The 72089-nt window shown below is 36.3% G+C and overlaps 1 protein-coding gene across 1 annotated transcript; it reads left to right on the forward strand.

Annotated features, from left to right (window-relative positions):
* Positions 1-23809: 23809 nt before the first annotated feature.
* Positions 23810-48886, forward strand: TFEC (transcription factor EC). Its single transcript, XM_070947119.1, has 6 exons — positions 23810-23905; positions 40114-40228; positions 41216-41266; positions 43778-43853; positions 44797-44944; positions 48515-48886. Exons 1-6 carry the CDS (start codon positions 23810-23812, stop codon positions 48884-48886), a joined length of 858 nt encoding a protein of 285 aa, XP_070803220.1.
* The last annotated feature ends 23203 nt before the right edge of the window (positions 48887-72089 follow it).

Below are 72089 nucleotides of genomic sequence, written 5' to 3' on the forward strand. Positions count from 1 at the left end.
ATATGATAAGCACTTGCAGTCTTCTCTGATTGGGGTATTGTTTACTTGATTGCTGGTCTGATGTTAACCTTGGAGTTAATCTATGCTAATCTGGGTGTTGATTGCTGGTGAGAGCTACTTGGGTCTTTTTGTTCCTTTTTGGGCTGGGTGATAGTCTGTTTTGCATAGTCTACAGAGGTTGTTAATATCTATGTGTCTATTGACGGCTGATTTGTCAGAGTGCCAGGCTTCTAGAAATTCCCGAGTGTTTTTGGACTTAACTTGGTCTAGGATGGTCACATTTTCCCAATTGAAACTATGGTTAAATCTGTCTATATTTTGTGAAATTAGGGAATGTTTATTATGTCTTCTGACTGGTCGTTGTGTTTGTGGATGCGTTCTGCCAGTCTTCTGTCTGTTTGTCCTATATAGTGGTTGTTGCAGCTCTTACATTGTATGTTGTAGATGACTCTTGTTTTTTATTCTGGGATTGTTGGGTCTTTTGGCCTGCTTAGGATGTTTTGAAGGACTTTAGTTGGCTTGTGTGCTATGCTGATTCCATGTGGTTGCAGTACTCTGTTGGTGCTTTCTGAGATATTCTTGATGTATGGCAATGTAATTCTTTTTAGGGTTTAGGTTGGGTTGGGTTGGGTTGGGTTGGGTTGGGTTGGGTTGGGTTGAGTTGTCAGGGACCTTTTGATAAAGTTGGATAAGTCTTTATTCAACTCATGGTTAAGAAACAATCTAAAAGATAAGATCTCTGACCTCCGTGTATTTTGCTGTGCCCTCAAGACCCTGCTGTTCCACCAAGCCGGGCTATCAATGTAATGATTTTTAAATTGGGTGTTTTAAATTTTGGGGGTTTTAAATCTGAGCCAAAATTATTTAATAATTTTAATTATTTTTAACTGATGTCTGTCTTTGTGCTTTTAATAGGCTGTACACCGCCCTGAGTCCTTCGGGAGAAGGGCGGTATAGAAATAAAATTATTTATTTATTTATTTATTTAAAACAATAGGTAGATTTTGCCAAAATACTTCAATAAATAGTAAAAACTCTTCAGGTTTTACTTTTTTAGACCTCATAATGAATGCAAACTACAAGATGTTAGCAAATTCCCATTCTATAAATTAATCAACAAATGGAAAAGGGAAAAATTTATTCACTTTCAGAATTACAGCAACTATTATATTCCATAATATCCTCGTTCCCTTCCTTCCTTCCTTCCTTCCTTCCTTCCTTCCTTCCTTCCTTCCTTCCTTCCAGAAGCTGAGTATATAAATGGTCAAGCCTCTATTTCATTGGTCAGAAAAATGAAAACAATATATTTGTTGTACTAGGGTGCCAAAATGATTTCTCTACCATTTCTATATCCTAATGTAAGTTTAATAAATAAAGTGCAATCCAGTTATTTTGCATCATAATCTGAATTCTAATAATCTCTATCTACTGAATATGCTTTTCAGGGTTTATTATAGTTGTGAACTAAAATATGTAATATTTACAAATATATAACCTAATTCCTTTAATGTATTGATAAAGGCTTTATAGCTAGGGTGAGAAATTAATTTTCCCAAAGGGCCACATGAGAAACAAGAATTGGTGTTGTTCTGTCCTCACAACTACACACACATTACTCTGTGTGCAGTTGACATGCAGCTAAACCCACATAACCTCCAATAAAATAGGCTATGTGCATAGATCCGGATGCTTTATTAAAGAAACAGGATGGTTGCTAAGTTCTCGGACTTACGACGTGAGTTCCTGATTGTCTAAGATGTGCTGCCGTTCCGGCGGGAGAATCCAGACCCTGCCATTGATTGAACACTTTGACAGCAATCATATAAATAGCTGTCAAAAATGCGAGTTACTGTTCTGTTCCTGTTGCTCTGTTCTTGCTGTGAGTTAAGCCAATAAAAGGTTTGTTAGCTTCTGAACCTGCCTTGCCTCAGTTATTAACCACCCGTTGCCCAACAGAGCAATGGTGAAACTGAGAAAAATAGAAACACATGCAATGAGAACCCAATACAAAATAAGCAATGTTGAGTGAGCATAACAATTAAGAAATACAGATAACTCTAAATCTCACCAATGATGCTTTGTGTATGGGATGCAGATTTTTGTCCTCAGATGAACATGTGCCATGGATTAGGCTGTGTTCTGCCCCAACTATGGATCCCAAAGAATGTAGCACACACAAACTCCGAACAAAACTCAGTTTACTTCAAAACACAGTCTTTTGCAAGCTGTTAATAAAACATTCTTAACAACCTGCCAGAAATTCCACAGATAAGATAGAGTCTTACTAGAGTTGGCAGAAAGCCTAGAAGCTAGGTTTGCAGAGAAAATTCAAACTCAGTGATCAGCGAACAAACGAACAAACGTACTTTGTTTCCTGCAGCTTTTTACAAGATGTGTGTAAAGTTAAATAGATTAAGGGAGTGGCTAATTAGCCCTAAGCCTTACTCTCGAGAGACCTCCTCCTGAGTAACCACTCCTGTCTTCTGGCAGCTCTGCGTGCTCATGCATTGAGAAGAGGCTCCTCCACTTCATCCTCTTCACTTAAAGGAGCCTCTGGAGGTTCTGAAGGCCCTGGCTGAATCCCTGCCTCTGGCACCACATCTTCTTCAATCTCCTCGCTGTCCGATTCGAGCGCCGGCTGCACAGGCTGCTGGTGCGACACCACACCAGCCTCCTCGTTGTTGGGATCAGCAACAATCCACGCAGGCCGCTGGCAGGCCATAACAGGCTGTATTCTTCCTGGTGCTTCTGTTTCCTCCAAATTCTAAAGGAAATAGAGTCTGGCTTCCCAGGATGCACTTATTTTTTGGAATGAAGGATGCTGGGAAGATGATCCTTCAAGGGCCAGGTCATCTTCCAAACAATAAAGATTAGTATTTGGCCCCAGCCACTAGATAGGGCCAGAGAACAACAGTATATATATGTACACAAATTATATATGGGGGCATGACAGTTGTGGAGGGCTGCTGTACCCTGCCACCATCCCCCACTGTACCCTTCCAACCCCCATCTCCCCATTGCTGTCCGACTATACTCAATCCCTACACTGCCATCGCCACCTCCTGCTGCTGCTGTTTCCCCCAACAAAGGGTCAGATGTGGCCCATGGACAGTAAAATGCCCAGGTCTGCATTATAGTGTGCCACTGAAGATCTTAGTAATCAGTTGAATGTGATGGAGCATGTGTTGCTCCATTCAGCAAAGCCATCAATCCTATAGATTTTCTATAGTTACTAAAATTCCTTTTGGCACGGCAAAGCAAAGTTGTTTTGCCTTCAATCATGTATAATGTAAAATGTGATCTCCAGGGAAGATTAACATTTTGGACTATATGTTTTAATATGTGTCTTAAGCTCACCATGAAGCACTCATGAATCCATCACTTATAAGAATGACCTCAGGATGCATAAGGAAGCTGTAACTAATAATAGCAAGGCTGGAAAAGACATTAAAATGAAACCAAGTAAAAATGTTTTACTTGTAGACCTTAAATGTAGACTTTAAAATAGTTATACAAATGAAACAAGGTTTTTTTGAAATACAGTTTTTATATAATATTATGACAGCTTTTACAAATTGTAAAAGGAGACAGCAGGGGAAGCATGTTATCTATTAATCCTGATTTTAATTCATCTCTTCAATAGCATGTACTGGAAATTGTTTTCTTGTGGTTAAACTAGAAGACAGATCTTGGAGGAGAATACATATTGTATAGAAAGAATTAGATTTACATTCCGGCTGTGGCTTGCTTATGAACTATATTCAAGAATGTTACCTTAATACTAAACTTAGTGCAACCTTTCAATAAAACTAATGCCTGTGATTTAGTGACCTGTAGAAGAAGCCCCAGTAGTTGCACCATTTGAAGGTAGAAATTCAGATGCTATAAATGATAACTACACAATGTCACCTTGTCTTATCTTAAAATGATGTTGTCTTTCATGTCTTTCATCTAGAGTTGCTTTTTATTTAAATAAGTCAGTGCTTAATGCTATCTAGAATTAAGCTGTTATTACTCTTTTTTTTAAAACAGAAGATTGTTGACTATTCAAACAAATAGTGACATTATTCCCTGAGTGGTACTGAAATGTATATGCATAAATCTGTTGAAAAGATTATCATGGCCTCTGTTGGATATCTGCACAAAAGCATATAAAAATAGGACTTCCTGGGAGCATTTTAAGTGTGTGTAGCGGGAGATAATTAATGATTCAAGCCTTCCTGTGTTTATTGTTAACTTTCTTAGCTCAGTGTGATCTGGTATATGTTTTGTCAAAAGAGAAGATATTTGTGAGGTAGAAGCTGGACTGTTTCTTAAGTATATAAATATACATTTTTTAAAAAAGAAAAGGAAAAGAAAGAAAAGGAACACCTTAAGCCCTTACTGTAGCTTCATTAAAAACAATTCTTTGATGGGTTTGCTCATATTATTGAATTGCACTGTGTGCTGACCATTAGTGACACACTTAACATTACAAAAATGACAGTTGAACTGCAGGGATGGGACACAGATATTTGCATCTTTGAAAGTCGGTTTCACTTTGACAAGGTTATCTCAATACCCAATTTTGTATTCTTCCCAGCTGACATTCTCAAATGCCCCTTGTTATTTTCTGTAGGAAAGCAGTGTTGGTTTATAGGATCCAAATGTCAGATGGAACAAAAGCCTATACCTATTTATAAAATTCGTTGTTCTAAAAAGATGACATCAGACTCCTTCTTTTACTGGGCAAACAAATATTAATCTTTATTATATTATTCATTTTAATTTATATTTTGAATTTTTATATTGCCAGCCCTACTACATGATCAGGAAATCATCTCCATGAGAAACCTAAAACTACTTTTATTGAGATTGGCTGTGATAACAATCTTGCAAGTTGATTGTGCTGTGCTTTCCTGTTCTTATAGTTCAACGAACTGGGGAAGCATCTGTATGAATCACATCCAAAAGTTATCTTTAAAATCTGGCCTATAAAAATGCTTCTTTTTGCCACTCCTGTATATTTCCATCATCCTTACTCTTTACAACCTTTTCTTTTTATTTTAAATATTGATTGTTACCTTGAGGGCTTCCCAAAAAGACATGCTTTTAAAATATTTTTAATGTTTTAATTGTAATATACTTTTGAATCATAAGCCACCCAGAGTCATTGACTGAGATCAGTGGTGAAATTGAATGAATGAATGAATGAATGAATGAATGAATGAATGAATGAATGAATGAATGCTATAAATCAAATGAAATCTAATAAAAATAAATACTATGCCATTTTTTAATTAAAATATCCTGGATGGATTGTTTGTTCTATTAAGATGATGATGATAATGATGATATCCATTCAGTTGAGTCTAATTTTTGGTGATTCTATGCCCTCCATATAGCAATAGCAATAGCAATAGCAATAGCAATAGCACTTAGACGTATATACCGCTTTATAGTGCTTTACAACCCACTCTAAATGGTTTTACAGAGTCAGCATATTGCCCCCACCAATCTGGGTCCTCATTTTACCCACCTTGGAAGGATGGAAGGCTGAGTCAACCTTGAGCCTGGTGAGATTTGAATTGCCAAACTGCAGGCAGCCGGCAGTCAGCAGAAGTAGCCTGCAGTACTACACTCTAACCACTGCACCACCACAGCTCATAATCTTGCACATCTTCCAAACTTGCACTATTTCTTTGAATTTTTCTATGCTCTTGCTGGTGTCAGCTTTCATAGTGTCCAGCCACCGTGTTCTTTGATGGCCTAATTTCCTTTTACTACTCACTCTTCTAAACACTAGTCTTAAACTAGCTTAGAAGACTCTCATTTTGCAATTCAGTTGGAATATATATAAAAGTTGCAAAGGGCAACTGTTTTCATATGGGACAGCAAAACATTTTGAATAATCCACAAGATAGGTTTTTTCCCTTGTGGAAAAAAATCTATTTTATGTGTTCTCCCAATTAGAAATACTGGGATTGAACAGGCATTATTTCTTGCTATATATTTTTTTATATTGTATGAAAATAACTATAGTTACCTCTGATATACAGAGTATCAAATCAAATAAATATTTACAGACTTAAGTTAAATGCACTTCTCACATAATGACAAAGCAAGGTCAAGATCTCTCAGTATCCAAGGCAGGAAATACAAATGGCATTTCTCTTAGTTGAAAAATGTAGAGTAGTAAATAAAATAAATGAATATCTGTTGCTCCTTTTGGCATTCTTAAATTTTATTTGACTTTAGGTTAACCTTATGGCCTCCTTAGTTTTCTAGTTGATCACTGCAGAAAGTAATGTGCTACAAATAAAACAGATCTATGCTTTGTCTTCTTATATTCTTAACATGATGGAGCATAAGAAATGTTTACAAAGCAAATGTTTGTTTTACACCAGTGTTTTAGTTCAAAAATAAGCTTGTTAAGGAAAAACTAATGAAACATAGTCATCCAGTAAAAAAACCTGTCGTGATTTAAAAAGGAATATTATTGCAACATTATGATATAAATCCTGCAAATGCCAATGGATTGAAATAGTAGTGGAATTGTAATGCTATTGGTGGTAGAAGCATGTTTTTAAAATATTGGGTCCAGATAATGGTCTTAAAGTCTATTGGAAATTTTCCTCAGTCTTTCTTCATGTACATTTTTGTGAATATTTGTACCAACAATATTCTAATATTCTACCAACAATCATGTGGATGAAATGATTCAATAGAGCAAAATGGCTGTCATGGGAGTCACAAAATGGCTGTCATGGGAGTCACAAAATGGCTGTCATGGGAAAAAGTTTTTCTTATTCACAAAATTGCTATCATAACTTGCATAGGTTATCACAATATTCTGTCCCATTGACCTGGACATCTCAATTATAGATACCTCTAATGGGGTGTTCATCTTTGCTGTTTTTCTAAGGAGATGGGCACATTTTCAGCTAAAGCACCGGCCTATAGCAATCCACTATTTTTCTTTTATAAGACATCAACAAAGTAGGCCCAAAGGGCATTCTTGAAAATAAAGATAACTGTGCAGGGTGGTCCTTTGCTTTGCAGTATGTCAGCTACCAATTTAATTTAATTAAACTTAAATTAAAACAATAGTTACTGGTTAGGATTCCTACAGAAAAATATCTACAGCAACATTAATGCCTAGATTAGAGACACCAGTGCAAATTGGATTCAGGGTTTTTATTATTTTGACATGTTGCATTGTTGTTAAAATTAATTTTGTCTATGTATTCATTCATTCCTATATTTGTAAAATTTCATATGCTTTCTTCTATATAGATCATGTTACTAGCTTGCAGGCAGTGTTAAAATGAGCTTCACAACTGTTAATACAGATACACACAAATAAATATATAAATATAAATAAATAAATATAAATATATACCTTGATAAAAGATGTTTTCTGTTTCTCCTGTGTTTCCTTGACTATTAGGGAAGCATATGCAATATTTTGTTATTGACGTCTTGTATTTTAAATATATTCCTGATGTTGATATTCTTATTGTAATGCAACCTTTAATATTCCTTTGGGATTGTGCCTTAAATTTTCTCTTCCCTTCTTTCCTTGAACCATAGCTTTGTCCATTCAACATAATATTGCATATAAAGTATTGCTTTATAAATACTAGTATGCTCTTCTGTGTTTTTTAAATAGATTATACAATGTCTTGAATACAAATACATTTAAAAGGATGCATTTAGACTTCAAAGGTCTATATTAGGAAGATGAAAGGCAAGGAAATATTTGTTGTAATCTACGCTGCCAGTATGAAAAATTGTAGGAAAAGAAGCATTTTTGTTAAAGAAAATTTTAACCTGATTTTTACAAGATCGTATTTTCCATTGTAATATTTAAATGGATTTTGGGTTCATAAACAAAGCATACATGTAAATCTTGTACATACTAATGTTAATCAAATATACTGCTGAGTTAGTAGTCCTGTCACATGTGAGCTACCTATATTGTTACTTTAATGTATTCTCTTACTACTTTGATAAAAGCCTTAAGATGTTGTGACAGGTGCTTTGAAATTTTCTTCTGATGTTACTGTATTCCTTTCTTCTCTTCCTTCTTCTTCCAAATTTTTTATTTTGCATAAACATGAGCAGGCACGACAGTTTTAGTTAAGGGGGAAATCATCATGTTTTATCAGTTAAAAGGGCAAGAAAGGCATACTCTCTGTTTTAGCTAAAATATAAGCTCAGTGAAAGGTATCTGTAACTGTTTATATTTGATAAACAGCAAATGTCATCTTATATCATGCACATAATAAGGAAAGATCTATACACATTTAATCCCAACAACTTTATTATTGAGAAAGTTTCAGAATGAAACATTTTAAAGTATACCATTTAAATTAGGGAACTCGTAGACAATAGAACTTTAAACAAGTGAAATTCTAGGAAGTATATCTATCATTTTGTGAAGACACAAGAGAAAAAAATCACAAAAATATGAAAAATAATAATAATAGACATACCTTCTACATTTTAATGACCAAATAGGAAGGAATTATAATGGCATGGGAGAATATCAGCACAGGGACAAGGTATAAGATTTGAAATATCATCCATAATATAATTCTTACAAGTCACATCATTTCTGATATTGTTTATGAATGGGAATGATGGAAGTCAAATTACTATAATCGTTGAATTCATGATTTATCTAAGGAGGCAACAATGTACATATACTAGAGATGAGATAATTCTGTTTTTTGGGGAGGGATGGGGTCTGAATATTTTTTACATTCAGTAGATTTACTTTTCTTTATATTATAGTCTTATTCTATGTGTTGATTAGATGTTCTGTTCTGATATATCTTGTGATTTAATACAGATATCTTCTTTCTATTTTTAATTTATGAGAATTTAGTAAATTTCATTTACTTTATTCAGTTTTTCTCCTTAAGATTCAGATTTCTTATATGCATAAATGCAAAACACATTTTCATCTGTGATGGATGATTCATGTTTTCAATGTATTTTAATAGTGCTTGCAGTATTTATATGTATAGATAACCTGGATGGATGGAACTAAAAGGTGTTCATTAACTGAAGGAACTGATGATAATGGCAATTTGCATATGCTTGCTTGTATTGAAAAATCCAAAAAGCAAAAATGAATTTCTAATGAATTTCTACAATTTTACACACATGCAACCCCACCTCCTCTGGTAATTTCATAAGCATCTTTAACCAACAGGAAAGAATATTTGCAAGTCAAGGTTGAGATTCTTTAGCTTTCTTATTTTCTACTTATATTGATTATCAAGTCACTACAATGTTATTTGGAAATCAATTTAGGTACTATGAACTGTGCAGAATTTCAGTTTTAATCTTTCTCTTCACCACAAATCAAGAGTTCCTATTATTTATTTCATTAAATCAAAGATCAGGAAAGATTTGCTAGGAAATTTGATTCTGATTAAGTCCAAATCAATGGTGGCTCAGGCACTTTCCATTTTTATTACTCTTCCTTTTTGTTCAGGGTTAATGAAGCTTTCCACAGGTACTAGGTGAAATGGTTTGGTGTGAGAGTTCATCTCAATCTATTCACTCTCTTGTCAAACATAAATGTCAAATCAGCAGTACTGAAATGGTTTTGGAAGGGGGAGAAAAAGGAATGTCTAGTGTAATGTGATGAGGTCCTTCAGAAGTGAAAATGAAACTTCAATAGTTAACATGAAAGACAGGTTTGAGGATTTGAAAATATAGGTTAAATTTTGCTAGCCTGGAGACTGACGTGTTAATGTTTAACTTGTGAGGATGTCAATTTTTTTATGTAGAAGAATCAGTTCTACAAGTTACAATTTGGAGAAGTGAGATTTCATTATCTTTGAGGATGCACAGCTTTGTGCTATATTTCAAATGCCTATGATTATAGGCACATTATGTTTCTTTTATTTATATGCGGTTCTTATCTTAGGATGGTATATAGGTTACCTCTTCTCTGCTAGGTTGTTCTAAGAATTGGTAATAATTGGAGGCATCTTCTACACCTGAAGTCATATTTCTCTAATCTAAGCCCAATATTTTACTGGGGAGACTTTTTATTTGTCACCTGGTCTACTGCAAGTATAACCATGATCTAATTTGGCTTCTCAAAAAAATGAAAGGCTTGATAGAAAGAATTGATAAAAGTGGCAAACAAATGGGAGGTGTATATTGATTGAATGTATGAAGTATGTGTATATATATATATACATATATACATATATACATATATATATATATATATATATATATATATATATATATATATATATACACACACACACACACACACACACACACACACACACACACACACATATCTAATCATACAGCGGGGGAAAGTACCCTGAAACTGGTACTATGAAATGCATTAGGATTTTTTGTATGTACTGTAAATCTGCTAAGTGTGGTTCAAATGTCATGTCCAGAGCAATTGATATATACGAAATTAATCTAGCAAAAAATAAAGACGAAACCCCTGATTTTAAAACAAAAAAATGTCATCTCATGATACTATGTATAAAGCTAGTGATGACAATGCAGATTAATAAAGAGGATTCCAAAAACTTCGTCTAAAAATACCAGATTGTGAATGAATATGAATAAAAAAAGGAAGGAAAAGAGAATGGCTAGTCAATGAACTAAAGGAGTAGTTATTTGAAAAATAAGTAAAACAAAAATAGAAACAACTTATTTCTATTGCTCTTTTGGTGGTATTTGTGCATTAGAAGGAATAATTAGGTGGAAATTCAAATGCTTCTTTTCCCTTCATGCTAAGTTGCTTGGAAAAAAAATCTTTGTTGTACATTTGGCTGCTAATTTTTCATTCATAATGATCTATGATAATGAAGAATCTTCATCATAGTTATAAAACAGTGTTGTCATTTGCAGAGAGGGATGAAGTACATTCACTCAGATCCACTTAGCCTTGAGGACATAATTGTAAATTTTAATACCAAACACAGGAAGTATTTATGCATCTGAGCATATGTGGGGCCATGGTTTATGCTTAGCCATCTTTTAGCTCTTCTTGCTTAGTCCTACTTTGAGCTAATGAAATCTTAATCTTCAAAAATGAGTGATTATTCCAAACAGCCTTTTTTATTGCATATAACTAGTTTTCATAAATAATTTACTCTAAATTTTTACTTTAATCAAAGTAAATATTATTTTAAACTTCTTTTTGTCAGAGAACTATATTGCACCAATAGAAGTGAATATTTGTAACTCAGGATCGAATTCCTTGGTGCTCTCTGAGCTTAATTATTTTCATGCAGGTGTTTCATTAACAAACTAGGCCTTGGTAGTACAGGGGTTTAAGGCACCCTGTTATTAAGCTGGTTATTAAGGCCAGCTGCCTGCAATTACTGCAGGGTTCGAATCTCGCCAAGGCTCAAGGTTGACTCAGCCTTCCATCCTTTCTAAGGTAGGTGAAATGAGGACCCAGTTGTGGGGGCAATAAGCTGACTTTGTATAAATATACAAAAAAGGATGAAGGCTATTGCTGAGCACATTGTAAGCCGCCCTGAGTCTTCAGAGAAGGGCGGCATATAAATCAAATTAAAAAAAAAAAACCATCATCAGTGCACTGGTAATAAAATATTTGCAAGAAAACAACCAAGCTTAGAGAACACCACAGACCCTACAACTATATTGCAAAAAGTATAATATTCAGAACAAACATAAATATAAAAGGGTAAATGTTCTATGTATATCACAGCCTAAATGTAGGTATACTGAATTTACACTTCAGTTTGCATAACTGATTGAACTGAACTTCAAGTTCCATAATGTTTGACCTTTAGCCTTGCTGGTAGAGAATTGTATGAGTTTAATTTACTTGATTGTGATAATTCTGTCTGTATTTATATAATCTATTTGCCTATTTCTAGATATATCCTTAAATATACCTTTAAGCTTTTATTTCAGTAAGTAACATGAAATGTTTTTATCTTGAAAAGTGTCTTGTCACTTCTGCTTTATCCAAAATTCCCTTTCATATTAAGGAAGTATACAAATATACCACTTCTCTCGAAAAAAAAAAACCTCTCTAAATTTACACAAAGTAATTAGCCATACATTATTCATTGTCAAATATTTAACATCTTGTTCCTTGCTCTCTTGTCATTAGCAACCGACTTTCATTCCAGTAACAGTGATCTCTGAGACTGGATTGCATAATAGGAGTGGTTATATAAATTGCTAAAATCCAATCAATCCAACCCTAACCAAGCTGCTAGGATCTTCTGCATACTGTTGCTTAACTAAAATAACCAAACCCCCTTTATCAATTTCTTCTTTTTAAAACACAGCATCTTATTGTGTTGCTAAGTAATTTTGGGAAGTAATATTTTATGTATATCTTTAATGAATATGGCTTATTCATAAGGTTGATTGAATTCTGATATACTATATTTATTTTAAGGATTATGTGATTTTAATGTGTATTAAGATTTTAGTCTGTTTTCACAGTTGTTGTAATATGGGAATATAGCAATGTGTTCTAATGTATGTGCAAAAAGATTTTAAAAGATTATATAAATGCAAATCATCATTTTAGCCATTGTCTATCCACTGTAGAATGAAGGCCTCTTCTGCATGTTTCCAAACAAAATGTCCTCGGCTTTCTTTTGCCAACTACCTGGCAATACTTGCTGATGTATGTTGTGTTATTTGATTATTAAAACAAAATACATATTTCTATTTTGATAATATTGCATCAGCTAAGCTTGATTTTTTTCAACAAATTATTTTAAAAATGAATACTAATTTTATGCTTTCTTACCCCAAGATTACAATCTTAAAGTCTTGAACGAAAGTTCTCATGCATTTATCATCCCCCTTCCAGCTGCTCCCAAATAACACAACCTAACCTACTAGTTTAAGGTAGGTGATACTCAAGTCAAAGAATGTATAGTAGCAATAATACTGATATTAAATTGGCCTAAATGAGAATGAAGTAAACAATGAGAATCTCTCTAAATGAGAATGAAGTAAACAATTAAAGCTCTCTGTAATGTAGACTTCATTTTTAAGTAGTAATGTATAAAATCCCCCTTCTAGCACAAGTGGTGCCAGAAGGAATTCACTGCTGATGTAATTATTGTGACTGATTGTCTTAACCCATTTAAATCAGATGAATAGACAATGATGACCAAAGCGCAACTTGTAGGTTCTTCTGACCTTCTCAATAGCTTTTGCTATAATATCTTTTCTATTTGGAAAGGGGAGAGCCTTGTGCTGAAGTGATGTTATGCCTAATCAAATAGAAGGTGCTCCCAGGAGTATCTTGTATTACTCTACTACCAGTGCTAGGAAGCAAGAATGTCTGCAGGAGGAAGGTCGTGGAGTCAAAATAGTATTTGAGACTTCCATATTGACTTTTTAAAATCTCCCCAGTATGTATCCTGCAGTGATGAGCTAAATCTATACCATTTGTATCTAGCATCAACATTAAATCTAACAGAGTTGCAAACCAGGAAGTCTTAGCTTGAAATTTATGTTTGCATTAAGTCTCTAGATGATTAAGTTACCCATTTATAATATTTTTTTTGGCTCTATGCATTTGTCTGTGTGAATATTAGTTGGAGTGTATTTTTTTACAGATGAAAACAATCAATAGCTATTTTATAACTCTACTTTCCCATCTTTCAAGATATAGCATTGTTCACAGAGAACTTTATATATCAAATTACAAAGGAATAACTTTATTGGAAAAGCCATTAAGGCCTAGGTTTTGCCCCATGTATTTGGAAATAGCTGAGTAGAATTCCTTTCTGGTTTAATTGGCACGTTCATTCTCCATTTTATATATTATATTTTGGGTAGGTTTTTACATTTTATATGGTTATCTCTGAATTTATTTTTTGTTCTGTTTCTTTTCTTTTTGCTGTAGTGTCATATTTTGTCCAGAGTCACATTGCCTTAGGTTAGGTGGTCCTATAAATAAATAAAAATTAAATATTAACAATTTCTGAGAAGATTCTTGGCCACTCATTGTGAATGGTAATATGTAAGTCCCTGAAGATTAATCCAGTTGCCAACTGTTGGTTTTTTTCCCTTTTCCCTTGAAGTTACAGAATTCAATATATACTATATAACTACTACTGCTATTACTACTACTTCCACTATGACAATGATGATGATGCAGATTTTCTGTCAATGCTCAACCTTAGCTGTACATCTATAGATGCTATTAAGAGAGGATATTTGTAACTCAGGGTTGAAATGAGGGGTCCTTGGTGCTCTCTAAGCTTGGTTGTTTTCTTGCAGACATGCTGATGATGTTACTTACTCCTGTTACTCAGGAGATTTGATATAATTGATCATGGAATCTTTCTGGATTAACTGCAATGACTGAAAGTAAAAGTGTTGAAGTAGCTCTCCTTTCTATGTATCTGAATTCACTTGGTTTTGATGGGAGAGGTGAGATTAAACCAAAGCTCCTGATTTTCCAAATAATCTAAATGGTTCCATGACGTGAAAATTTTTATTGCTATAGTAGTGTAGCAATAAAATGTCCTATGTACTACCTATATAGACTTCCAGACAGATCCTTTTTAGATGCATTTCAGCTGGATTTTTAAGAATAAGTTAAAAATAAAATAGCAAAATACCTGGGGAAATTTAATAGAAACAAATTTCCTTTGCCTTTATGCATTTGCCCTGTGCATATATGAGCCTAATTCTAAAATAGAACTGTTTATTTGAAAGCAATAACAAATTTTGAAATTGGACATCTGACTAACTCTCGTTTTCCTTATCTCCTGGAAAATTTTTTATGGAAAAACAATTTTGGGGTATAATTTTTTGGGGTAACAATTTTTCCCCTCTGCCTTTTGAAACAAGTAGTAAATATACTAGAGCTTCTCCTTGAACAAGTGAGTACACCAACTGAACACAGCTTTTAAAACAAATTTTTATATATAATACTATAATACATCAATAGTGGGGCCGTGGGGTGCAGATGGGTTTGCTGGCCACGTACCTGGCTCCCTGTCACGTGGCAGCGACCCTGCCCGAGCTACTTGACATCATTGCCGGGGTGGCAGTTGATACCCCCAGACTTATTGTCATGGGGGATTTCAACCTTCCATCTGCGGGTGAGGCGTCAGAGGTGGCTCGGGAGTTCATGGCTTCCATGACGGCCATGGACCTGACCCAGGTAGTTCAAGGCCCCACTCACATAGGGGGACACGCTCTGGACTTGATTTTTATCTCTGGTCAGTGGTTGAATGATCTTGGTAGAGGGGATCTAGACATTAAACCCTTGTCATGGACAGATCATTCGCTCCTTCACTTGGACTTTCCTACCGCTTTCCCCCACCGCAGGGAGACGGAACCGACCAGATGGTTCCGTCCCAGGCGCCTGATGGACCCCGAAAGGTTTCTGACGGAGCTTGGGCCGTTTCCTGAGACTCTGACACATGACTCGACTGAAGAGCTGGTGGCCGCCTGGGAAAGGGCGACCGCTGGAGCTTTGGACCGTGTCGTGCCTTTGCGGCCTCTGACCCGATGCCGATCTCAATTGGCTCCTTGGTTCTCTGAGGAGCTGAGAGAGATGAAGCGTCGGAAAAGACGCCTAGAGAGCATTTGGAGGACTAGTCAATCCGATTCCGACCGGACACAGGTGAGGTCTTATATCAAGACCTACCTAGTGGCGATAAAAGCGGCAAAATCTAATCATTTTTCCGCTCTTATCGCATCTGCAGGGAACTGCCCAGCTGCCCTGTTTAGGGTGACCCACTCCCTTCTTCAGGGGGGAGTGCGGGAAGATCCCTTGCAGGGTCGTGCTGAGGATTTTGTGCAATTCCTGCACGATAAAGTCGCTCAGATTCGGGATGGCTTGGACTCCGATTGGATGAGTCCACGGGAGGAGACGAGGGCAGGTCTTGAGAATGTTATCTGGGAGGAGTTTGATCCTGTGGCTCCCGAGGATGTGGACAGGGTTCTGGGTAAGATTAGTGCCGCCATGTGTTTATTGGACCCGTGTCCCTCCTGGTTGGTACTGGCCTCCCGGGAGGTTACACGAGGCTGGCTCCAGGGGATTATAACTGCTTCTTTGAGCGAGGGTGCCTTTCCTGCCGCCTTGAAAGAGGCGGTAGTGAGGCCCCTCCTCAAGAAGCCTTCCCTGGACCCGGCTGAATTAGCCAACTATCGTCCGGTCTCCAACCTTCGTTTTGTGGCGAAGGTTGTTGAGAGCGTGGTGGCATGGCAGCTTCCCCGACACCTGGATGAAGCTATCTATCTGGACCCGTGCCAGTCGGGCTTCAGGCAGGGGCACAGCACAGAAACGGCATTGGTCGCGTTGGTGGATGATCTCTGGAGGGCTCGGGACAGGGGTTGTTCCTCTGTCCTAGTCCTATTAGATCTCTCAGCGGCTTTTGATACCATCGACCATGGTATCATGCTGCGGTGGTTGAGGGGGTTAGGAATAGGGGGCACCGTTCTGCGGTGGTTCTCCTCCTTCCTCTCCGACCGCTCGCAGTTTGTGTTGGCAGGGGGACAGAGGTCGACCTCGAGGCATCTCGCATGGGGAGTGCCGCAAGGGTCAGTCCTCTCGCCCCTCCTGTTCAACATTTATGTGAAGCCGCTGGGTGAGATCATCCGTGGTTTTGGGGTGAAGTGTCACCTGTACACTGACGACACTCAGCTGAACATCTCCACCCCAGACCACCCCAACGATGCCCTTGATGTGATGTCTCGCTGCCTGGAGGCCGTGCGGGTCTGGATGGGGAGGAACAGGCTCAGACTCAACCCTTCCAAGACTGAGTGGTTGTGGCTTCCGGCGTCCCGATATAGTCAGCAGGTGCCATCGCTGACTATTGGGGGTGAATCTTTGCCCCCCACAGAGAGGGCTCGCAATCTGGGTGTCCTCCTGGACGCACGGCTGTCTTTAGAAGAACATATGACGGCCGTGGCCAGGGGGGCCTTTTATCAGGTTCGCCTGATTCACCAGTTGCAGCCCTTTCTGGATCGGGATGCCCTGCGCACAGTCACTCACACCCTTGTTACCTCCCGGTTGGACTATTGCAATGCTCTCTACATGGGGCTCCCCTTGAAGAGCACTCGGAGGCTCCAACTGGTCCAGAATGCGGCCGCGCGGGTGGTTATGGGTGCAACCCGTTGCGCCCACGTGACACCCCTCCTGCGCGAGCTGCACTGGCTCCCAGTGGTCTTCGGGGTGCGATTCAAGGTGTTGGTCACCACCTTTAAAGCGCTCCATGGCATAGGACGCGGGTACCTTCTAGACCGTCTTCTGCCACCAATAGCCTCCCACAGGCCAGTTCGCTCCCACAGAGAGGGTCTCCTCAGGGTGCCATCGGCCAAGTCATGTCGGCTGGCAACACCCAGGGCCTTTTCTGTGGGAGCCCCAGCCCTGTGGAATGAACTGCCCCTGGAAATTCGTAAGATTTCTGACCTCCGGGTATTTCGCTGCGCACTCAAGACCCTATTGTTCCGCCAGGCTGGGTTAGCAACATAATTTTTAATTGGATGTTTTAAATTTTTGGGGTTTTTAAATTAAGCCAAATTTATTTAATACTTTTAAATTATTTTAAATTGATGTTTATTCTGTTTTTAAATAGGCTGTACACCGCCCTGAGTCCTTTGGGAGAAGGGTGGTATAGAAATAAAATTATTATTATTATTATTATTATTATTATTATTATTATTATTATTATTATTATTATTATTATTATTATTAATAGAATTGTACAAAAATACAAATAATATGATTTCTTTTAAAAAAATTGCAACACAATAGATTCATTCATTCCTTATGGTAGAAATCATGCATATAACTAGTAGATTGAAAAATGTATTTCCCCTGCATAGACATTTTAAGTTGTTTTACCTTAAAGTGGTGTCTCTTTTGGGTTGGTGGAAACTGAAATTATGGAAATTAGGCTTTCTAATTCCTGGTATATATAAACTCCAAATAGTAGCTGTTGCTAGCATAAATTATATCACAAGGCTAAGATTTCAGTTAAAGAGCTATGTACAAGGGAGGAAAGGTTTGTGAATGAAATATTGTAGGATGTATCTGTTAACCAGGTTATTTGCTTTACTGCATTAATCAAGCACAAATTTAAAACTGGTTATTAGTTCATATTGAAATGGAGATGAGTGCCACCCCCTATAGTTGGCAATGCTAGCGGAATAAAATCCTCAAGGATTCCTTTTCTCCTTCCTTTCTATTAGTTCATATTGCTTTTCTGATTAAATCTTAGGTTTGCTCTGTATTAATGTTGTAATTTTAATTATTTTTCTTATAAATCACTCTGGGATATATGATGGAAGGGGTAAGTAAATCCATGTTGTATCTAGAAAATACTGTATATCTGGTCCATCAATATACTGTATATTCAGCTTAGGACTTTGAACACAAGTTCCCTCCAACAAAGTTGAACATTGCATTATTTAATTATTCTGGTTTCAAATTGGCATGTCAGTCTTAGTGTTATAACACTGCAAGGAATTCAAGGTCTAAAGATAGTTCCTCTTGAACTATAATACAAGAAGATTTAATAATGCCTAACAGCTATGATAAAGAAGTGTATACAGAAAGAGAGAAACCAGAACTATTTTTAGATTTTTGACATTAAAATAGACAGCTCAATAAGGCAGTTTGAGCAGCCCATATTGTAGCAGGAACCATGAAAATAGTTGTTACTTTAGTTTCTTTCATTTAACTCAAGGTTTGTTGAAGATTATGATGTCAAAAGGTTAATATAAATAACTATTTAATGTCACGTGAATGTTTTGTTTAAACTTCAAAGCTTTTACACACAATAACCTTTATTCTGAACAAGACAGATTAAAATGTAGCTATTGATGAAGATGAATATAAAGAAGATTCTATTTTCAGGGTTAAGAGAGAAAAAACTCAGCAATAATATTTGCAATCTGACCATATAAACCGATAGGTCTCCTTAGCTAACCTTAGGGGACCACATGAACATGGCCATATAGCTTTCTTTATATCAAAGTAGAAGTAATCAGCCTGTTGGGATTTTATTTATTTATTTTATTTTCCAAGCTTGTTTCCAGCCCCGGGCTTTTTTGAATATTGTCTAATTCAAGAATGAACTGTAATTGCCACTGCTTAGCCTTTTTCTTAATCAGTGGAGATTTTGCCAACTACTGTAAAGGCAATAGCTAACTACTTCCATGTGGAAAGTTTGAAGACTCAAGGGAACCTTTAACTTTACCATGTAGAGCAGCAGATAGCAGCAGAAAGAAGATCTTAGCATTTGCTGTATGTCTCCTAAAAGTGGACAATCTTTTCACTTGCCTTTGAAAATCAGAAACAAAGAAGTAAAGCCCTAAGTGCCTTCCCCTCTGCTTTCACAATGCCAAAACATCAGAACAGCTCTTGCATCTTGATAAAATGAAATAAAGTTTGTTTTATTATTAATAACCAAGAGATTAACCAAAGGTGCTTTTTCAAGAGACAACTGGACTTTCTGATTTTTCTTGATGTTTCACTTTTCGTCCAAGACGCTGAAGAAGCTTCTTGGATGAGAAGCAAAATGTCAAGAAAAATCAGAAAGTCCAGCTCCCTCTTGAAAAAGCACCTTTGGGACAGCCATGACCTGGATGACTAAGAATCTCCAAAGACAAGGGACTGGACCTTTCCTAACAATGTATGTTCAAATCCCAAGATGACCAAAGAAATCAAGTGTTTCAGTTGTGCCGCCACAAAAAGGTGAAACCGATTGTTCATGTATGAAGATTCTCATGATGCAGATGCTTTTCATTTTAAAGTTAAACTCTGATATGATGCACTGTGAAGGTCATATTTATAAGAATATTGGAGGAATCAAATGTGGTTTAAGGTGGTCATTTCATCCGTGTAACATTCTATATGGTTAGGTACTATATGCTTACTAATTACTGTTAGTACCAGGGGCGGATTTCAAACCCATCACTACCGGTTCACTCATGGGCATGCTTGTGCTCACGCTCACACATGATGCTTCTGCGCATGCAGGTGGGCAGATCCGGGTTACCGGTCGCTACCAGTTCGCCTGATCTGGGGCGAACCGGTAGCAACCCACCACTGGTTAGTACTGGTGAATCAGTTGCCCTTCAGATAGATCACTTAAGTTTCTTCGATGTAAATGAAATGCTATGCAGAGATAAAAATGATTTTAGGAAGGGTGAATAGAATGATATAGTAGGATACTATTGAAACATAATGATTAATGTTAAATTGAAAATAAAGGATGTTGCAAACATCCTTTTTAATATTTAGTCAGGATTGTATTTCACAATTCAAATAGGTAACAGTTATATTAATGAATAATAATCTATGCAGATCCATAGATTTATTTGCAAGTAAACATGCATATAAATTATATAAATATAATCCAGAAGATTATTTCAGACCAGACTGAATAATAAGCACTGAAAAATAATTGTCTGATTTCAGATGCTGAATATTACATGTTTTCTCTTGGGAAATATTTTTAACTCAAAGATTGAATGCACATATAAAAATTAGTTTAAAACAGCCATGGTTTGTTTATGTGGCTACATAAACTATACAATGAACATTGCAATTGTAATTGTGAATCAGTTACAGCTTCACTGGCTGCATGATCCAGTCAAATTGAAGTGCTGAAGCAGCACTAAAATAAAGTTGAAATATTTTTGGCTTAATTTTCTGACTTATGCGCAGTTCTTTCTATTCTGTAAATGCAAATATTTTTTGTAGATGATTGAGAACTGAGATGGCTATCTTTAAACTCCACTTTAATGCTTCTGAATTTTTTGCAATTTTATATAAATAAATAAATAAAATGGGATAGAACTTTAAAAAAAGTGAAAAGCAAGATGAAATGATAGAATAGCTGAGGAAGCAATGGGTATCTAAAAGATTAGTATAAGAATGTGAGTTTGTGAGCCTCTTAAATTTGCTTGAAAAACCATTACATTAACTAAAACTAGGATTAGAACTGTATGCTGCATTTAATGTTAGAAGTAAATTAAAATATAATACACAAAAGCTTCAGTATTATTTAAAACTTAAGAAACATTGGAAGAAAATTAGAAGAAATTTCTCATTAGTCATACTAGAGTATTTCAAGAAAGCCAGAGGCTGAATGTAACAGTACATATTTGTATAGCCTATATCCTTGAAGTAGATAAATAGTAGGAATGTGGAGAGGCTCTAAAATGGGTGTTATTTGAAGTTGTGGCTGTCAATCTGCACAATCAAAGGATGGACTGTAAATTAGCCATTTAGGACATGACCAGTAATTTGATAATGCCTCTTTGGTTGCACAAAATTTTATCAGTCCCAAAGCAAAGCACTGAGAACACTGTATTGGTCAAGTCAGACTTTCATCATCTAATATACTTTCCTGGATAATCTGTGGTAAACCTGAAAATGCCTCATTTGACAGATTGGTCTTGCTATCAGGTGAGCTAATTTTTAAAAAGATGCTTAATGATTAATTACTTCGTTAATGTAATGCCCATTTTTTAGAATATTTGCTATTAGGATATAACTGTGTAGATAGATTTCATTTCAGACAAGTTTTTAAACCAGAGTTGCATGCTAATTGAATATTAAATAATGCCTAGGTATCTTTTCTAAATATTTATTCCCACCAATAGTGGAATGAAAAGTGACTAAAAATTGGAAAATTTAGAGAGTAAGGAAAAATTGTTTGAAATACCAGCATTTTTTATTGGCTCGTGAATGTAGCATAGATAATTCTGATGCAAGCAATAGCAATAACAATCTACTTGTATTAACATTCAAAGGATATAGATTTCAAGTGGAAATATAATTTGTCACACTGCTACCAAATTTCTGTATCAGAAATTTGTATATCAGGCTTACAAAGGAAAAGTAACATTTCAGGATTTTTTCCCTATTCTTTTCAGGTTCAAGCCCACCTGGAAAATCCAATGAGGTATCACATTCAGCAAATTCCACAGAATCAAGTGAAACCATTCCTGAAACTGGATACCAAGTTATCTAACCAATCTCTACCACTGCCTCATTCCCAATCTGTATCTTCTTCAGGATCTACACCTATAATAAAGAGTGGTCATGTGCCACCTACTAGTAATATCAGCATTCCTGAAGGTCCAGTAATCAAGATACTAACTCTTGGAGGAGAACATGAAAATGGGGTATGATTTATAGTTGTGAGATTAGTTCAGAGAAGGCTATCATACTAAATGAAGTTAACAAAGAAAACAATTCTCCAGTTTGTTCAGCTCTTGCTGTTTAAATAAGATAGGGTTAAGGAAGGATGACTTCAGACATTAGTTTTATTGATTGCACCATAATCAAGCTTGCATATTAAAAAACCATAACTTCATTGTGTATCCAACTTCCTTTGAACATCAACAAGCAATACATCATCATTAACAAGTCTTTGATTATCATATCATCAATGCTTAATGATGTATTTTGTATATGATGTGCTAAAAAATAATGTTAGTTTTTTCAAGGTATCTAACCATAGCTGAACAACCTATGTGAAAGGGGAAAAAATATTAGGGTTGATGTTTGTTATTGGAGGTTGAAAAGTAAGGTAGGGGGGGAAAACCCCAACATCCCTTATTTGATCTATTTTCCCATATTTTTATTTGAGACTTCCTTTCCATTTTAAAAAAAATAGTATTTATTTCATGTAAATATACTATAAGTATTTCTTGTTTCAGCAAATAAGGATTGTAGAACTATTGCATTCTATACTATATAAGCATATTATTTAATAATATAACAGCTTCTATTCTGCAAATGTAGACCACAGGGCTCTCCAGATCTTTAAAGAGGTAGGTTGGTTTGGACAGAGATTGAAATGAATCATTTCTTGGAAATGGTTGTATAAAGCAGTAGGTTGCTTCACTTCTAGGAGTAAAACAATAATATGTATTCTTCCTCATTTTCAAGTTCCATGCCTTTTACTATGGAACAAATTTTTGACCAATTTGAAGCTATTCCAATTATTGGGATTCTCATGCCTCTTCATGGCCAAAATACTGATATTCCAAGGATAGAAACTTGTTTTCAAATGCTTTAAGTTCATTTAGTTATTTTTAAAATGTTTAGAACCATTATTTCTGCCATCTAGTCTACCTACTCTTATTTACTATTTCTCTTATCACTGTCAATTACACATAAATGATTCTAGCTACTAAGAGGTCAATAAATAGTTAATAAGATGTTATTATCATAAGCAGCGGTATAGTTTTGGCTATGTGATGCGTATTCCACTGAGAGAGAAGGAAATATATTTTGGATTAGTCACGTGGATGATTCTAGTTGATTAGAGATAATAAGGAAATAGGATAAAATCAATAAATAACTGAAATCAATTTGATTGGCTGAAGACAAGTTATATTTCAGAGAGGGAGCAGACTTGGACTTCATTGTCTATTTCCTCAAATGGGTATTCTGATTTCCCCACCCCCCAAATCAACAAGTAACCATTTGGTTAAGTGGTAGATTTTTCTTTTTCTCTGTTCTTTCTTCAAAGAACTCAGAAAGTCTTACATATTGTTTCCAGGTGATCTTTAACCCACATAGTATATAGGAACCATTCCAGTTAATTGTAGAAGGATCATGACATTGTGCTCTTTCAGACCATTCTGAATAGATAGGTTTACCAAATATTAGTTTTTTAATTTGGTTTTGGTCTTAAGTTATTATTTTTGAGACTGCAGTCCTCTACTTCATTCAGTATATGTACCATTGATCTTCCTTTGGCATGAACTTTTATAGAATTATACTCTAAGTTTTCTTTATTAACTATTCATTTTCACTCATTAGCAATTCTTGTTATATTAGATGGAAGAAGTTATTGATGATATAATCAACATGGAATCAAATTTTAATGATGAAGGGATAAGTCGTATTGAAACACCACTGCTCATGCCAAGAGTGGTAAGTAATTGGCATACTTTTTCATAAGAACAATTGAGAGTGTGGGTCAGAAAATTGTAGTTTGGAATTTTAATCAGGTAAAATGTGTTGCTTGCACTCGTTTGTCAAACTGTCCTTTGCAATTACAAATTGTAAATGTGTGCCATAGAAAGCTGTATTGTTTAAAGTTGTAAACCTATATTATAATCAGTGAGGTTGTAGATTCATCTTTTTGCTAGAATGCCTTTAATATTTTTATTTTCTTCACCAGTTTGTAGTCACTTTTTTCAGAAAAAAGTTCATGCAGAACAACATGCATGATTCAAATTCCTTAGCATTTGTTTTATTTTTATTCGCAAGGATAGCATTTATTAAGACAATTTTTTATGAAAATATAAATTATTGCCAAGAGAATATATGCCCTACTATTTTAGTATTGATTGATACTAAAATACTTTAATTATTTAAGTATTCTGTAGGTATGAAAAATATGAACAAGAATTGTATATAGTATATATTTACATACTTAACTATTGTTGTTGAAACTTACTGTTGTCAAATATAACAATATTGAAGTACAATTTCCTATATACAAATTGCAATTAAGTATAACACATTATTAAAAATTCAAATTCTCTCTATCCAACTTTTCAACATTTATGAACAATTATTAAAAATCAAAATTGTCTCTTCTCATCTCACCAGAAATTGAAGTCTAGCTGTTTTAAACTCCTACACTCAAATATTCATTTAGATCTTTATGGCACCTGAAGTATTTATTTATTTATTTATTTATTTATTTATTTATTTATTTATTTATTTATTTATTTCTTGGACTTATATGCTGCCCTTTTTCCACAAGGACTCAGGGCGGCTCACAGCAATAAGCATCAACAAGTCCAAATTAAAATTCAAACAATAAAAGAATCTAAAATTCCCGTTAAAACCCCTTGTAATGTTGTTGATATGAACAATTTCTAGCCAGTAATTACCATGAGTATTAAAGTTTAGTACATATTTGAAGGGAAAGGAGCTGACTAAATACTAACACCTCTATCTCTAATCTTAGCTGACTGGAAAAGGCTGCATAAGATATCAAGGCAAATGATTTTGTCAAGCACATTTTACATTAGATCAGGCATAAATTCCAAGGAGGAATCAAAGTCATTTGTTTTTGTCAGCTTCAGCAACTGTCAGTATGTCATGAGTACAAACTTGACAAAAAACAAAAATTAACAAGAAAAACAAAATCAAATTATGTAAAGTGTCCATACTGAGTTTTTAAAATAACCATTTATTTAGTTAAGCGTAATGAATGCTATATAGTATGATTCAATAGGGCTGAGTGATGAGAATTGAAGAGTTGGCTTTGGTATACCATTAAGTGTGGCCCCTTTGATGAAAAAGTTTAAGGTAAATTTCCCAAAAGGGGAAATTGGATATGAGATGGGTGGCAAATAAATTTCCTAAATAAATAAATATGAAAAAAATATAAATTGATCATTTATATAAGCTGTATCCACCAAACGTGCTGCAATTAACTATTTCTAGCAAAGAACAAGAAAAGTTGTACGGACCTTTTAGTGTTGTTCCCATTGGTTTTAGTGAATTGGCAAATGTTCTGAACTTTCAAGTTGATCTGATATGTAATTGCTAAATGCACTATACTGAGAAAGAAACAGTGCATCCATATGCTGTGCATAGATGATGATTATCAGCAATGGAAAGCAAAGCTTTCCCCTCAGTTCAGATTCTGCTGAAATATAGCTGGGTAGAATGTGGAAAGACATTGTATATTGAGTGTGTGCCATCTATAGCACACATGGAATCCATTTTGACATGAATATTGTATATTATTTCCTTCTCTCTTACCAAAGCTTGTTGTCTTATTTGGTAGAGTGTTCATGTGCACGGTGAGACATATGCAGATGAGCATTTCAAGAAATGCCTCCTAATCTGTAACTTGCAAAATGACTTCATTTTTCTTTTATTTCAATAGGAGGTGGTTTCAGGTAGAACTATCTTTTGATACCATCTTTCCGGTTAAGTAAGATATAATTGTGTAATTTTATGATGAGGATGTGATTTCATAGAGCTGTTATATCTCAATGTGGTCTGTTTCCTCTCGCTGACATCTAGTGTATTCCTAGATCTATATGTACAATAATATTTGTTCAAAAGTAACTAGGCTTTTGAAACAATTCAGCTGCCATAGTGTTTTGTTCTGCCTAATTTGTATGTAAAATATTTATACAACATTTTTGTTTCAGATGAAATCTTGTCATAAATTGGAATTTAGTTGGTAAATACTTGCTTGCTATGTAAAGAACAAACTACTAGGTCACCTCATTTCTTTTAAATCAATACAATTTATTTCAGTATAGAACGCCTGCCTGCCGAACCTGACATTCACTCTGCCTCCCCTTTGTCCCCATGCAAATATTTTTGGAGTGATCTTTGGCTGTGTTTCTTCATCATGGCAGCTTAGCATCTTATAGACATTCAACTTTTTACTTTGCATTTATTGCTGATAAAAACACAAAACATTTCTCGTTGCTTATTTCTACACACCTTATTAAAATATGTATCTCAGTATCATAGGATTTGGCATGACATTCTTAGCAATCTTGGTAGTTCTTGGCAGTATCCATTTTTCCTTATTAACATTTAATACATTTAATTTAGTATTGTACCCAAAATATATCTTCATATTTCACAAATTGGGTAAGTTATAAAGTTTCTAACTTGAGGGCTGGGTGCAATAAAAGGGAGTAAGCTTCAATCAAAATACATATAATATTCTGCAGGTAGAATATGTCTGGTTGATGCATTTTATGGCCCCATTTTAATATAATGTGAAAGTGGGGTCTGCAAATCACCTACCACATGAACAAATGTATATCTGGCATCCAAATGATCATTATACAAATTGTATAGCAATCACAATCACATAGATCACTTACAGAAAAACCCACTGTTAATGTGTAGAATTTCTGTTGAAAAGGATTGATATCAGTCCAACTAGGTAAACTAAACTAGGAAATCAGCTCCAAAGAAAGACTAAAACTATACTTTGTTCAGTGGTGAGTTGCTAACGGTTTGCCCCGGATCGGGTGAACCGGTAGTGGCAGCGGCGGGAGGCTCCGGCCACCTGCCCAGTCGCTTCTGCGCATGCACACCCACAAACGAACCGGTAGCTACGGGTTTTGCTGACTTTGTTGGGATTGGCTATAACAACAGATTCTTGCAAGCCTGATTGTGCTTTACCTCCTTTTATTTTATACCTTTGTTGTTTGCTATATATTTGTCCTTTGGACAGCCCATATACTTTCCTTCTGTGGAAGCATTAAAACTTTAATATATATTTAAAAAAGAATGGACAGAGAAGAGGAAACATTTGAACATTAAATCTTTTGGGCATTAATGACACACTGCTAATTTATTATCATGCCATTTTAAGAGGGTTTTGCTTTGCTTTCTTTTGCTACTCTGAAATAATCATGTCCTTTAAAAGATTAAAAGATTATTTGAAATGTGAGTTTTAATGTGGATTGAATGCTTCATTTTTTTTTTAGAATGAGAGAAGTCCCATATTGGCAAGAGGCAGTCTTCTCATATTAATTGCAGTAAATATTTAGATCCTTGTAGTATAGTGGTTAAGATGTTAGTGGGAATGCCTGTGAGGTGAGGTCAAAAAAGCCAAAATGACAGCCACAACAGTCTTTGGGTTAATCACTCTCACGTTTCTTTATATTCTGCTATAGAATTGTTCTCAATAAATAACCACAAGCTGATACTTTAAAGGTATCAAGAAGATACCTTAAAGTCTGGCTTAAGAAAAGATCTTGTTTTACACTATGAGAAAGTCAGTCCTGTCCAAAGATAGATATATTCTACTGGAAATGAGCTAAAAACTCATGTGATCAGAAATCTAGCACTGAAATGGATATTGTGGCATTGTATGTTCTACAATGCGGTGGCTCAGTGGCTAACATGCTGAGCTTGTCAATCAAAAGGTCGGCAGTCCCTAGTGTCGTGTAACAGAGTGAGCTCCCATTACTTGTCCCAGCTTCTGCCAACCTAGAAGTTCGAAAGCACGTAAAAATGCAAGTAGAAAATAGGGACTACTTTGGTAGGAAGGTAACAGCGCTCCGTGCGCCTTCGGCGTTTAGTCATGCTGGCCACATGACCATGGAGATGTCTTCAGACAGCACTGGCTCTTTGGCTTAGAAACGGAGTTGAGCACTGCCCCTAGAAGCAGCAACAACCTTTACCTATGTTCTAATCTGAATCCTATTTGAAGAAAAAGACCACAGCATAATTACATATCAGCTGTTGACCTATTCTTTGAAAGATTTTCTAGTTAATACTGCTGCTATGTTTCCATTATCTAGCTTGAACACTATTCTCCTTGGATGTTCTGCTTTTCAAATATTGTCTGCCTCATCCATCTGCTTACTATATAATCAAACTCAGCATTTTTGCTTACCTAGTACAAAGACAAGTGTTACCTTGAAGATAAAAGGTCTTGTAGATGGGCAGTTAAATCACAGAGAATTGCAAATAAACAATTAAAGTTACTTCAAGGTCATTTCTGTAATTTGCGGCGAATAAGACAATCTCTCAGCCTGTTTATGAACAGGCTTAATATAGGCTAGGACAAATATAATACACAAAGCTGTGCTGTTTCCTCTCCAGTTTAGAAGGGGAAATATATTTTGATAGTTTTGTTTCATTGTATAGGTAGTTGCATTAGAGGCAGTGGATCAGTTTGCATTAAAAGGGCCAAAGTCAATGCATATTTGATCATTCATCTGCAAAGACATGAACATGTTGGTTAGTTAAATTGAATAAACCTAAAGATGAAATGATAAAAAAAGGAAACAAATATTGAACAAATTCTATTTTAGTTAATTAAAATGAACTATAAAATGCATTTTTCTATCAATAAAATTTTCTATTAATAAAAATACTACTATATTCTTAAACTTTTGAAGCACTGTCATTGATGACTGCATTTTAAATCAATGTGTCTGAGGTTTAAACTGAAGACCTATTTTTTAAATTTTCTCCTTGGAAATTACCAGAAAATCAAGTATTTTGTCACAATCTATGCCCCATACTTTCTAATTAATTATAGGCTAAAAATGGGTTCTGAATGCTGCTCTGTTGAGAAAAATTGTAACCGATAACTAGTTAAATTAGAAGCACCTGTTAAATTAACAGGTGAACAAAATAAACAAGTAAACAAGTTTAAATTTTGAATTAACTGAATGTAGAAAGAAACTTTCAGTGAATGCTGGACAGATATCAATCACGATTTTAACATGGCCCAGACAGGATTGATTTCACAAATAAGTACAAAGTAGTTCTTAACAGAACATCTGGTTATTTATAACTGAATGAATGAATTTATGATGTGAATGTGATATATCTGTAGATTCAATGTCTGACAGCTGTTTCAGGTATGTTGCCTTAAGATGATAGAAGTATAAATGTAAGCATGGATAATAGTGACTGCTACAGTAAACCAGGTAGAAATTGGGAAACCAGATTACAAATGGGTTCACAGCAGTGGTGGGTTGCCCCCGGTTCGCACCGGTTCTATAGAACCAGTAGTAAAACCGGCGGGAGGCTCCGCTCACTGACCCTGACATCATCAAAACGCTTCTGTGCTTGCACAGAAGAGCACACATGCATGTGAGCAAAGCGCGCGCGCATGCGCAGCCCCACTACCAACTGGTAGTAAAGGTAAGTAGAACCCAGCCCTGGTTCATAGAAATAATAAATATATTAGGTTGTAGATAAGTATGACTACCTAATGAACAGAACACTAAGGGAAGACATGATAGCAATCTTCCAATATAGAAAGATGTCACAGGGAAAAAGGTGTGTCTTTAGTCTCTATGATATCCTAGAATAGCACAATGGAAGGAAGCCTTACAGAGACAAATTCAAATTCAAGAAGTAATTTTCTAATTGCTAGAGCTATTAAGCAGTGGAACAGCATATCTCCTAGAATGTGTCCCATCTCTAGAGGTTTTCAAACAACATTTGGACAGCCATTTGTATAGTGTCTGAGGATTCCTATTCTGTGCAGACATTGGACTAAAATGCTTTCAAGGTCCCGTTTAACAAATATTGCCTGTTAATAGATCAAGCCATTTGTAGTAAAATGCCTCTGAACTAGGTAAACTAGCAATATCCAATATAGGAAAACTTAACAGTTAAAATAGAATCAAAATAATAGTCAAGAAAAATCCAAGCTGGCCCAAATATCATGATAGGAAATTATTTATTCAAAAAACAAGCTATGAATTTTTCTGGAAAATGCATGCTAGAAAGGTGTTTTGTGTGTGTGTGTGTGTGTGTGTGTGTTTTGTTAACTCCCAATATGCAACACCCTAGACTGGACAGATACAGCTAAATGAGTTATGTGTGCGATTCAAGGTGTTGGTTACCACTTTTAAAGCACTCCATGGCTTAGTACCAGGGTATATACGAGACCGCCTTCTGCCATCAACAACCTCCCACTGGCCAATACGCTCCCACAGAGAGGGGCTCCTCAGGGTGCCGTCGGCCAAACAATGTCGACTGGCGACACCCAGGGGGAGAGCCTTCTCTGTGGGGGCACCAGCCCTCTGGAATGAGCTGCCCCTAGAGCTTCATCTTAGTCCCGACCTGCACACTTTTTGCCGCGCCCTTAAGACCCTTCTGTTCCAGCAAGCTGGACTGGCCTAGTACAAATTTTAAAATGGGTGTATGTGTGTTTTAATTCACGGGCCAAATTTTTATATTCAATTTTAATTGGTTTTAAATTTTATAAATCTATGTGTTTTAATATGGCAGTACACCGCCCTGAGTCCTTTGGGAAAAGGGCGGTATAGAAATCTAATAAACTTGGAACTTGTTCAAAGATCAAACTCTGATCCCAAGTGTCCAAACTGGACAGTCAAGATCAAACAGATTCCTCAATGATCATTGTTCCTCATGACAGACAAAAGGAAATAACTATTTACACTCTTTATCTTTTATCAGTTTTGTTATTTCAAGGTATAGTGAAAGCCACCAATTTACATGATTTGATCAAATAAGAATATCAATAGCTACTAATCATAATAGCTATATGTATAGAAGTAGAGGCCACTTATGAATTAATATCTTAAAAGTAGCTGACTGGCAGCTGCAGGAATAGAAATGCTCCAGAAGACCGATTTTTGGCTTGATCCAGCAAAATTCTTTTATCTTAAATAGAATAAATATACATACTGGGGCTATTTCATAAAATTATTGAAAGACTGGGCACTGTTTTTTCATGTTGTTTTTTTTTTACAAAAAGTTTTTTTAAATTTTTTTTTTCAAACACACAAATTACATCTTTTCGGAACAGAGCTTTGATCCGGTCATCAATTTGTTCAATTTTTTGTCATCTTTAACCAAATTTTATATATTCTATTTGTCATATCACTTATTTCTTAGTCTTAAATTACATATTTCAACTAATACCATCTTAGAAAAAATTTACTCATATTTACTTAATCAAAAAACAATTACCCTTCTATTAACCCACCTTAAATCTTAACAATTAATACCCCATACTACATTCACAATTCTTATCCTAAATCCTCACTGTTAACAATACAGTTCAAACATGTTTATATATGTCAAAATTATTTCCATTTCTAAAACTTCCTTACATTTATTTATTACTTCATATAGTTCTCATTAAATCTTTATTCCAGTATTACTTTATTTAATTTAAATCTTATAAACAGCAATTAAGTAATTTTTGTTTGTAAATCATAATCATATATTGTTTCAATTTTTCTTTTCTTGTTTGCTTAAGTAAAAAATGTTCAATTTATTACAATTGTTATACATATTTAAACAATATCCCAATTATTATGGCTATCAGTTTTCTCAAATATACCATCCAGCATCTTAATAAAAATTGATTCATTATGTCCATTATTATATTTTCTTTTTACTTGATCTAATTTAACCTTTCTTTTGATCATTCCACTGCTATTCGCAGTGTAATCATCTTTATTCCAGTGCTAATCCCAGTGTAATCATCTTTGTTTTTTCCACTGTTAATCCCAGTGTAATCATCTTTTTTTTCACTGTTAATCTCAGTGTAATCATCTTTATTTTTTTCCACTGAAAATCCCAGTGTAATCTCTAGAAACCTTCTTTTATAATTCTACTGTTAATCCCAACATAATCATCTTTTACTTAAATAAATACATTATTAAAAGTATTCAAATTGTTACAATTGTTATAGTTATTTAAACAATATCCCAATTATTATAGCCATCAATTTTCTCAAGTAATACTTTCTAACATCTTAATAAAAAATTGATTCATTGTATCCATTAATATATTTTCTTTTAACATAGTCTATTTCTTGTATGTTTTAACTTCAATCCATATTTCATTTCTAAGTTTCTGTAACATATTTCATCTCACATTTATTAATCTCAATATAGTCATTTTATAAATCCAAGTCCTGAACCTTATTTTTCTTAATATCTTCCAACCTTTTATTCTTTTATCATTCACTGTTAATCCCAGTATAATCATCATTATGTTGTTGTAATCTCAATATAATCTCTAGAGACCTTTTTATTATTACTATTCACATAATCAATTACTTATTCATATTTAAACACATTGTCTTTATCTTCTTTATTCTCCACCTCTATAGCTTATTCCTCCTTCTTCATTTTCTTGTCCGCTTATGTATACTCTATTTCAACTTCTGTATCCTCGAATTTTTGTCCTCGGTGCAATATTATAGTTATTTCTCTTATTTCCATTGTCCAAGTCAAATAGATCAATTTGTTCCTTCTCTAATTCCTGCGCCATTTTCCTTTTTAAGTTAATATTATTCCAATTATAAGAGTTCCGTTATGATACCTTCTTTTTATTTTTTTTCTCCCAAAGTCAAGCTGCTTGTAGACAAGAAAATCCTCCCCCATAAGTTCTCACGGATGTTATCTGTGAAGTCCATATTTTCCAAAACAAAAACCAAGTTGCAATATTCCTTTTTACTCCAGATGGTCTCTCTGCAATCCACAATTTCCGGTTGTTTAAAAAGTATCCATTTTGTTTCAATTACATAACAATCTTATTTAGCTTCTCTTTTTCTTTTAGGTTTAAAAGTACCAAATCATATTTAAAGTCTAGTCCAAATTTAAATAGCTCTTTTCACTTCTTTTTTCTCCCTTTTTTTCCTTTTATTTGTACATCACTTCTTTTTTTTAAAGCTTATTATCCATTCTCTTTGTTTTTCTTAAAATTTAAAAAGAAAGAAAAAAAAAGAAAAAAGATCTCTTTATTTCTTTCCAATCCTTTGACCATTATCTAATTGTTTAAGGTTTCCAAATAGTTTATTCAAAAATCAATTTTCTACGGGTTTTTGTCTCTTTAAAGTTACGTTTCAAAGTCTTCTTTGCCCCCACGCTCCTTAACCGCTATTTATCATTAGGGGTCTTATAATTGAAAGATGTTTCCCTTGTTGTTATTTCATGTCTGGGTTGACTGTCACTCACCCGGCTTCAAAAAACTCCATTCATTTCCTCTCCTCTCTCCATCTCTATAGTTAGTCCAGTTGTCCCAGCTTCATGGCAGCCGGGGATAGCTGCCATCCCCCGCTGCCGAGTCACAGAGAGTTCCCTCCGACCTTCGAGAAACTTGCCTGATTCTCTTGGTCGTTCAAGGTACCTCTCTTTCTTCCCCGTCCCTGCAGGATGGTCCACAGACCCCTTGGCAGCGGTTTGTCAGCTGGGGTTTTCATGGAGCTCATTGGAGCCTGCTAATTCCCTGACTGTCTCGCTGCGATGCCAAACCGGAAGTTGGCACTCTTTTTTCATCTTATCTACTTCTCTAAACAGCCTTATAAAATTATGCTAAGGGACCCAAAAAAGCCACATTGAATTTTTTTTAAGAATCAGTTTGGTCCAGTGGTTAAGGCACCAGGCGACCATGAGTTTTAGTTCTTCTTTAGGTATGAAACATAGCTGGGCAACTTTAGGCCAGCCATTTCCTCTCAGCCCAACTCACTTCACAGGATTGTTGTTGTGGGGAAAATATGAGGACATATTTGCCACCTTGTTGAGTTATGGGTAACCTGGGTATTTGCGGGACTGCCTTCTGCCGCTGATAGCCTCCCACCGACCAGTACGCTCCCACAGAGAGGGACTCCTCAGGGTGCCATCAGCCAGGCAATGTCGGCTGGCGACCCCCAGGGGAAGGGCCTTCTCTGTGGCAGCTCCTGCCCTCTGGAACGATTTGCCCCCAGAGATACGAAGGATATCGGATCTCCGGGTCTTTCGCTGTGTCCTGAAAACTTTTCTTTTCCATCAAGCAGGGCTGGCGTGAACCCCCCCCTTTTTTTAGTCTTTTGTAGTTTTTTAGCTTTTTAAATTGTCAGTGGGTTTTAATTTGAATTGTTTTAAATTTGAGCCAAAGTTATGTAATTCTTTTAATAATTTTAAATTTTGTATTGGTATGTGTTTTAGTTCTGGCTGTGCACCGCCCTGAGTCCAGTAGGAGAAGGGCGGTATACAAATTGAATAAAATAAATAAAATAAATAAATAAATTTATAAAAATAATAAAAGCAAGACTTTTTAAAAAAGTGATGATAATGACAAGAATGACAAAAAATCATCAGCTCCTAACCCCAACTGTATATAATGGGCATATATAAAAAACCTCCATATTTCAATCAAATAAAATACAAACCAATGTTCTATTTTATTATTTTGATTAGCTACTACCAGAGCATATCTGAAATTTAATTTGGTTAGTGAGTTTTTCGTATTTCTGCAGTTGCATTGTCTAAAGATATCTGGTTAACTATTTGCTGTGTTAACCCACCCTCTGGAATCAGTTGCCCCCAGAGATAAGGAGAATCCATGACCTCAGTGCCTTCCGCCGTGCCCTTAAAACCTTCTTTTTCCAACAAGCCGGGCTGGCCTAATTCTTTTTAAGTGTTTTTAATTGTTTTGTTTATCGTTTTAATTAATGGGGCCAAATTTATATATATATATTTTTAACTGTATTTTAATATTTGTATTTGATGTTTTTATTTGGCTGTTCACCGCCCTGAGTCCTCAGGGAGAAGGGCGGTATACAAATTCAAAATAAAATAAAATAAAAAATAAATTAAAAAAATAATACCAAAGTAAAACATTCCTGGATTGAAGGCCTGCGTCATGTGTTATTCCAGCTAAAACAAGTCAGACTGCAAAAGAAGGCTTTAGTAGATGTTGTTTTCCAACCATTCACCGCTCAGCATGATATGCTTTCAGTGAAATGATAATCCAGACACTCTTGTGTTCAGATAATATTCAAGAGAGGAGAGCTGGTGTGCAAAAGATCATTGACTTGAGGAGTGCAGATGATGAAGCGCTGGGAGATTTTTTTCTGTACATGCAAGAAAAATGCCTTTAATCAATGCCAGAGCATCCACTCTGCTAGAGTTGATTGACTGGTCTGAAGATGTTTATGAGCCACCTTTGACATGCAAACTGACCACAGCAGAAATAAAGAAGTTCATTGGCGAACCAATGCAAGTACCAGAGTGGTCCTGTCATGTCCAATCAATAGGGAGATGGGTGAAACAGGTCACAGAGGCAGAAAGTGGAGTATATACACATGAGAAATGTGAGGGTTATATTAGAGGCCAAGAAGCAAGTTGGCGGATGATATTGAAGAATGAGTCAAAACAAAACTTGATGAAATTTGCTTAAACATTTTTGTAACTCAGATAATTGCTTTCTGATGTTAGATTATGATTGCATGGATTATTTTTTGCTTAGCTAGATAAGATTCATGCAGAAAAAAACTTATTTTTTTGTAGCACAACATGGGTTGCAAGAGACTTTTGTGGGGTATATGATCAGATGTGGATTTACCATACCAAGCTAATTGAAATTGTGCAATTGCAAAATAACAGCAGATTTGAATACAGGTGTATTCAACAGCAGGTGTAAAAACACATATTTTTAGAACCCCTCACTGAAAAAAATTGCAAAAACTAATTTTCACCCCGTTAACTGACAAGCCCACTCAGATTCACAAATGTACGGTAAACATTTAGTGAAACTCTAATATGTATGGTAGTTATTAACAAATTAATCTTCCAGTGATAATGTTAACTTTATAATCAGCACTGCCTTCTTAATGGTCACTGTATCCTTTTCTCCTTTCATATAATTTCATATTTGCTCTTTATTCTTTTGTAACTATCCTGATTCCTTCAGCATACCAACATTATACATATTATTGATAATTTAGGGCAATACTTAATGTAGCTGATGGAATGTATGCTAGTCCATTACACCTGATTCCATCGAAATTTCCAAGTTCTCCACATTTTTTATATTTACACTGAAGTTCAAAAATACAGTACATTGGAACTGAACAAGGGTTTACTTAGATTAGGGTATTGTCAGCCATCTCAGGAAAACCAGACATGAAACAAGACTAGATGACCTAATTCTGCTTTATTGAAAAGCTACATTAACAGAAGCTTGCAAGTTGAAGTTATAAAATCACTTCCCATTATCACTTTTATCGACTTCATCCAGTGATGGAATTCAAATAATTTAACAACCGGTTCTCTTCCCTAATGACCAGCTGGCTAGGTGTGTCTGGGTGGGCATGTAACTGGGTTGGCATGGCCGGGGTGGGCGTGACACAGGACTCGTGTGTTGCTAAGGCAGGACTTCCCTGAGACCCTCCCTCACTCTCATTATACAGATAATCTGCCAGTTACAAATGTAATAGAGCCTGCCAATTACATTTGTAACCTGGGGATTCATTTGATTGAATCACGTTAAATGAACATGATCACTCCTTGCTTTCCCCAATGCATTTGTTAATCAAATGTGCAGGTCTTTAAATGCACATGAGGTATCTCAGGCTGGGGAACAGTATGTGGGGCCTAGTGCTGGAGCAGACCATCCAAGGCCTCCCCCAATCCACTGAGATACCTCATGCTCCCCTGGGGTCCCCACAATTGCTTCCCCACCCCATCCTGCCCTGCTGGGTCTCCACAGACTGGGCCTGCTTTGCTAGCATCTCAGATTTCACTTACTCCTCCCCACCGCATTTCCCATGGATTATGTACTTTTTGAAGATCTCCAGAGGTCCAGAAGATGCTGACCCACTGACAGAGCAGCCAAAGTGTTTTATTCAGATGATGGTGAAGCTGTAAGAACATGAAATCTAAGGAAAACATTTTCACCAGCTTCTGAAGACTTCGGCTGGGGCCATGTGGCAGGCTGGCCTAGACCTGGACTGGGCCACAGGAGCCTCCCACTTTAGGGATTGAGGCAGCAGCAGCAGCAATCAATGAGGAGGTTGCCTCCTTTGTCTCATCGGGCTGAACTGCAAGGCCCTTGTTGATTGGCTGCCATGCCCCAATCCCTGAAGCTGCTCATTCAAACTAACAGCAAGCAGTTTGCTGCTAGTCAGCAGCAAGCAGACTGGGCCCAAACTAAGCCTGACCAGATGGGGTCCAAACTAAGCCTGCAGGCCCTCATGGCAGAGAAGCTGAAGTCTTTTATTCAGATGGGGAAAGCTGTTTTCCTTACTTCTCACATTCTTACAGCTTCACCGGCTTCTGAATAAAAGACTTTGGCTTCTCTGCCATGTGGATCAGCCTCTTCTGCAGCTCTTTAAAAAATAAGTACAGTAAAGCCATGGGAAATGGGGTGGTGAGGGCTGAATCAGGCCTAGGGAGCCCCCATTTCAGCCTGTAACAGACTAGGGGAACTCTAGGGAGGCCCAAACAGGGCCTGGAAGAGCTGGATTGGGCCCAGCTCTTCTTCCACTCTGGCCTGTAACAGGCTGGGGGTGGCCTAGGGAGGCCCAAATGGGGCCTGGGAGGGCTGGATCAGGCCCTTTTCTGCCTGTAACACACTGGGGGAGGCCTACACAGGCCCAAACAGGGCCCTCGCAAGCTCGGCCAAATGGCCAGTAGGCAAGACAAGCCTCCCAGTGAGGAGAGACGGGGGGGGGGAAGGGGGAGGCTTCAGCCGGTTCGGTGAACTGAATAAACAGTTAACAACTGGTCCTAACAAACCAGTGCAAACTGGCTGAATCCTTCCACTGACTTCATCCATTAGGGCGGGCCCTTCCTAAGTTTCTTCCTCTGACCTTTAAAATATTGGGGGCTCCTGCCTCTCTTGTCTGATGGTTTCCTAAGCAGCATCTCTTTCCCTCATTCCCCAAGCTCATTCACACATTCTATTACAAGTATAGATCTATATAGATTGATATATGTGTGATATTTGCATTAAAAAAACTACCCCACAACTTCTTTGAGAAATGCAACTGTAAAATATATATATTAAATATTGCCCATAAAAAAGGAGGCTAGTTAATTGTTTAAAATATTTTTACATTTAAAAAATCTGTATTATGAAATTTATTTGGCAATGTTTAGCATCCACAAAATAATATGTATTTACATTAAAATTTGCATATGTCAGGAACACTGATCATATGTGAAAGTTGTGAATGAAAACAGGTGATTTTTATGAAATCAAAGCAGAACTGAAAACTGATGAATCAAGTTATATAATGGACAAGATTTGTTGAATAAATTGTATACAAAACTGCATGTTTCAAATTCAGGATAGAAAATGCATACATGTATAGAGGAAGAATTTGCTAGTCATCCAATGAAACTGATTGGAGCAATGTTGGGAGAAAGAAAGGACCTTTCTTCACACACACATACATGTATGAAGTCTACTGCTATAAATAGGCATCCATGAAAGTATCACAGTGCACAGTGTTTTTATTTATTTATTTTGGATATAGTGTTAAATACTCCAGTTTACTGATATTATGGATTATGATGCAGTTTAGATATTTGTTTATTTGGATTTGTTTAATCTGTCTTCTGATATCTCATTGTACTGTTTTTGTTTGTTTGGTTTAGTTTGGTGTTTTTTGATGCCTTTGAATTAGTCTTGACTCATGTTGACTGACCAGAGAAGTCCCTTGGCAAGCAGTTTGCCATTGCTTACTTCTTAAAGAGTATGGAAGAGTGGCCTTGTGCCTAAGGCGGGGCTAAAACTCACAGTCTCCTGGTTTCTAGCCTGGTGCCTTAACTACTATCTCTCTCTCATTACTCCTTATTTGTTTTCTGTAAGAGTTCCATGTAGCCATATCACAAATAGGGCAAACAGTCAATTGTTGTGCAGTGATCTTGACAAGGATAAAAAGCACACTCTTGGGGCTATAGAATCTTAATAAAACAAAAACCTTATGTAGGGCACTAGGTAAGAACATATGAAGGTTGATTGTATGTCCACTATGTAGCCATCTAGCAAGTTAAAATCCTGGAAACAGTCCCCTTTCCAAATCATGTAGCATCTATCTATGGGAAAAAATTGCAGGGACACAAAAAGCAATCTGTATGAATCAACTGTTCATATTGTGTGAGGTTCTATCAATCAAGGGCATTACAAATTTGAAAGTTATTTTAAAAATCTCAACAAAATGCAAGCTTAATTTTATGTTTGGAAGGATTTTATATTAAAGATCAGAAAATGAATAATCAAATAGCAGTTTATAAAATTTATGTCAGAGCAGATAGAGAATTAATTACCTAATGTCTCCTAATGCCCTTGCAAGACAATTGCCCATAACATGGTCTCATATGCTCTACCCAGGTCTATTTTAAGATGCTTTGCATAGCTGCATCTTTTTTGTATGCTGCACAAAGCACAAACAATTTAGGAATTGAGTTCAGGGAGATAGTTAAAAATTCACTTGGGTCTCAGGTAAGATCAGCAAGGTTATTTTCCTTTCAACTTAACTCATATTTGAAGTGTAGTAACAGTAATCCTGTTATTGGAAAATATGCTATGGCATTAATTCAAAATTAGACATCAGGGGCCATAACCAAGGCATCATTCTGCATATAAAACTCAAATCAATCTCCTTCTAGTTTCTGCATATAGAACAATTGCAGTTTTGACCCTTAACATTTTATTTTATTTTATAGATGATAAGGGCAAAATATATTTTTTAGATGAGCATTTGCAGTCCCCATTGAGATTAAGACATGAATACGCATCTGAAATGGAATTTTGTTCTTAAGTACCTATATATGCTTTTCCGATGACAAAATCATGAATTTATTTTTATTCTCCCATATCTAATTTTATGTCTTTTTCTTTCACTCTCTCTGTGTTCTTTAAAGCTTTCAAGTAGCATTCTGGATATATACAACAGTGACCAAGGAATGACGGCTGCCAATATGGGTTTTACCAATACTTCCTGTCCTTCTAGTTTGCCAGTTAAAAGGGAAATCACAGGTAATACAGCTTTGAGATTCTGGCACACTAAAAAGTTTGTTTAAACAAAGGCTGAAGCATCTATCTGTTTGTAGAACAAATGTAATCACGCAGATCAAAAATATAGTAGAAGTGATTTAAATACACATTGGACACCTTCACGGTGTACTGTTTCTACTCTCTAATTCCTTATTAATTGGTTTTAAAACCATCCATGTGATTGTTTTCACTCTTGGTAATGAATTATGAAATGTGGAGAACAGGTAAGGAACACCGTTAGTCATTTAGCATTCTATTTCTAGATGACTAGTAGCCTCCCTGAATCAGAATGTTCTACTTCAAAACATTTTTCTCTATTTGTTCTGAAGTGAATATCCTAACAATAAAAGTCATGGTAGTCCTTGCTGGTCCTTATAACTAGACACATGTAGCTAATGGCTGTAATTACTGTAGGAAACATAATTGATCTGCACACATTTTGACTTCTGGCCCATGATATAAATAAATTATCATCCATTACATTTGTTCCAGGTCATCATAAGTGACTCTCTTAAAGGTTCACAATACAGCCATTCACCACATTAATGAATTAACATCTTTCAGACTTTCATTCAATTAATCTAAAGAATGTTAACAACCATGCAGTTTATCAGTGCAACTTAAAGGAACAAAGAGATGATTTTCTTCAACATACAAATCTGATTATGCCTGGCAAGATAATAATAGGAACTCAAATTCACTTTAAAGTATTATAAAGTTTTCTATCACCACAATGTAAAGTACAACAAATTGGATACTGCTTCCCCAGAATTTTAAAAATTAAAAATGCATGATATTAAAAAAAAAAAACAACAACACATACAGTAAACAACAAGTAAGGAAGTAACAAGTAGCAAAAAGAATTAGAAAGTCTGAGATGGTAAAGTTTTCTTAAAACTTTGTAAAAAATTTATCGTTCACATAGAGTAATCTATAACCTGTTTAGTTAGACTTTGCTTTCTATCACAGATACACACAGAATCACAAAAGAGAGACTAAAAAAGGACAACCATAATCTCAGTGAGTACATTTAACACTTTCTAAATATTTATTATTGTTAGTAGACTGTGGAAATAACTCTTTCCTTTAGAGTTATTGGTGAAGAAAGACTGAACAAATGTTTTTGTATGTGAAGTGGGTAGACCTGAAAAATTGAATGGACAATAAACCAACTCATCCAATTTCTCAGCCAAAATCATGTCTTCAATTTCTTTTTTTAATGTCCCAGTTGTAAGCCATTGCCAGATTTTATCTTCATCTACTTTCCCCTCGATCTTTTATAGAAATTGACCATGTAATGCTATTTCATGCCAGTATTCTGTTCTTGTTTTTATTATATTATTTTGTTTCCTACATATTCAATAAATTCCAATCTTAAACTTACATCAGTGCCTGTTCTTCCTGTCTTTTATGCAATTATTTTCTTGTTTGACAATTTGAAATAAACCTTTCCTCCATTACTGTGGGAAAGACATCATCTATTAATATTTCTGTGGAAATGTAATATATAGTGAATCATCTTTTACTTCATTGGTTTTACTCCAAATTGGCCAGTTCCTAATTCCAGCAATGTATTATATCATAGGTATAGCCCAGGTATGGCTGCATTTGATGGTGTTTCCATCACTCTTTTTATGCCTAGCTCTTTTCTCTTTTCTCACTTTTTGTATGTGTTACTTAGTAATCACATTTTAAACTTGTCCATGTCTGATGTTATCCAACTATAATGGCTCCTGCTGGTTTCGTCATTTAGCAATAGCAATAGTATTTAGATTTACAGTATATACAGCTTCATTGTACTCTACAGCACTTTCTAAACAGTTTACCGAGTCAGCATATTGCCCCCAACACCCTCGGAAAGGTGTGAGGCTGAGTCAGCCTTGAGCTGATCAGGATAAACTTCTTGCAGTGGGCAGAATTAGCTGGCAATACTGCATTCTAACCACTGTGCTACAATGGTTCCTTTGGCATTTCAATTTCATATATTGTTTTTGATTTTACCCCAAATTATTAAATATTAATAATACTGCATTATTGGTCTTCAGTGCCTTGGGTTAATCTAGATACGTTGCCTATTGCTGCGTGCATAGAAGAAAATCCTGTAACGACCAGAAATTGATTTTTAGGAGAAAGAACTAGAATGCTCAATTTGCAGAGATTGTGTGTATGGCCCATATCATCTTTCCAGTAATAAATTGTAATAACTTGTGCCATAAGGTTAGATATCTAGGAAAATTGCATTTTCCTACCCAGTTTAAACTAAGTAATGAAACCAACATCCCACTTCATTTAATACCATTGTATTGAATTACGTAAGAATTGATGAGGTTAACATAATTGGACTGTACTTTATTCCCATTGTTTCTGTGCAATTTATATATGCATCATGCTCCATGGGCATCTTAAAATGAAACTGCACATTCCAAATAAATTATGTCTGTGTGTCAAATAATTTGAACAATATTCTAGTTAACCTGATATTTTTATGTCTGAATAATCATTTTGGTGAAATGACCACTAACTGTGCCATAACGTTCTTTAATAATATGAAGCAAGTGAATAGCTGCATGCAACAAGCAGATATCAAATGTAAAAATGTTGAGTGTGAAAGATCAGGTTCACACAAGAAGGTCAAATTAAACTGATTTAATGTTACTAATCCCTATGCACAGGAATATTCTCACCTACTAAAATTTAAATAAGGATCAACAGAATTAAGGGAGGTTGGACTTCTGCTTGTGCCCACATAGAGATTCTAAGCTGATCCCTGTTTTAACTCCACCCTCTGCCCCTCCTTCCCCTACAAGATATTTTACAATCAAAAAGTGACTCATACTGTTTGTTAAAAAAAAAACACTTGTAAAGTAATTTAAAAACTTAAAGTATATTTGTTATGTACTGTTGAGCAGGGCTTTCTTTTACGAAATTTTCAAGCATGAATGGTAATCAAGACTTACAATTTGTGAAAGAATAAGCATACATTTTTAAGATCAAAGCTAGACCTTCCTTAAAGTAAACATGGATGAAACTATAAATATTTTCATTCAAATGACAGCAAACACATGATGGTATTATCACCTCTTTGCAGCCTTTCAAAATAACTTGTCTGATATGATAAAAGCACTGATCCATGAGCACTGATTCACAATTTTAGTTCATTGTCAAATCAAATGAGAATGACAATTTGAACACACAGCCTTAATGTTAGAGGTACACATTGTTATATTTATCTTATACATTAAATCCCTATAAAAGCTTTGTTAGTTGCATAATTTAAATGAAGAGTTAGATGTTCTTTCATTAAAAATAAATATTTTTGTATTCCTTATTTTTCTCCTTTTAAAAGAAGTTGTCTCCAGGATAGTTAAACTAGCTATATAATGGTTTTCATAGGTTAAATATTTTCAAGCTTTACAAAGTTGAAATACTGTGACGTTTTGAAAGAGAGTATGGTGTTTTGTAATAGAACAACTGTGTTGCTATTTGTTAACAAATTATATTCTGCTACTATTAAGATATCTTGTTTTATAGTTGAAAGAAGAAGAAGGTATAATATTAATTACCGAATCAAAGAGCTTGGCACCCTTATTCCAAAGTCTAATGATCCGTGAGTTCATCTGTCATTTTTATCATTGTATTTAGTATTTAAATAAAAAGAAAATACAATAAATGGAGCAGAGTATGAAACAGGAATTTTTGATGTCATATTTAGTGTGGACATTTTGTCCAAAATGGCAGATTACTAGAGTCAATTTTTGTGTCAGTTGATGGATAATTTCAGATTCCAATTTAACTGATAATCTACATATAATATATTGGTCCACACAGTAAGATATTTTTAACATGATACTTGAAATAGCATACTTATAAGATAAATGCCATTTTGGACTAAGTATCTCCTTATTAACAGTGACAAATCATATTAGCCTAGATATACAAATCACTTTCATATAGTATTTTATGTAAAAGTATGTTTTAGTTTGTTTTAATCATACAGGTTTTAAAATATTATATGGAATTGTTGCTAAAGCTAAACTATGATTTTGGTGTATTATTAATACTGAATATCAAAATTAGATAAAACCTTTTATTCAAATAAGAATAAAAGCATGCTCATTAGAAGATCAGGTGAAAAGAGTTATAAATTTTAAATTATATTCAGAAATTTATGCTTAAATTGTCGTAATATATGGTTCCTAGTTCATTAATGGAGAGTTTTACACATAGATTTTAATCAGAGTTAATAACAAAAGCATTTTTACTAAAAATATAAAGACTATAAAAATAGAATCATGAATCTGCATTTAGATCTTACACAAAAAAGGCACTTTATTACGTTCTTTTGACACTTATTTTCATTCTGGGATTAATTTTAATATATAAGGGCTTTTTAACTATTCTATTAAAATTTCCATTCAGAAGCAATAATATCTAAGAGTGAATAATGCTCATGTAAATCATTATTTCATATTAATATAAAAGATTTTGTACATTTTTATGAATTTTGCTGACATGCACAATTGTGAAAAGGTTATCATTACTTTCTACAGCGATATGCGCTGGAATAAAGGAACTATTTTAAAGGCATCAGTGGAGTATATCAAGTGGTTACAGAAAGAACAACAGAAAGCTCAAGAATTAGAGCAGAGGCAGAAGAAATTAGAGCAAGCTAATAGAAGACTGTTGCTACGAATTCAGGTTTGTAGAGAAAAATGCTCATTCAAAACCAGTCTCTTCCTTCTTCCATCTTTTGATTTTGCTACAGCTTTTACATGATCAAACTATGTTCAATGATTATAAAACACATACGCATAGATCTACACCTTAAGAAATCTATATTATTTGGAGACTTAAGATACATTTTGAAAAATGTTCCTTACCTTGTTTTACGTTGGGGTACATTGTCCAGTAGTGTCTTTCAAAACCCGTCGCTACCGGTTCACTTGTGGGGGTGTGCACACTTGCATGTGCACAACACTTCTGCGCATGCGCAGAGATGTCCGGGCAGGTAGGCAGAGCCTCCTGCCGCTGCTATTGGTTTGCCCGATCCGGGGCGAACTGGTAGCAACTCACCACTGACATTGTCCAACATGAAATTAAGCAGCACCTAATTTTCTGATCACTTCCTATAATAGACTGTGATTGATCTACACAATTTTTAATTGGGTAAGGTATGCACACAGGTTCTAGATAACGTTCCTAAATATTGTAAGAGAATTAGTGTGCAAACAGAGGCATTTTTAAGTATTTAGTAGTGCAAGGCAAAACCCATGGGCCTGTTTCATTTTCAGAGGCAAATAGTTCAACCAGAATCAAGCAAATAATCATCAGCCACAATAATGCAGACAAGTCCCTGCAGTTTTCTTGGAAAGATTTCAGAAGTGGTTTGCCATAGCTTAAATTAAATTAAAATTAAATAGACATGTATAGGACTGTGTTGTAAGGTATCTTAGGTAACAGAGTATTAAAATTGTACTAAGATTGATAGGACTTCCATGTCTAAGTAACACAGCGCTAAAAACACTCTGAAATTACAGGGTTTGAAAATACATTATCTAGATATGCATAACATGGTTAATAGATATTTACTGAAAACAATCATTGTTTCTATAAAAACACTCACAGTGAAAATGTGGGCATTTTAAAATTCTGAGAGGCACACAGCAAAACGTGCACTGTTCCCCACTTGGATTATTTTTGGTCCGTTGAACTCAAGAACCCAGACAGTGGGAATTTGTGGAGAATTTCTAATAGAATATCTATTAGGATCATACTTCAACTGATTAGTTTTTCTGACATGAATTAAAAATGTGATCTTGATAATTTAAAATAATTTAATTTCTTTGGAGATGAACCTAATATGAGTTAAGCCCAGGCAATTGCCTCCATACTATCACTGCTTCCCCATAATTAAAAAGCCCTGTTAAACAGTTATATTAAGCAACCGTTCTTTATTCATACATTAGATCTCCCTCATTTTCCCAGTATCGTATCTGACCTCTGTTTTCTTCAGATTTCACCTGTATCATGGAGGATATTAAGAATTCATTTTACCGGCAGAATTGCATCTACAAGCAAAATAGGAAGGCCATCTGATAATATTTTAGATTATTAAAATATTTATATGTTAATATTCTAAAATTAAGAAATTTAAAATTATTAATTTTGTTATTAATCTTGTTTATAATATTAATTTTATTTATTACATTATTTGTTATGTAGACAACATTGTTAGTTGGATTAGTTTACAAATATTGAAAGATACATACATATATATATATATACAGTTTTAATCAAATTCTACTTTATGGAAACAAGACAGCTTGATTTATAAATGTTTAAAACTGGTTTAATTCAATCAATTATAAGGTATAAGCAAGGTAAGAATGATGCCAAATTTCCATTATCTTAGAAAGTGAAAGCAAAGGTTTCCAATCTCATCTGTCCTAAGAAACAAAAGATAAGCCTAGGTATTTAATATTTCTGTAAACTCTGAAGCAAGGGAAGAAAAATGTTTTTGTTTTGCTTTGAAAATTTTGGAGAAAAATGGAATATTTTTATTTTTATAGTTATTTTTAGCATTATACAGTTATTTAGTTCAGCACTCATTATGGATAGTTATTCAGATATTTGACTTACTTTCTTTCTTTCTTTCTCTTTTGTTCTTTCTTTCTTCATCCCTTCCTTCCTTTCCTCTCCCTCCCTCGCTCCCTCTCACCCTCCCTCTTTTCTTTTTTTCCTTTTGCTTTCTTTCTTTCTTTCTCTTTTGATTGCTGGGATAGTAAAATGAAAGCATACTTTGCTGAGAGAATAATTGTAACATTAACTGAATTTATTTTTAATAAATATTTTACTGCAAATGCATATGCAAAATGGTTAGCTTTAAAATGAAGCATTCTTCAATTTTGCTTATTTAAAGAAGGTGATAGGGAAAAAACAATCCTGTAAACAGAAAGAATTGTCAATTTTATATGTGTGTGTGTAGATATATATGTGTATTCTGGATGCAGAAAGCACTAATTTTCCAGAAAAATTGTGAAGAAGGTCGGATTATATATTTCATCACAAAGGCAGTGTATAATTTCCTTTTTCAGAACCAGAGCCTCCCCCCAACAGTTTTAATTTCTTTATTTTTATCACTCTATTATGAAATAATAATTTATTATAATATTATTGTTTTATGAACTTTTGGAAACGTAGCAATTTTTCACTAATATCATAGATTAATGTCTTTTGCAACTTGGCCATTTTATATACCAGTGATGGCTAACCTTTTCGGCACCGAGTGCCACACACATCCATAATGCAATGCATGTGCGACCTCCCCGTGTGACCTCCCGCACATATGTGCGTGACCCTCCCATGTGCGCCCAGCCCCCCCACATGTGCGCACAACCCCCATCTCCCGCATGCGCCCCACTCCTGCGCATGCGTGGCAGAGACCTGAAAACCAGCTGGCCAGTGGGAGGTATGCGTGCATGCGCGGTGGAGCTGAGCTGGGGCGATGGCTTGTGTGCCATAGGTTGGCCATCAACGGTTATATACCATTTTATGTATCGTTACAAAATAAAGTAGTATGAAGTATCTCATAATCTATTTTCCATTTTTTTGAAGGAAAATGCCTTAGAAGTTTTTTTTTTCCTGATTTTTTGTTCCTGAACTGGAACTGAGGCATTTATATTTGTGCTTGAAACTTAGTGTCAGATCCGTGTATCTGCCATTCTTCGTGAAAGAAGGGAGGGGGATTTGGAGTTGTCATATTTAGTTCTTTTCCTGTGTGTCCTAAGTATCCAATTTCTTGCCTGGTCCTCTTTGTATAAACTTTAACCTGATTTATAACTGTTGCCTGGCGCCAGGAATGCCTGGAGAATTCTCACACCTCGGGAAATGAAAAGGGAGGGGGAAACAAGTGGATTGTAAGATGACCCTGAGAAACTCTTCGTATCTGTTTCCCAGAGAGGCTGGTACAATTCATCTTTACACTGGCAGATTGGTCGGAATCCACAGCGGAAGTGGGGGAGAAGCTGGTCCTTACACTTAGACTCCCAAATCATACCAAGAGTCCATGGTTCATCATTATGGCTATTATGAGTATTTATATGGCTTTAAGAAAACATAAAAAACTAGGCTTGTCACATTAGTATGTTACATTTTAAGCATACTGTCAGACTAGATTTCAGAACTGCACCAGATATACTACCATGATGCATGGAATCCCTATGATTTTTTTTAACTCCTGCTCTCTAAATATTTTGTTTTCTCACACAGGAGCTAGAAATACAAGCACATGCCCATGGACTACCAATCATGTCTTCAGTCAGCGTGGTTGACTTAGCATCCAGGGTCATGAGACAACAGGCATATCCAGAAGAGAATTCAATAGACTATATTCAACATCTAGCCATCACTCATGAGCAACATGTTGATCTACATGACCCAGCTGCAGCCTTTTCTGATCCACTCTCCCATTTTACAGACTTGTCTTTTAGTGCTGCCTTAAAAGAACAGAGACTAGAAGAAATATTATTAGATGATACAATATCGCCACTTGGGATAGACCCTCTTTTATCTTCTGTGTCTCCTGCTGTATCAAAAGGAAGCAGCCGAAGGAGCAGTTGCAGTTCAGGTGATGACGTATAACATAGAAGATCATTCCATAAATAGAATAAAAGGAATTCTCCCTTGATTTAGTGGTGCTATATTTAGCTTACTGCTTATTTCAGCATAATCAGGTTGGTTGCTGATATAATCTGTTTTGGAAAGGTTGAGTGTGAAATAAAAAATAAGAAAATTTTCCAACTTTATAGAAAGTAGTAAGATTTTAGGCAAGACAGTGGGGAGATACATTTTCAAGAAGAACATTACTTTTTCATGCACACAGGACAAACATTTTGAATGAGAACTTAATTTATTCATTACTAAGCCTCTGAAGCATGAAAAGAAGTTTGAGATAACTCTTTGGCTTCTGTGCATGGAAGTTAATATATAGAAGACCTACCATACCTTTTTATGTAGAAACGTGTAAAATCTACTTATTTCCATAACTCTCTTGTTTGGAACTGATGACTCAAACCATCAGACATTTTGTATCATTCTTATTTATTTACCAGGAATGCTGCATATACATTACCTTGCAATTTTATTCCACTATTGTATTGAAGCAGGTTGATGCTAGAGAATGTTGGGGTCAAAGGTAGCCCATTGCATATCAATCTAAAACAAGAGGTATGTGTTCTAGTAGTTCAATACTGCTATAATTCAAGGATGCTTGAACTATCGAAAATGAGAAGCAGGATCCTAAAATAAATATTTGAAGCAGGACCCTAAAATAGATATCTGGCAACTTCTAGAAATTATTCTACGTATCATACTGCATCCATAATAGCTTACAAAGATTCAAGTTCAGAAAATGTAGTTCATATCCTGGAATTCTTGACATTGATCATGAAAATATTTCCTACCAATTTAAATTATTTACTCATTAGGAATGAATCTTAGTGGGTCATAAACCTAACAGCATGGAAAGTGTGCATTAGGAATATAAAACTATATTGCATGTGGGAAGACATCTCTATCTTCACATAATTGGACTGCCCTATTCCTCATAAATAGGGTATAGTGCCCAGCAGTATCACTTGAAGGTGAATTATATTATTACAAATTGGTGTACTTTGTCCCAGTGCATTTTGGGGATAAAATCATCCAGTGGTTTGAAAAAGTCCAGGCCATATAAACAAAGGCCTAGATTGATGCAGCCTAATATTTAAAGATGGTAAAAGACCTATTATGAATGTTAATTGTTCCAATCACTGAAAAATGGACATTTTATTTGAATGGAGAAATTGTACTACAGGAGTATAGCTGTTGGAAACTATACCCCATTAAAGTCAGGAAAAATGTTGTGGAATTCATTGTGAATATTATTTGAAATGAAATATCAATGTTAGGTATGAAAAAGGAGTAGATTGATAGATAGGAATCAAGGTCAAAGAGATTGAAAAACTCAGAATTTTTGGCACTGGAGCATTTCATATATACTACACAGAAAGCGTCTGTTTATAATACACACACACACACACACACACACACACACACACACACACACACACAAACTTTATAGAGATTTACCATCCAAAAGTGAAACTAATTGACTTTGGGATAACCTTTGAAAATTGGCTTAAGGATGTGCTTTATAGTGGAAATGCTTTTGTAATAGATGTCCACAAAACATAGATTGATGATGAAAAAAGAATTTTAGTAGTAAGAGGCATGGATTACCTCATTTTTGGCTATATGACATCCTGGAGAATAGCATGAAATTTTGATACAAAAAAAAGTAGAAGCATACAACGAAGTAGGACTGCCAAAGAATTTTTTATTTTTTTTTTATTTTTTTTTAATTTGATTTATATGCCGCCCTTCTCCGGAGACTCAGGGCGGCTTACAGTGCGTTAAGCAATAGCCTTCATACTTTTGTATATTTATACAAAGTCAGCTTATTGCCCCCACAAACTGGGTCCTCATTTAACCTACCTTAGAAAGGATGGAAGGCTGAGTCAACCTTGAGCCTTGGAGAGATTCGAACCAGCAGTAAATTGCAGGCAGCTGTGTTAATAACAGGGTGCTTTAACAAAGAATCTAGGCAGTTTCAAAATAACCTTATACTGGACACTTTCCTAATGAATATATTGAAATTAAATGGATTATATGTCCATTATAAGTTAGATTCTATTGAGGTGCTTGCTATTTTTTTTTTTTTAATCTTGCATTTTCACCTGCAGTATAATTTTATTGATGATGTTACAATATACATGATTTATGTTTTAAATCTCAATTTAAATATTTTAACAAAGGAACTTGTATATTTTATGCCTCCCCCCTCTCTTCTAAAAAAATAAATGCACTTCGTGCAAAGAAGACGTTAGAACAATTTGCACAGTTCTCTCTCTGACTCTTCTCTCTCTCTGAGACACACACACACACACACACACACACACACACACACACACACACAGAGCGATAACTGCAAATTGCTCTAATGTCTTCTTTGCATGAAGTGCATTTATTTTTTACCAATATTTGAAATATAGGATCAAGTATTGAAAGATCTTAATTGTGTCCTTTATGTAAAGAAGGTAGGATTTGCCTTCTTGCTGTGTTCTCATATATGAGGAAGAGAGGTAGGCCAAATGAATATTTGAGTATTTGTTCAAATATATTTGAAAAATAACCCAAAAGCTTTCAAAAGAATTTAGTCAAGATTCGGTAATAAGTATGTACTTTTCATGTGTTGAAGGTCCTAGGAATTTACAATTAAATTACTCATTGGAACAGGAACTTTGGATATTTTTTATCTCTCTTTTTCTAGTAAGAGATTTTTTTTTTAATTTGATTTATATGCCGCCCTTCTCCGGAGACTCAGGGTGGCTTACAATGTGTTAAGCAATAGCCTTCATACTTTTGTATATTTATACAAAGTCAGCTTATTGCCCCCACAAACTGGGTCCTCAATTTACCTACCTTAGAAAGGATGGAAGGCTGAGTCAACCTTGAGCCTGGTGAGATTCGAACTTACAGTAATTGCAGACAGCTGGTGTTAATCACAATGCTATCAGTCTGCTGAGCCACCAGGCCCCTGGTGGCTCAGCAGATTCTCTAATTCATTTAATCATAATACACAGTAAAATTAAGAAAAAGAATTGAAATATTGGTCTTATTTAATTCATACAGTAAATGTAGGTACTCATGAGATAAAATACAAACCTAAGCCCTAAGTTATCTTAGAACAGAGATAAGATTCTACAAAAACTGAAAAAATGAAAAAGAAAAAAAATGCTATGGCTTTATATCCCTGTAATAATTCCATCACTTAATATTAAGAACATTGTTATAGATAATTTGATTATAATAGGGCTGTGTTTATAAAAAAGAAAATTATTGCAATTTAAAATTATGTGAAGTCTTGTAGATGATTTGCGTTTACTGTTATTTACTGTTACTGTTATAAATAATTGCTATTTTTATAACAATTACTATTTTTAATATTAATACAATCACTTTTTTTAAGCAACTACATGCAAAAGAGTATGCTTTTTACCAACTCTGATTCTATCTTTATTAAAATAGTTTAAATACATGCTGATATTTTATTTATTTAAAGTATGCTTAAAATATACATAAGAAAAATTGATCTTTTTATAACTTGCATGAAGTCAGAATGGCACTAAGCAATATATCCAGTGACACATAATAATAATACCAGTTAAGCATGCTTACTGAGGAGACTATGTTGAACAATAAATACACAATGCCATTCTAAATCATGTTCATGTTGCTATGTACTATGTCCTTAATATAATCCTGTCTTTTTTGTTTTATTCATATTGTTAAAGTTTTGGAAACAATTTAAAATGCTGTAGTAATTGCTGGTAGGCAAGATGATACTGAATAATTAATAAAGAAGCTGTACCAACCTTTTAAGTATATTAAAACTTCCTCCTCAGACAGTTTAAGAGAAACAGAATATTTTATCTCAGCAAGCAATACATTGGAAATCATTGATAATTACACAACATTGTGTCATTCAAAAGATATCCATGTTTCATGAATTTAAGAAAGAATTTTAGCATTTACAATTCCCAGCACTAAATGTGTGTTTTTCTAGAATATATTTAAAAGATTATGCATATGATAGAATGGTACATTGTGATTAAATAGAATACAATGCTAGCAATAGCTTTGTAGCAACCTTGCATATTTTAAAATTCACAGTCTTTAAAAAGGCTATTTAGCATGGCATGTGAGTGTACATATACTGATTTATTTGCTTTGGACTTATTTAATTATAACTCTTTTAATTATTTTGTTGTACACAGTGGGACTAATTAACACTTGTAATTCAATTAATTTTGAATTTGATGAACTAGAAAAGGAAATTTAACATGGGAGCCAATGATGCAAAAGCTTTAGTGTGTTTGAAGTCACAGAATGATCTGTACGTAAGCAGAGTTGGGTCACTCTGTTAATTCAGTTAAATAGCATGAGAAAATGGAATCACAACATACAGATTACAAAAACACAGTTTGCTATCTACTTAATTAGAGACAATGACATTAACAAAAGACTTCCAATCAAACTCAGTGTCAGCATCATTTGTATAGAAAGACAATGTTGATTAGATGCAAACTTGGGGAGATTTGATGCTAATCAATGTCAAGTCTGCCAGACAAATCAAGGATGCACCAGTTGTGAAGTATGCCAAGCAATGTTGGTAAATCACTGATACCCATCAACTTAAATATACATCAGTTTCATTAATTGGCAACTACAAGACAAATGTCGAATGCTCAGGATAGCAAGGATTCTGATACGATCCACCATACTGTGGTTAAGTATATGATTCATGTAATAAGAAAAAGGTGCCTGCAGGCTATTGTTCCTAGCATGGATTAAAATTTGCATATTGCCTCTCCTTATGTCAAAACATCTGGTGTCTGCAAATGCTAACATTTCGTTAAAAAGTTTCATGAGCAAGGAAAACTAGCCTGGAAATATTGCATGTGACTCATCCAAGCATTATAATTGAATAAGAGGCAGGGCTACAGAGAGAAAGGCTGATGGAAAACAACTGTATAGGGAGAATTATGGAAGGGTATATATTGTAAAGAGACAGGAACAATGTTCATATTATACAAACATTTTCTTCCAGGTATCATTAAAAATGACAATTATTCTGATTGAAATTAGCTGTGATGCTAGAATGTCACTATTAAGATAATAATAATATATTAATTTCTATCTGCAATGGGGATAAGGAGAATGCTTAGCTGATATTCTTAATACAATTTAAAAAAAAACTTGCTATTTTCTTGGTATCATTGCATATCTTTCTAAACTTATTTATTTATTTATTTTATTCAATTTGTATACCGCCCTTCTCCTAGTGGACTCAGGGCGGTGCACAGCCAAAACTAAAACACATAACAATACAAAATTTAAAATTATTAAAAGAATTTTATACTTTGGCCCAATTATAAAACAATTCGAATTAAAACCCATTGACAGATTAAAAGCTAAACAACTAAAAAACTAAAAAAAGGGGGGGTTCACGCCAGCCCTGCTTGATGGAAAAGAAAAGTTTTCAGGGCACCGCGAAAGACCCGGAGACCCGATATCCTTCTTATCTCCGGGGGCAAATTGTTCCAGAGGGCGGGAGCTGCCACAGAGAAGGCCCTCCCCCTGGGGGTCACCAGCCGACATTGCCTGGCTGACGGCACCCTGAGGAGTCCCTCTCTGTGGGAGCGTACTGGTCGGTGGGAGGCTATCCGCGGCAGAAGGCGGTCCCGCAAATACCCAGGTTCTATGCCATGGAGCGCTTTAAAGGTGGTAACCAACACCTTGATGCACCCGGAAGACCACTGGAAGCCAATGCAGCTCACGCAGGAGAGGTGTCACATTGGAGCGACCCCTCGCTCCCATAATCCCCCGCGCGGCCGCATTCTGCACCAGTTGGAGCCTCCGGGTACTCCTCAAGGGGAGCCCCATGTAGTGAGCATTGCAATAGTCCAGGCGGAAAGTGGAATCCCAATCCAGAAAGGGACGCAATTGGCGAATCAGGCGGACCTGATAAAAAGCCCCCCTGGCCACGGCCGTCATATGCTCTTCTAAAGACAGCCGTGCATCCAGGAGGACGCCCAAGTTCACCTCCCGCCTGGACTATTGCAATGCTCTCTACATGGGGCTCCCCTTGAGGAGCACCCGGAGGCTCCAACTGGTGCAGAGTGCGGCCGCGCGGGTGGTAATGGGAGCGACATGGCGTTCCCATGTAACACCTCTCCTGCGCGAGCTGCACTGGCTCCCGGTGGTCTTCCGGGTGCGCTTCAAGGTTTTGGTTACCACCTTTAAAGCGCTCCATGGCTTAGGACCCGGGTACTTGCGGGACCGCCTACTACCACCAATAGCCTCCCACCGGCTGGTACGCTCCCATAGAGAGGGGCTCCTCCGGGTGCCGTCAGCCAAACAATGCCGACTGGCGGCCCCCAGGGGGAGAGCCTTCTCTGTGGGGGCACCTACTATCTGGAACGAGCTCCCCCCAGAGATACGGAGGATCCCGGATCTGCGCACCTTCCGCCGCGCCTTAAAGACCTTACTATTTCACCAGGCTGGCCTGGCCTAATTTTCCCCCTCTTTTATAAAAGATTTTTAAAATTTTAAATATCTTTTAGTATTTCTATATTCAATTTTAAATTGGTTTTAAAAGTTTGGGGTTTTAAATTTGTCGGGGCCAAAATTATTTAATTTGATTTTATTCTATTTTTTAAATTTTGTATTGTATGTGTTTTTATTGTCTGGCTGTGCACCGCCCTGAGTCCTTCGGGAGTAGGGCGGTATAGAAATCTAATAAATAATAATAATAAAATAATAATAATAGGTTGCGAGCCCTATCCGTGAGGGCCAATAACTTGCCCCCAATAGCCAGCAATGGTACCAGCTGGCTATATCGGGATGCCGGAAGCCACAGCCACTCAGTCTTGGGTTGAGTCGAAGCCTGTTACTCCCCATCCAGATTCGCACGGCCTCCAGGCACTGGGACATCACTTCAAGGGCATCGTTGGGATGGCCTGGGGTGGAGATGTACAGCTGCGTATCATCAGCGTACTGATGGAACTTCACCCCAAAGCCACGGATGATCTCACCCAGCGACTTCACATAAATGTTGAACAGAAGGGGCGAGAGGACCGATCCCTGAGGCATCCCACAAACAAGGTGCCTCGGGGTCGATCTCTGCCCCCCTGCCAACACCGACTGCGACCGGTCGAAGAGATAGGAGGACAACCACCGCAGAACGGTGCCCCCCACTCCCAACCCCTCCAACCGGCGCAGCAGGATACCATGGTCGATGGTATCAAAAGCCGCTGAGAGATCTAACAGGACCAGGACAGAGGAACAACCCCTATCCCGAGCCCTCCAGAGATCATCCACCAACGCGACCAGTGCCGTTTCCGTGCTGTGCCCAGGCCTGAAGCCAGACTGGAGCGGATCCAGATAGACAGCTTCATCCAGGTACCCAGGAAGCTGTCACACCACCACACTCTCAACAACCTTCGCCAAGAAGGGAAAGTTGGAGACCGGACGATAGTTAGCCAAAACAGCCGGATCCAGAGCAGGCTTCTTGAGGAGGGGCCTCACCACAGCCTCTTTCAAGGTGGATGGCAAGACACCCTCACTCAAGGAAGCGTTGATAATCCCCTGGACCCAGCCTCGCGTAACCTCCTGGGAGGCCAGCACCAATCAGGAGGGACACGGGTCCAATAAACATGTGGTCATGTTCAGCCACCCCAGTATCCTGTCCATGTCTTTGGGAGCAACAGGGTCGAACTCCTCCCAAATGGCAATCTCAAGACTGGCACCCATCATCCTGTCTGTACCTACCCAGTCAGAGACCAAGCCTTCCCGAATCTGAGTGATTTTATTGTGCAGATACTGAACAAAATCCTCGGCACGACCCTGCAAGGGATCCTCCCGCGCTCCCAGATGGAGGAGGGAATGGGTCACCCTAAACAGGGTGGCCGGGCGATTATCTGCTGATGCAATAAGAGTGGAAAAATAGTTACATTTTGCCGCTTTTATCACCACTAGATAAGTCTTAATATGAGATCTTACCAGTGTTCGGTCGGATTCGGAGCGACTAGATCTCCAACTGCTCTCTAGGCGTCTTTTCTGGCGCTTCATCTCCTTCAGCTCCTCGGAAAACCAAGGAGCCAGGTAGACTCGGCGACAGGTCAGAGGCCGCACAGGCACGACTCGGTCCAAAGCGTCAGTGGCCGCCCTATCCCAGGCGGCCACCAGCTCCTCAGCCGAGCCATGAGTCAGAGCCTCAGGAAATGGCCCAAGCTCCATCTGGAACCTATCAGGATCCATCAGGCACCTGGGGCGGAACCATCTGGTCTGTTCCGCCTCCCTGCAGTGGGGTGTGGCAGTTAGAAAGTCAAGCCTAAGAAGGGAATGATCCGACCATGACAAGGGCTCAATCACTATCTCCCCTATCTCGAGATCATTCATCCACTGCCCAGAGACAAAAATCAGATCCAGAGTGTGTCCTCCCATGTGCGTGGGTCCACAAATTAATTGGGTCAGGTCCATGGCCGTCATGGAAGCCATGAACTCCCAAGCCGCCTCAGACGCTTCGCCGACAGACAGCAGGTTAAAGTCCCCCATGACCATAAGCCTGGGGGTCTCCACCGCCACCTCAGCAATCACATTGAGGAGCTCGGGCAGGGCCGCTGACACATGGCAGGGAGCCAGGTATGTAATCAGCAAGCCCATCAGCCTCCCTTGTCCCCACTTCACAAGGAGGGACTCACATCCGGCTATCTGAGGTACAGTGACCTCCCTTTACTAGAACCGCCTCCCCCCCACCCCTCCCCTGGGACTTACATGTGTCCATATATTTTCAGATGGAGTAAAATGAGTGAGCACAATTTAAACATTCCTCTTAGTAATTTGTGTGGTTCTAGGTACTAGGTATTAGAAGTATGTTAATGTTTGCAGATGTGAGTACAGTGTTTTTCCAAAAAGACGACCCACCTTGAAAAGAAGCCCTATCACATTTTTGAGCACATGCAATCAAATTAAGCCCCACCTACAAAATTAGCCCTAATTAAGACCCTGCCCACACCAGGGTGCAGGTGGTGGGGTGAGGCACGCAGGTAAAAAATAAGCTAGGGTGGCGATGGGGGGGTGGAGCTGCCCTACTTACCAGGCCTCACACACCCTGATACCTGCCTCGTCTTCTTCTGTGGCCACTTGCACGCATTGCCCTGGACTCCATTTCGCCTTCAGATGCCTGCTGGCATCTGTTATCTGCAGCCAATAACAGAGCTCCGGATTGGTCCAGAGCAGTGGTGAAATTCAGCTGACTCTATCCAGATTGCGCAATCCAGTAGCACCAGTGGCGGGAGGCTCCAGAGGTCCAACCACCCAGATGTCATCACATCCCATTTTTGACCCTCTGCGCATGCATGGAGGCATGCATACTCACATTTGCGAACCGGTAGCAAAGGTAAGTGAATACCACCCCTGGTCCAGAGCTCTATTATCGGCTGCAGAGGACTTTCCAGAAGGCATCTGCAGCCGATAACAGAGCTCTGGATCGATCTGGAGCTCAGTTATCGGCTGCAGATGTCTTCTGGCAGGCAACTGAAGGCAAAATGGAGGCCGGGGTGATGTGTGCGAGTGGCGGCAAGCAGCCGCAGATGTGGGCCAACAGCGGGCTCCTGCTGGGCGGGACTATCGGTGCCACCGCTGCCAGGTGAGTCAATAATTAGAGCCCTCCAAAAAGAAAGCCTAGCCATTTTTTTGGGGGGGGGTCAAAAGAAAATAAGACCCACCCTTCTTTTTGGAGAAACACAGTATATTGCCAACCTTTTCTGAAAGCTCAGGCGTGGAGGTACTTGGTTAGGACTTGAAGGGAAGGGTGGTTTTTTTTGACAATTCAAAGTGTATAACTAGATTAAGAAGTTCAAAAAAATATCCTAGAAGAAGACAATAGCAAATCACTTGCACGGTTTTGCCAAGAAAACTGCTTGGATGAATTGAGTGAGATTGATTCGATATAATCTGTGATATTTGGACTTTACAAAGAAGGCACAAAAGGTTTTTTGAATGTCTTAATGATCAATATCATACTGGTTTTACAGCCACAGGAAGTCAAGAAATTCCTACATCTCTCAATGAGACTATAAAAAATGCCATTGTATATTTCATATTTACTAACTTACAGACTCTCTTAAAAAGCAGTGCTGACATGCATTTTATATTTCACAGTCAATAGCAATAGCACTTAGACTTATATACCACTTCACAGTGCTTTTACAGCCCCTCTCTAAGTGGTTTACAGAGTCAGCATATTATCCCGAACAATCTGGGTTCTCATTTTACCCTCCTCTGAAGGAGCTGGCGAGATTTGAACAGCCAAACTGTAGCTAGCAGACAGCTGAAGCAGCTTGCAGTACTGCGCTCTAACCACTGCACCACCTCGGCTCTCTATACACCATGCTTGTTTATATATTTGTATGTAACCCTAATCATCTGCAATAGGCCATGAAGAAAAAAAATCAGAAAAAGCTAATAATCCAGTAAATAATATCCCTAACTTATATACTTAAGATGATGTCCCCCAATCGTTCATTTTGAGTCAAATATAGAATGGAATCCTATTGTATGTTTTAGCTCCTTGTGAAATGCAATAAAAGTTTAGAATGAATGAGCTGGAAGGGACCTTGGAGGTCTTCTAGTCCAGCCCACTGCTCAAGCAGGAAAACCTATACTATTTCAGATAAGTGAATCTTCTTAGAAATATCAAGTGATGGAGTACCCACAATTTCTGGAGGCAAAAGAAAGGGGCAAAGCATTTCTTTTGGTGAATTGTGTCCCAATGTTTTGATTCAATATATGTGAAAGTTGTGTAGCCAGAAGCACATACAAGTATATTTGATTGGACTAGAGCTGAGTTAAGTTCTAAAAAAAAATACTACTTATTTGTACATAAATTCCTTCTTGATCTTGTTTTGCATCTGTACAGAGCAGAGTCTGCAAGTATAGTCCTTTTTTCAATGTTGTATTTTTTTGCTAGTATATGAACACCCAGGGTAGGATTAAATTAACCAGCTTGTTCCATTCTTGTGACCAATTTTCCTTGGAAATCAGAAAATCAATTGCTGTTGGAGTGTAATGGGTACCATATAAATTTAAAATTAAATAAATAAGGGTAGCAGAAGAAACCATAATGTCTCTATCGCTTCCTTAAAATTAGTGATGAAAATCAGCATTTCCATCAAAGTGGAAATGCAGAAAGATATAATAAAATTTATTCATATTAGAATAAATTCCTAACTTCCCTAATTTAATTTTTGTTCGTATCACTTGTAAAACAGTCTGCATTTTTTGGTACCTTTCTAAATGTACCAAAAGGTACCTTGGTACCTTTTGGTACCTTTCTAAATGTAAGTATTTGTCAAGACACAATTAAATTCCATTAAATAAATGGAAACTATCCATTTAGTTCCGATAAGAATTCGTATGTAGGATGTATAGCTAATTTATGGCAGAGGCAGAGATTTTCATTTAATAAATTTTTGTTTGATAGCATACTGTAGATAGCAAATGAAGAAAACTTTCATTTTCTTCATTGTTTACTTTCTAGAAACCTTTGCATATATGAAATGAAAATGCTGAAGTCTTGCAGCTCTCAGGCTAATTAACTAGTCCTCCTCTAGCATCTGATTTTGGTTTGAAACACCTGGTATTCAGGAAATCAACTGGTGAAAATATCTTTGTGCATGAGTCAGAAAATTTCAAGCACACTCCTGAAAGCAGCAAGACTTCTCTTAAAGTAGTTGTCCACAACTATTACTTTCTATACTTCCTAATAAACAAAATCCTAGCATTCTTTCCCTAGCATTTATCCTAAAGCACTTTTAAATTTTTTTAAAAAGACCAGCTGTTGGAAAAACCCTGCACCTTCATACCAACATAAAACAACCACAATAAAGAAATTGGTGAATCATCTAGCTCCACCCCGTTCTACAACAGGGGTGGGTTCTAAATTTTTTTATTACTGATTCTGTGGGTGGGGCTTATTTTGTGGGCATGGCTTATTTTGTGGCCGTGGTTTGATGGTCATGTGACAATTATTTAGGATTTAGCAGAGGTACTGGTCTATCAGGCTGTACCAATCTACTCATTTATTTTTGCAGGCACTGGTCTACTCATGTATTTTTGCAGGCACTGATCTACTCATGTATTTTTGCAGGCACTGATCTACTCATTTGTTTTCTTTTAACACTGATCAGCTGTAGGGCGGCCCTTTGAAGCCCCGCGGCAAGAGTTTAAACAGTTTTTTTCCCTCTAGCCATCAGCTGGGACTCAGGAGGCAGCAATAGATTGGGGTGGGGCCAAATAAAAGGTAAGAATAATACGGGGGTGGGGGGGGCGGGGGGCCAGAACCGGTTCGGTGACGTCATATCGTCACCGCTACCGGCTCGGCAGAACCGGGAGGAACCCACCACTGTTCTACAACATTGATAGTAAATGAAGCTTGAAAATGGAGAACTGTAGTTTGAAGAAAATCTGTAGTCAACGTTTGCTTGAACTTGAATATGGATCTATATAGAATCCATGGCCTTAATAAAAAGGATTTAAATTGTCTAAAGAACTGGTATTTTTTCCAAAACTCAGACAGAAGGGCTAGAATTGTGTGCATGGCCCATTTTTACCAGTTTCAGTGTTACAAGCCTATTATCTAACCCATGTTGTTGAAGCTATAACTATTCATGACTTAATTGTGCTGCTCAACTTTTGACAACTATAGATCAGTGTCCATACATATGTGGACACATTGTCAGACAATTTGCAGCCTTAAGTAAAAAAGTCAAGATGGTTTCTCTCCTATTTACTGTGCAAATTAGGGGACAGCTGAACTTTCCCCAAAGATTCTTACATAATAGGATTGCAGCTCTAGAGACTAAGACATTTTGCAAGTAAAATGACATAATTTTAACAATTATCAAAGTTATTTCAGATTCAGAATGTGGACGGAGAACCATGAAATAGTGTTTTTTGGCATCTCACAATTATACCATATGGACAATTGAATAGAGACAATATTTTTTTCTAATTATGATTCATTAACAGATCCAGTTAATAACATACATTTTACTCTTGAAAAACATACTACAATACATGAAAATGAGACTGGGAAAATGTCATCATCTGAATTCTAAATCCAAAATTTATCCAAAAGCTATTTTTGATGGTATGTTAATATCAATTCTACTTGAAAAAAATGTAATTAGTGACTTTTCTAAACAAGTTTTCACTTATGCATTACTAGAGTTTTTCACACAAATACCCTTGTTGACTGTTTCTCTTCTCTGTTTTAATTAGGTTTAATTTTAGTGGTGTCATATTTATTATTTATTGGTTCGATTTATATGCTGCCCTTTTACGGAGACTCAGGGCGGCTTACAATGCGTTAAGCTATAGCCTTCATACTTTTGTATATACCTGCTTAGTAGGGCTTTCGCCCCCCCCCCCCCAGCGGTGTTCTTTTTTATACAAAGTCAGCTTATTGCCCCCACAAACTGGGTCCTCATTTTACCTACCTCAAAAGGATGGAAGGCTGAGTCAACTTTGAGCCTAGTGAGATTTGAACTTGCAGTAATTGCAGGCAGCTGGTGTTACTTAACAGTGCTTTAGTCTGCTGCACCACCAAGGCTCTTTATATTTCCTTACAGTAAAATAAATAAGATGTATATCAGTGAAAATGAGTCATTCTGATATGGAAACTGAAAACATCCCAATGGTTTTTTGATGTCTCTTTCATTTAATATTTACCTGTAGGCATATGTGAATTCCTTCCATTGAGATGATATCCAGATACAATTTATGGAATGACACTAATGCAGGCATTCTATCTTAAACTCACAAAACTCAGATATTCTCTTAATTTTACTCTAAGGAATTTTAAATTGACTCTGTTAAAGCCAAGGTTATTTGCCTTGGGGATGCCTAATGGAAAGAGCATTATAGCACTGTCCACAAATAGGTATCTTGAGAGATCCAAGTGCATGGTACTTCATTGACAGTTAATAGATTGCACTATTACTGTAGCACAGTGATCTCTGAGGCCAAGGGTCATACCTTTCCCTTAATATTTAAATAAAGATACTTGACTAGAGCAGAAAACAGCTTATTGCTGGTTACAGCTCCTGCTCAATTTCCAAAAACCTTTACAAAGTCCTGCTAATTCCTGACTCTTTAGAATGCACGATAACCTTTCATAAATCTATCTTTTCCAGATGTCCTTGGAAATGACAGTTATAAAACTACAAATGATTTGTAATGCAAAAAAGGGAATGGCAGACTTAGAGATTACTTCTCCATGTACTAAAATGACTGAAGACTGTAACTAAGCAAGGATCAAAATGCATTAATGGGAAGCTGATAAAATAGTTTTTGGCTGTTTTAAAGATATTTAAGAGCTACTGTTGTGAAGAGAAGGGAGAGGCTTTGAACTGTTTTTGTAAAATTAGGAAGCAGTCTTAGGATCCTGCAGCAGAATTGCTATGAATCCGGCTGAGCAGTTATGTACAACAAATGGAATGCTATCTCTTCTCAAGCTCCAAGAATTTAAAATGGATTATCTCTTCAGATTTTTTGTTTCTATACATACTGAATTGATATATCATTCTTGCATAGATTTCCCAGCATTTACCCTTTTCAAATTGAAAAATGCCTTTTTGGTCATATTGTTACCTCATATGTATGGTTTTGGATTTTTTTTTCCTTTTAACATAGTAAAACAAAACATTGACAGAATTTGAAATACAACAAGCAATAGTTAACTCAGACTTTACTTGCAAATAATAGATAAATTCCACTGATTCCAAAGCAGTCCAAGTAACTGATGTCATTTGATGTACATTTGTATAATTCTATAATTTGTGACATTGTGATTTGCATATTGATTAATTGTATAACTATACAAATTACTTTGTACAAATGAAGTTAAATCTGTCAAATACATGAATTCAGATTTAAAGAACATTCAAATTTATTAGATATCTCTTCCCTCAAATTGAGATTCTATTGTGTATACATGTTTGCCCAAATTTTCGAGTTGTACTTTATATAAAATATTAAAAAAATCCCTTGATACCCAAAGCGATAAAACTAGGAACTAGGCGTGATATAATAGCAGTGTTCTAATATCTAAGGGGCTGCCATAAGGAAGAAGGGGTCAACCTATTCTCCAATCACCTGAAGGCAATACAAGAAGCAATGCATGGAAACTAATCAAGGAGAGAAGCAACGTAGAATGAAGGAGAAATTTCCTAACAGAACAAATAATCAGTGAAATGATTTGCCTATAGAAGTTGTGGGTGCTCCAACACTGGAGGTTTTAAGAAGGAATTGGACAACCATTTGTCTGAAATGGTAAAGGATTTCCTGCTTGAACAAGGGGTTGGGCTAGAAGACCTCCAATGTCCCTTCCAACTCTGTTGTTCTGTTAAAAGAGGAAGTAAAGGAGACTTCACATAAAAAGGGAAATTTTTGTAGACAAAAGTATTTTATATTCTTCTATATATTTTGGATCTTAAAATTAGTGGAGCCACCTAAAAATTATGGTGAACCCCTTTTTTCTCCATCCCACAGGTAAGTAATGCAACTAGGGAAGAGTAGTAGCTGAATGGTAGAATGGGATCTTTTTAGGAGTAAAGCCTGTAGGTTTTCTGTGAGAATTCCTTATTTGTTACTCAAAATGCATAGTATTTGATGAGCAGTGGTCCATTTTTGTGTAAAGAAAACTTTTATGTGTCATGGTAGAATTAGCACCATCTACTAGAAGCTTTACATTAGAGCTACAAGCTCTGCTGACACGATTTAAACCAAAGAAATCCAAAGTGCTATTTCTTCTTGAAATTTCCTGCCCATTCAACTAAATCAGCAATATAAGCTTTTTTTACACTATCTTTTGAAATATGAATAAGGGGAATCTAGAAGATTTCGCATCTGGAAAATTTGATATTTTTGTCAAAGTGATAGTAGATCACACCATGCACTACATCCCTTTCAAAGCTGTGTATTACCGTATAAAAATGCCCCAAGTTTACATCAAGTTATGCAACAATCAGTTGTGAATGTGGTCCAGCCTTTTTTTATTATTCTTTGACTGTCATTTGAATACAGTTTGGGATTGGAAGGCCTTCAGTGAAAACTAAGCTTATTGTTTCATCTTTTTAATGGCCTGCCATTGCTGCAATGGTCTACCAAGGATGGGGCAGTAGAAGTGGTCAGCTATCAGGTGCAGGCATCTGTGTGTGTATTGTCTGTAACTCTAGAAGTGATCTTTTGAGAGCTTTTTAATGACCTGGGGACAAAATCTCTTACCTATCAAATGATGCTGAAGATGCTATCCAACAGACAGGTAATGAGTGAGTCACTGCTGCTGGCATGCCGATTGGGTATTTGGTATTCAATGGCATATTGCAGTGGTAGAATTGGATCTGATGGCACTTCAGAGACATTTTAATACAATTTGACAAGTGGAATCTGCTGTGGGAAAACAGACAGCAGCTCTAGAAGACCAGATGGCAATGGTATTCTTATTTGGAAGTATTGGTTTACTGGCAGCAGTAAGGGCAGGATAAACATTTAATTTTTTTTTTATGCTATAAAGTTTATCTTTTATTTATTTATTTTACTGGCATGATTATTGTTCGAGAAAAGAAAAAAAATCATTGCCTGAATTTATTTTCTGACATCATTATTGCTGGTTTCAAGATTATTACTGAAAATAAATTTATCATATGAGGAAGAAGGTTTTAAAAGGTTTTATCTGCTCTGAATGTCAAATATACTAGGTATGCCATTGCTTTGCTATTTTATTGTTTTGATATCCTTTTTAACTGGTACATTACTGAAACATAGCTATTTTCATTCATTTATTGCAATGAATTGCAATAAACAATTGGGGAGCAGTGTGGTGAGCTCTCACCTCACAATCAGAAGGCTTAGAATTTGATCCTAGGTAGTGGCAAATATTTTTCTCTCTGGGCGAAAGTGAAAATATCTGCTGTGAGATGCACGTAGATATCTGGAATGGCATCTGGCCAGTAAATGCTCAGCTCCATTCAGTCAGTATGACTCCATCCTGATGCAAGGGATTACAGGGTCATTAAAAAGAAGAAAGAAAAAAAAGCAAACTGGATTGGGCTCATAGAAATGTAGCTGGCATATGGCTGGATTCTAGCTGAATCTGCTTTCTGAAACATTCTGATGTGAAATCCTTATATTAATGTTATGATTAGCTTAAGACATATCTAGCATGTGAAGGCTGTTTTAAATTGTTTTGTCAAACATTTTACCTTTAATCTGAACATGTTCAAATTCATTTTATCATTTACTGTAGATGTGATACAAATGTATCTTGTGACAGAAAAGTTAAGACACATTTGCACGTTTATCCCAAGACTAAATAAGGCACGGGAATCCCTGAAATCTCCTGCTAGCAACCAACACCTTTAGGGCCACATCTGCTCAATATATACAGTAAACACTTGGACTATCCAAAAGGCCAAAAAGAAACCATGATAGGAATAGACTATTAATTCATTGCCTGCAGAAGTCCTATCCTCTTGGCAATTCACCTCTTCTAGTTCTGGAGCTGACAGAGATGTCAAAAGACAAAAATCTCTTCTCCTGCACTTCTGTCTTGCTTATCATATGTTATGATATTATATCCCTTAGAGTAAAATATTAGATGTGCCCTGCATGCATAGTTTTTATAGGCTTTTTCAAAAAGTTCTCATTTCTTATTTTACCTCAACTTGTCTCTATTGAAGAAGCCCAAAATGGCATCATTAAATTGTAAGATCTATAAAATAATAGAGAAAAATGTTATTCTGTTGAAAAGTGGTTCAAATGCATACAATTATTTTTCAAAATGACAGTACGTAAATAACTGGTCAGCACTGACTTTACTGACATACAATGTACATATTAATAAATGTTTACAAACTACTTTATTTCACTGCTTTTACAAAATAGTCTTTTCAGTTAGAATTCAAGCGTAATTAACATTAACCTATTGTATAATAAATAGATTTTCCTTGCAGTGTGCAAATATATGAGAAGGTCAGTTCAAGTGAAAAAGCACTAACAATGAATCGAGGATCTTCAATTTTCTGTCACTTAAAAAGTAATGATTATTAATAACCCCCAAAAGTCAAGAAATAGCATCCTCAGAAACTCATTCTGGATTAACTTGCCTCATAAACCTTTAAGGTGACAGCATTAGCTGATAGAATTCACAAGACCTGCTGTAGTAAGAAATATTTCTTTTACAGCACATACTTATCAAATCTTTGTTTCTCCTATGTTGCTCTCATAGTCTTTCATTCATCTCTCTCATCTAAACAAACATACTGTTTTATGTCATATTTTCCCCTTGAGGTAGAATATAATACATCCAAGAAAAAAGTCCTCTGTGTTTTTAATTAATATTGAAGGGAGATTTAATGTTTCCATTCCCATTTTCCTTTCCTGGTTATCTTAAGATACTCAATTCTAATATTGACAAAAGCTTGAAGCCTTCCAAACAACCATATACAAGGCAGCCTCATTGTGTCACATTTCAAAGTGAGGCATCTTTGTGATAGAAAAGACAGCACAATTATTCAGGTTTGAAATATTTTGTTCTTGAAAAATATGCCAACCAACAAAATTAGAAGCATATGAGACTACAGCAAGAATAATGTCTAAAGAGAGAGCAGCAACTGAATAAACATGGAGAATAAATATAGATAGATTTTAAATGATTGAATAAATGAAACAGAGTTACTCTGGTACTGAAAGAACATGAGTTCATTGTAAAAATCAGAAACTCACCTTGAGTGTTGATAAGGAAGTGTAAGGATGGCAAATGACAACATGTGTGTCCCAATCTCATGTATATGCTGAAACTTAACATATTTATCTCTGACATCAGGATGCAAATATGTAATTTTCATGAAATATCACCATGCACTTCATTATGCTGATGTATATGATTTGTAGAAAATGGTGTTGGAGGTACCAGTAACTTTAACTATTGATATCTTCATTCAGAAGATAGACCAAGAGTTTGGGATACATTGGAATGGTTTTTAATAGCACTCTTCATTTAACAATTAAAGTCAAATAATATTTGACCTTGAATAAAGTAGCAACAACCGAATAATTTGCACAATGGTAGAATGGTCAAAAATTGCAAAGTCCTATTAGATGAGTGGTACGAGAATGTTGTTCTTCATTCCTTGTAGAGATAATGACTATGAAAATCTTGTCAGCTGAAAAGTGTCAATCATTCCACTAAGCAATTGAGCCATAGAAGTATATAATTAATGCAAAACAAGAACAACTGTCCAAGCGGAATATAACAGAAACTGACAATAAAAATATTGCCTCTTTGTGATCTCTAGAATGATCGTCGAAATTATTGCAAAAAGAAATAATTTGTTATCAAGGAAAAGAAATGCTATAAATAATGCAAGCAGCTGCCCCACAGTAGCAGATCTATATTCTATATTGTGTTCCCATATCTATTCTATGTCCTGACAACATTACTGCCATCCTATTACTGGAAGTGAGCAACCTGGAGTAGGAAGCACTGTGTTTTAGATTTAAATGAATTTGAAAATAAAATCACAGTCTTGGAATATATCAAAATTTAAGTAGGCTTTCTTGGAATCATATCAAAGCTGAAGCAGATGTATTGAATTTCATTATTGATTCAGAGACTCATATGAACATGGTGATAGGGTCAGTCCCTTAGCAAAAATTGATAACTCCTTTCCCAAATGTTCAATATAAATAAGGAAAAAGGAGAGAGGGAAAGATTGTAGCGAACATCTTTGGCTTCTATATATACTGTGTTTTGTGATAGAAATGTTGAAGTAACATACTAGAGCAGTGTTACCTTGAACTTGGCAACTTTAAAGTGTGCGGACATAAATTCCTAGAGTTCCCCTGCCAGTATGAGAGATGACATGCACATGTTAAAGTTACCAAAACAGTCTACTAGAGGAGTGCTCTAGACTTCAATACTTTTTTTTAGTCTCTCTTAGAAGCAAAGATGGAAAGGGAGGATCTGTGGGACTCAGCTGTAAGTAATGAAAGATTGCTTGGAAAATGCAAGTCTGCCTGCTTCTACTTCTGCTCCCTATTCACTATTTCAACTGTCATTATAGTTCCCTAGATGTTGGTGCTAATTGAGCAGAAAACAAAAAAAGCTGTAAGCAGTATTTCATTCATCACCATTTCCAAGCCCCTGCAGCTATCCTTCTGAAATACGCAAGTGCTTTGCCTAGAGTCATTTTATGATATATGTCATTTTTATATAATATCTATTAAAACAAACTCAAAGGAGAGGAAAGGGACTCACTTCCCTCTTCCAGATTTAAAAATCAGTGTTCCTAATCTTCTGAAACATTGCTGGCTTTTTATCTAGGGTTTCTTCTACAGTCTGTGACACTTTATAACATTCTCACTTTGGAAAATGCACATCCTTTTTGGGGTTGTAATGTAAATGTACAGTAATTTATTAATCTGGAATTTAGCTAGTTTGATCCTAGCCAAGGGACAAGTTTGCCAGCTGTTTTCATTTAATTATGCCAAGAAAAAAGGTTTTTCTTGTATTAAAAAAGTAAAGTTAGCTAGAACAAAAACTCCCAAGTGTGAAAATATGCTACAGAGAAAGTTATAGCACTTGTTGATTTTAATTTTTAGTCAAGAGTTTCATGTTTGTACAATAAGATTCAGAATCAGGCCTAAATTGAGTTAAAGGGCTTCCAGATCAATCTGAATTGTATTAAACTATTTCCCAAATTGCCAATTCAGGATTCAAATAGAATATTTCTAGTGATACAACTAATTATGGGATATAAAATGCCTCCAATTAAGTCTTCCAGGAAGGTCCTACTATCTCAGTTGTGGTGGTACACATCGCTTTCTCATAATATACCTGTCTTGTAGATCTCTTCTCTCAGATTTGCTAGTGCCAAGGCTTATAAGCTTTGGATACCTTTTAAACACAAACCATTTTAAGTTAGTTCTATAGCCATTTCACTCCCTTTCATCTGAAAAAGAATCTGAATGCTTTCAATGTTCGTATTTGATTTGCAAACTACTTGAAGATTATTTTCTATGAGAAACAATATAAAATACTTTTAATAAAGGGACAACTAAAATATATATGGAAAATTTACTGAGATTGTTTATACATTAGAATATTTTTAATCAGTTGTATGTTGAATGACATGCATTTACTATTGTAGCCACAAGATGTATGTTGCAAGGACATTTTACTTAAAGCAGAACAAGAGGAATAATTACATAATGAACAAGCACTGAGCAAAAATATAAGAAGGGGAAAAGAAAGAGAGAGAAAACTTTCTTCTAAAATGTGCTATGACTGTGAGAGCAGAGATGGCCCTAAAGAACACAATATCCTAATCAAGGATCTTACAAGGATAAAACCACACCCCCTCCAGCACCAGCAGGATAAGCTACTGTATATACACAGAGAGCAAACACCACACTCACTTGACTGATATTATCTAGTTGGGTAATGAAACGTCTACAAGAAAAAAACCAAACTCTGAGAACTCCAAGGATTTCATAGTTCTATCCTGAGCTAAAGAATTTTTTTTTTCTGTTGGAACCACATATGGGTTTGATGCTTCAGAATTGAAGAAATTTGCAGGTACACAAAACTTCGTCAAGGAACAACTATTTTTATGCATAAATGCCTACAATACCTTGCCCCGCCCATCATTGTCAGATACAAACCTCCAATAAACTGCACAGCTGTATGAAAAACAGTTCAACAAAATGATTGAAAAATGTTAAGCTAATGATCATGGATGCTTACCCCAGACTAAACAATATTTTTCCATCCTCATAGTTCGCCAGCTACCATCATCTCATCCTTCTGGCCAGATTTCCGTAGGTTGAAAAAGGCAGTAGCAGAGCTGTGAATGGGAACTCAGCTCCTCTACCCCCATTCGGTCTCAAATTATCTGAAATGTTTGCTCTGATATTTGTCTTTGGCATTTTGGCTTCATTAACCACATCTAAAACAGCACACATTCAAAAGAGCCCAATCACTCTCTGTGGTATAAATATGATTCAGCTGGCGAGGCTAGTGTTCTCAGCAGCCCCTCTACCCTAGGCTTTTCTCTGGCCAAATTAGCCCCTTTGTCCAGGCAGAGCATCTCATCTTGCTTCTCAATGAAAAAAAATATGCATATTGGCAAACATGTCTGAAAGCCGGGGAAGTATGTCAAAAAAAGTCAAGATTGCACTCTTGAAGGCCATGTTGCATTGATTGCATAGTTGCACCAACTCTCTTCTTCCTTAAGCCCCTTCCCAGCACTCCTTGAAACTGGTACTTAATTTCCAGCCACATTTTCAGTGGGCATTGCTGTTTTAGTTCCTATATGAGGAACTATATTGATCTTTGATCAATAACCCTAGAAATAGTTTGAAATTGTGGTTTTTAAAACCACAACATTAAAAAAAAAACCAAGCTTTTCTTGTTAATCCTTTCTAAAACACTGACTTTCATTGTGCTTTTGCCTGAGTGATTGCTTCAGCAGTTGAGGTTGCACTGTTCCATGTCTGAGGCCCTCTGAGAAGGATCAATGCAATGACTTGGATGCCCTGCTTCAGGGACTATTTCTGCTAATATTAGTTAAAAGAAGAAAGAAGAAAAAGGAATGTCTGCTTTCCCTCAATTGCAAATGCCTTGATTCCTCAAACCAAATCTTATTCCTTTTGAGGGCTTCCCTAAATTCAGCACCTGAATGCAGGCAAACATCTAAAGCAGAACTAAAGAAGCTTAGCCCTTGTTCTAGTAAGTATGCTATAAATCAGTACAATGTAAAGCCTATTGGCCAACAAAGCCTGTGTTTAATTTCTTCAAAGATGGCCCTGAATGCAAAGTCAATTTCCATATCAATTTGTTTGATATTGTTCCAGTATTGGCCTTCATGTAATTAAACAGTATTTGCTCACCATTTGACTTTTAAATATTTGAATATTCTTTCAAGGTATAACAAGAAATATTTCACATTTCAATTCTTTGGTGTTATTATGAAATACTCCATATTTTCTAAGCATATGTGTTCTGTCACTTGATTTCCTTTTTGGAAAAGAGTTAGGTTTCTTTAAAAAGCTGATCTTTGATAGGAAATAAATTTTCTGGTCCCTGAATCATTATCTGACAGATATAGTGATCCTG

Source organism: Pituophis catenifer, unplaced genomic scaffold (genome assembly GCF_029215685.1).
Source record: "Pituophis catenifer annectens isolate HBS135680 unplaced genomic scaffold, rPitCat1.0.hap2 SCAF_7, whole genome shotgun sequence".
NCBI classification, from domain to species: domain Eukaryota; kingdom Metazoa; phylum Chordata; class Lepidosauria; order Squamata; family Colubridae; genus Pituophis; species Pituophis catenifer.

Bases quoted from the DNA above. Each gene is read 5' to 3' on its own strand.
- TFEC (XM_070947119.1), top strand. From the start codon at position 23,810: ATGGAAGAAGTTATTGATGATATAATCAACATGGAATCAAATTTTAAT. The intron at 40,229-41,215 runs GTAATACAGCTT...TTTCTATCACAG, and splicing joins AGTTAAAAGGGAAATCACAG to ATACACACAGAATCACAAAA. The intron at 41,267-43,777 runs GTGAGTACATTT...CTTGTTTTATAG, and splicing joins AAAGGACAACCATAATCTCA to TTGAAAGAAGAAGAAGGTAT.